The sequence below is a fragment of the Mauremys mutica genome, unplaced genomic scaffold (assembly GCF_020497125.1).
Source record: "Mauremys mutica isolate MM-2020 ecotype Southern unplaced genomic scaffold, ASM2049712v1 Super-Scaffold_100099, whole genome shotgun sequence".
NCBI classification, from domain to species: Eukaryota; Metazoa; Chordata; order Testudines; family Geoemydidae; genus Mauremys; species Mauremys mutica.
In genome coordinates, this window is record NW_025423266.1 from 1,674,209 (window position 1) to 1,744,552 (window position 70,344).

Sequence of the window (70,344 nt, forward strand, 5' to 3'; positions counted from 1 at the left end):
CGCAGAAGACTGGGGTTCGATTCCCCGACGGGGAGGGTGACCCCTTTTCAAGGGGGGAACAAAGAAATCCCTGGCCTGCCCACCACATGCCTTCCATTCTCCTTCTACGGCCACTTCCCTACGCTGACATGGGGGAGACTTTTCCAGGGGGGCCCAGTTTGGCCCAGGGCCCCTAGTCATGGGACCCACTGTCCCCCTGGCGACACAAGATTTGGGAAGGCTGAGCCCCCCTCCGAGCCTCCATTACAAGCCGCCCAGGCCACCACTGCTCAGTGGGGGGCCAGTCTCCCTGTGTCTCTGCTGTTCGTGCTGGGGAGCCTGGACGGCCTTAGGGGTGGGGCCCCCGGCAGCCGCCCAGGGGTCAAAGGGCACCGTGTGCCAGTGCAAAGGTGCTCACTGCTCTCCCCTGCCCCAGTGCTCCTCCATGGCCCCATAGAGGGTTGTGGGGAGCGAAGAGGAACACTATGTGCTCCATGCGTCCTGGTCACTGTCCCCACCTGAGCTGTGCTGTGAGGGGAGCATCAGAAGCTGCTGCTCTCTGCCCTCCCCTGACGCAGCCCGGCTGAGGAAAGTGACCTGGATGCAGGGAGCTCGGATGATGTTGCTTCTCGCCCTGCCCCCGCAGCCCCTTGGGGTGCCCAGAGGAGCAGCATCCCAGGGAGGAGCAGGCAGCAATGCCAGCTGCTCCATGCACACAGGTCAGTGTCCCCACATGGGTGCAGCAGGGGGTGCAGGGGTTAGGGGTGAAGGGGGTGCAGCAGAGGGGCAGTGGCTGGTGGCACAGGAGGGGAATGCAGGAGTTAAGGGCAAAGGGGACACAGTGTAGGGGTTAGGGCACAGGAGGGGGCAGGAGTTAGGGGTGAAGGAGGCACAAGGGTTGGGAGTGCAGGAGCTAGCGGTAAAGGGGGAGGGGGATCCCCCAGGGGCAGTGGGGAAGTGCCAAAGTACAAGTTTTGCCCCGGGCACCATTTCCCCTAACACTGCTCCTTGGTAACATTTCTTGCTGGGAGGGGGAGGGGAGAGATGAGGTGTTTTCTCTCTGTTTCTTTCCTCTCCATTTTCTGCTCCTTCCTTCAATTCCAGAAACCTCCCTTGTGTTTCAGACTGTGCAGTGACGCCCTCCCCAGCCCAGGCCTCTGGAGCCTTTGGAGCAGAAAGATCCCAGGAGCTGAGGATGAATCCAGGGGTGAGTAGCTGGCAGGAAGGAGTCCTAGCAGCTCTTCTGGGAGCACAGGGGAGGAATGACTCCCCCTTCTCTAGATTCTCCCCATGGGGCTCTGGGGAGCAGGGAGGGTTGTGTGATAAATTCCATCCAACTCCCCCTTTGATCCAAGCCAAGGGACATCTCAGCTCTGCACGATCCCCTTGGCAGCACCAAACAAAGGATGTTTTCCACTGCCCAGGAGACCCAACCAGGGACTGATGAGCTGGAAATACATTGGGATAAGGGACTGTCTGAATTGCCAAGGCAGGGAGGGAACAATCTACAGCAACGTCATTAATCACAAACACACTCTAGCCATGCTCCAGCCAATAGGGAAATGGGCAGGAATTCTTGCTGTTCAGCCATGGCCACACGTACAGAGCTGCACAGCAGTGAGTGTGCTGGGGAAGCTGGTCTGAGCAAACCATTGGAAATGACCCTTCAGTGAGAACAGAACCAGAGTGTAGAAAGGCCCCTGTGTAAAGTGGTTGTGGCTGAGGGCTTAGGGAGCTGGGATGACACCATGGGGATCTTTCTGTGGAGGCTTGATTCTTGCCAGCTAGGCAAGGCTGGTGTTTGGTGTTTTCATGGCTGTACTTTCAGTGATGCAGGTTTCTCTCTCCCATTGTTCCATGGGCATCCTACTAGATTGCCAGCTGCCTTCCAACTGCAGTGTGGAGACTGTTTGTGTGTGCGGAGAGACATTGTGTGTGTTGAGGTAGGTAGGAGCGGATCATTATTATCCCTACTTGAAAGAGGGAGAAGCTAAGGCTGAGAAAGGAGAATTCCAGTCAGTGGCAGAGTTGGGAATAGGACCCAAGAGCCCTGATTTTCAGACTATCCATTGGATCTTGAATTTCAGACACTGAATGACCTGAATAAAGTGCTCTCAGATGAGCTCCAGACCAACAACAGTGCACAGTAATTATTCAGCAAGTATTTGAGGAGAACTGCAATGTTAGAGAGAATCATGTACTGCTCAGAGACCATTAATGCAGAGAAGCAGCAAAATTCATCAAACATAGAACTGGTTCTGACTTATTTACTTGGTCTTAAAAGAGAACAACAAGGACCTGAGTCCCCTCCCTGTCAATAACCCCCTGCTCAGCCAATCAGGGTAGAGCCTGAGGACGGGAGGCTGAGGGTTCTCACCAGAGAGCCCAAAGGATGGCCCAGGTCACCGGTGGGGATCACTGCCCGAGCACTATTTCAGCCTCACATTTTTGGGTGGACCTCCCAGTGGGAGCTGCAGAGCACTCCTCCGCAACACACACACACACACACCCCTCGCTCCTGGTGTTGGGAAGGGAACAGGAGAAAGGACAAAAGAAGCAAGAGAAGAAGAGAAAGGAGGAAGGGATGGATGGAGGAAAAGGTGAAACAAAAAGGAGAAACCTTAATGTCCCCAGTGATTCTATGGGACAAAATCCCAGGTGTGGAATAAAATTCTGCCTCCTTGAACTCGTGTTTTCCATGCCTAGAATTCAACTGTCACCAGATGGATTAGACCGAACAGGTTTCAGACCTCGAGCAGGCTCTTACCTTCTAAACAGGGACAGCTGTTTTCTTGTAAAATCACAAAAAGGGAAGGAGAAAACTCGAAAGAGGTTCCTCCTGGCGCTCACGAACGTGAACCCGAATACTCTCTCAGTCCTCAAAGAGAGACCTGGAGAAGGAGACTTGCTGAAGCAAAGCCACAGGGGTCTCTGAGGTTTCCCTGGCCCCTCGCCCCTCTCCTGCCTGGCTGATGTCAGCATCTCTCTGTGAGGTCACCACCTCCCCAGCACCTTTGACCAATAGTCTGAGGTCCTGCAAAAGGTCTTTGTGATGTCACTGCCACACCCCTCCCTTGCTGTGCTAATGTCCTGCCCCTGGCCAGGCACTTTGGAGGTTTGAGCTACTCCCAGTAGTCACCCCACTCAAGGAGTGTTCATTCTAGGAAGGAAGCCGGTAGTTTTGGATCATCTGCACATTTTGTCAGCTCACTGTTTAGCAGGTTGTTTATGTGATGCTGTACCAGCCCGTGAGGCATTGCAACCCCTTCCCAAAACACCCTGCAGCCAGCTGCACAGTGGGATAGCTACCCACAGTGCACTGCTCTCTGTGGCGAGACAAGAGATGCTAGCATGGATGTGCTCTGGTGACACAGGGGCATAGGGTGGACATGCAACAGCTGTTCAATTAAAACACTTTAACTAAAGCCATGTTACTCTTTCATGTAGACATAGCTTAAAAGTGAGACATGACCCAGCTCCATTGAAACTAAAGAACCACAACTTCCTCCGTAGTTAGCAGGATTTGAACCTGGGCAGGGAGACCCTAATGAATATCTAGTCCATTGCCTTAACCACTCAGCCTCAACTACTTGCTGGGTATGGGGCTCTCACCGCACCCTAGTTCTGTTCTCACTGAGTGATCAATTCCAGTTGTTTCCTCAAACCAGCTTCCACAACACACACACTGCTGTGCCATTGTGTAAGTGTGTCCATGGCTGAACAGCAAGAATTCCTGCTCCTTTCCCTTCTGGCTGGAGCACGAGGCGAGTGCATTTGTGGCTAATGACGTTGCTGTAGCTTGTTGTCCATTTCCTGCCTCGATCATTCAGACAGTCCCTTTCCCATCATATCCCCAGTACATCAGTGATTGCGATAGCAGGGGGCAGGTTTTCTCTGGGGCACTGAGCTTTGCCAGGGGGTTGGTGGCTCCTTTCTTTCCTCACCCTGGAGTAAACTTAGCTTTTTATTCCATCCTTGATGTTTCAAGGAATAACAACTAATGACCAAAGAAAGAGGTGGACAGGGTGGGTCTCAGGGGAGGAGCAGAGAGGTGTGGGCAGGGGGCAGAGAGGTGTGGGTGATGGACAGGTCTCACGGGAGGGCTCAGAGAGGTGTGGGCGATGGGCAGGGTGGGTCTCAGGGGAGGGGGCAGAGAGGTGGGGGCAGTGGGCAGGGCAGGTCTCAGGGGAGGGCTCAGAGAGGTGTTGGCGATGGGCAGGGTGGGTCTCAGGGGAGGGGGCAGAGAGGGGTGGGCAGGGCAGGTCTCAGGGGAGGGGGCAGAGAGGTGTGGGTGATGGGCAGGGTGGGTCTCAGGGGAGGGGGCAGAGAGGTGTGGGCGATGGGCAGGGCGGGTCTCAGGGGAGGGGGCAGAGAGGGGTGGGCGATGGGCAGGGTGGGTCTCAGGGGAGGGGCAGAGAGGTGGGGGTGATGGGCAGGGCGGGTCTCAGGGGAGGGGGCAGAGAGGTGGGGGCAGCAGGCAGACCTTGGGGTAGGGGGTGGAGAGGTGCGAGGAGGCCTTGGGGGAGGAGAGGAGCCAGGGACCAGCAGGCCTCAGCCAGAGAGCAGGGGTGGGAAGTGGCCAAACGGGAGTGAGGGCGGAGCACAGGTGGGGCCGCGGAGGGAGGAGAACGAGGGAAGGAGGTGGAGCGGGGGGACAGCACCACGGTCTGGGCAGGGGCCGCCCACAGGATTCAGGGGGCCTGGGGAAAAACAATTTCAGGGGCCCCTTCCATAAAAAAAAGTTGCAATACTATAGAATCCTGTATTCTCCTGGGGGCCCTGCAGGGCCTGGGGCAAATTGTCCCCCCCCCCCCCGGGCGGCCCTGCCCTCAGCCTCTCCTCGTAAGTCCCCTGCCCCCTAATCATTTTTGTTGCCGTCCCCTAGACTCTCTCCAATTTGTTTCTGTAGTGGTGGGAGGGGGGCGAAAACTGGACGCAATGCTCCAGATGTGGCCTCACCAGTGCTGACTAGAGGGGAATAATCACTTCCCTCAATCTGCTGGCAATGCTCCTACTAATCCAGCCCAATATGACCAGTTACCCATATTGAATGCAGACACAGCAATATCTGATACATTGGTTCCTGTCCATTCAGGAGGTTATTTCCCACCTATTCATAAATAATGAAGATGCTCTAAGCGGAGGGGAGAGAGCTGTCCTGTCCATGTAGTTAACCCATCTCCCTGAGAGGTGGTAGCTATGTCAGTGGGGGAAGCTATGCTGGTGTGTGTACAAGCTGTAGTGTCTACATATATATGTAAAGTTTAATTAACCCCCATTTTTAAAACCCCTGTGGTCTGGGAATAGAAAAGGAGTTCACTGAGGTAGAGTCTGTCCTTCAAAATCCTTAAGATCATGGACTTGCCAAAGCAAATGTCATGGGGGTATAGCTCAGTGGTAGAGTGTTTGACTGCAATTCAAATGGTTTTTAGTTCAAATCCAAGTGCCCCCTTACAAACTTGTTACTTCAGTAAAAATAATTCCATTGCCAGTATGCTCAGGAGCTCTACTACATAGGGATCCCTGAAATGAATGGACACACCCAATGTTTTCCTATGCAAATGCATAAAAACCTAGCAAACATGGCCCCCAGCTGAAATCAGTTATAATCGTCTAAGTTTGTTTTCATCAATTAAACAAAGACACATGAAGACACATTTGCAGGTTCTTGGCCTCCATGGGCTACAATGTGGAGAAGAACAAGAACCACATCCACTTGGGAGGCATGGACTAGTCTGTATTACATTTGGTAAGTAAGTTGCCATTGGGACTGAAAACTCTACTGGGGGTGGACAGGAGCCTGTTACAAAACTAAAATAACCAAGATTTACCAAACTCCCTGTTACACATTCAAACCTCTCTTTGTGCACACGGCATCAATTGGGGCTCTAATAAATGGCAGCCTTCCTTTAACACAGATCGTTGTTCCATGTAGCTTTCAGATGCATTCAAATGGCAGCTGTTTACAGGTCATGTGCTGCTAGTTCATGAGCAGCAGCAGAGTCTCTGTACGTTACCAACCATAGAGCTGGGTGTGTCTGCATCTAAGTAAGTGCAGAGTTATTTCAATGGCTCCTACACTGACATCTGCTGCCTCTTCTGGCTGGTAAATTGCACTATTTGGAACCTGCTCCTAAAATTACACCCTTCCTGGGAGTGAGTCAAAACTGGCCAAGGAAACATCACTGGGTTTCAAGTGCAGCACAAGCAGGGTAGTGAGGGGCCAGCATAGGGGTCTCAGAGCTTTGCTTCGGGAGCAGGGTCAGGGGGCTAGTAGTCATGACTGTGGGGTTCTAGTCCTGGTTGTGGGAGGAAAGGGGTGTCTAGTTGATTAGAGTTGGGGGCTTAGGAGTCAAAGAGAAAACATCTCCCTTTTCAGCTTCAATGCTCATTGAACAAGAACATGGCTTCTCATCTCTTCGGTTTCAGAGGAGCAGCCGTGTTAGTCTGTATGCTGAAAAAGAACAGGAGTACGTGTGGCACCTGAGAGACTAACAAATTTCTTAGGTTCTGTTGCCATCATGTGGCCATTTCATTTCATTTCTTATTGTTTAAAGGTTTGGGTACTTTGCACAGAAACATCATTTCCTTGGGAGAGATGGAGAAGTGGAAGCTGCATTGATTTAATCCTCTGAAAAATAGATAAGGATTAAAATATTCCCCAGACAGCTCAGTCCCAACTGTTCTCCCTCACTTCTGCCTCTGAAGCTCAGTTCTGTCCCACGGCCCCAAGAACTGCTGGGTGCAAGTCCTGGGTCTGATGTGAAGTAAGAAAAAAGAGATAATGGAGGTACCCTATCCCCTAGAACGGACAATTGAGTCCAGCCTGCTGCCTTCATTAGCAGGACTGAATACTGATTCTGCCCCAGATTCCTAAGTGCCCCCCTCAATAGTTGAACTCATAACCCTGCATTTAGTAAATCAATGCACAAACCACTGAGCTATCCCTCCCCTAAACAGCATAGGGGTGACTCTGCCTGCCTAGACTTTTCAGGAGTTAAATTGAGACACACCATGCTTGGGGAAAGAGACACAGATGTGGTTTGATTGTTTTTCTCATGTTAAACGTACTTGATCATTTCCATGGCAAAAATATTTGTACGAGTCCATGAAAAAAGGAAGAAACTGTGAAACTACCCATGGGAGAAAGGGGGTTTCTGACAGATGGGGTAGATATGGAGATTTTTATGAAAGGGGAGAGGCCAAAGTAGGGCCTTTAGCTGGAGCAAAGCGGGAGGGTTTTTTGTGCAGTTTCATTTTAACCAGCCTCACATCCTGTAGTCCCTACTTCCCCACCCCACCAACATGTGACCTAGCGCCTCCCCACTGGCAAGGCCACCTCTGACTCCTGAGACAGCCCCACTGGACTGGCCCTCCAGATCACCCAGCACTCCCTCTCCTGGCTGGATCCCCTGGCAGCCAGAGCTCTCCCCAGAACTGCCGTGGTTGCTCCCCTGGGTCTCTGGTCAAGGACGGCTACTGGCTTCTCCTGAGAATGCAGCTGAGAAATGACTCACCCTTCTCTAGATTCTTGCCCATGGGCTCTGAGAAGCAGGATGGGGCCTGTATGATAAAGTCCATGTAACATTCCCCTCTCATCCCAGCCCTGGTATGTCACCAGTAGCTGCTGTCCCTGGGTAGCAGCCAAGGATGTTTCCCACCATTCAGGAGACCCCAGCCTGGGACTAAAGTCAGCTTCAGGCTTCTCCTCTCTCCCTTCTTGGAATCAAGTTCATGTTTTTACCAAGAATTAAATCAGCCCAAAGCCCCAGAGTCTGGATCAATGTTCTCTCCCCTCTTTCTTTATGCCCCTGTTGTTATTTCATGGAATTTCTGGGATGGAGAAATAATTGAGTTCACTCCAGGTGGAAGGGGAAAGAACCCTGAAAATCTCAGGCCCCAACCCCTGCTACCAGGATCACTGAGGTGCTGGGAATCTGCATGGGAAAGGGACTGTGTGAATTGTCAAGGTGAGGAATGAATAACAATTTACAACTAGATCCACCTCATTAACCACCAACACAGGCTAACCCTGCTGCAGATAGAAGGGAAACTGGGAGTGATTCTTTGCTGTTCAGCCATGGAAACAGTGACCCAATTGCACCGCAGTGAATGTGCTGGGGAAAGCTGGACTTCACAGGCAGGTGGAAATAGTAAATCCTAGAAACAGCTGGAGCCTCCATCTCATCATTTCTGCCACCAGGGTCAGGGAGTGAGCTGCTCACAGAGCCCCACCACCATCATGACTTTCCAGCAGGAGGTGGTAGCACCACCCACCCAATGCAGGGGAGAGGGCTGAGTGCATCTCTGCACCCTGAGTCCAGGGCACAAACTCTCTCTTCCCCACACATCAAATCTGGTCCTGCTGCAAAGTGACCCCATGAACAATTAACCTGCAGGAGAGCAGGTCTGGCCCTCAGAGAGGGGAATGTGCTTCTTGTGAAACTTATATGTCACTGGATGTGCTGGGAACAGGAGGGCTCTGAGTGTGACCCATAGCACCCACTGCCCATCTGGGGATGTAACTCAGTGGTAGAGCACATGCTCAGCATGTATGAGGCCCTGGGATCAATCTCCAGGTTCATTTTTTCACCCTGCAGCTTTGCTTATGCCCGGAGGGGATGTGGCCCAGCAGTCTCCCTGCAGGAGTTTTAATCCTGCTCAGTGAGGGGCAAGTGCCAATTGCATGGAAGGTCTGGGGGGGTTTCTGTTCCTAAGTCACCTTGGTACATGTAAGATTCCCACCCGCTGTGCTGCTTGGGACAAGGGTAGATAAGAAGGGCGAATCTCCAGCACTGGAGAGAAAGGTCCCATCTGCACAGACTGAGAGGCAAGGAAAAACAGGGGCAGTCAGTGCTCAGAGAGGAGAGAGGTCAGTGATTTACACTCAACAGGGGACACTGTCTTTTTGAGTATCACAGGGGCAGCTGTGTTAGTCAGGATCTCTAAAAAGGAACAAAGATTCCTGTGGCACCTTATAGACTAACAGACATACAGGAGCATAAGCTTTCGTGGGTGAATCCCCACTTTGTCAGATGAATGGAGTAGGAATTCTGTGCCTGGCTAGCCAACTACAAAAGCAATTTCTCCTCCCTTGGAGTTCACACCTCAGCTGCTAGAAGAGGGCCTCATCCTCCCTGATTGAACTAACTTCCCTATCTCTAGACTGATTCTTACCTGCATATTTATACCTGCCCCTGCAAATTTCCACTACATTCATCTGACGAAGTGGGGATTCACCCACGAAAGCTCATGCTCCAATACGTCTGTTAGTCTGTAAGGTGCCACAGGACTCTCTGTCTTTTTGAGGCGAGTGCAGCTGGCTTGGGATGGTGCTGACAATGGACAGAAAAAGGGCTGGAGTCAATGACAGACGAGACCACAGAAGGGGAAGGGGAATGGCAGCCCCACAGAAGGTCCTGGGTGCTCAGATGCCCCAGTTATTGCACCCTGGCCTGTCACAGAGAGAGAAAAGACACCGAGGGACCCAGCCCCCCTACAGTGATCCCATGGACAAGAACCTGGCTGGGAGTTGGGTGAAGGTTCCCTCTGGGCAAAGGGGAGCTGAAATCCCTCAGTGTCCTGGAATTTAAGCAATGGAAGCTTCAAACCCTGCCCAGGTGTGGGCTGAGGTGCATCAGCAGAAGGTTGGGCTGGACAAGGGCGGCAGGTTTGTATAATTTTTGGTGGTGCCCAGAATGGGACCAAGTCCTGCCCCACCTCCACCCCCACACACCTGCCTAAGGCTCTGGGGGAGAGTTTGGGTGAGGGAGGGAGAGGGGCTGGGCTCTGGGAGAGAGTTTGGGTGCAGGGTCTGAGCTCAGTCAGGGGGTTGGGGTGCAGGTGTGGAGTCTGGGTTGGGGCAGGGGGTGCAGGAGAGGGTGAGGGGTGCAGCATTTACCTCAGGCTTCTCCCAAGAGCAACCCGCACCTCACCCCCCCAGCAGCAGCCCCTAAGCGGGAGGGCCGGGGGTGTCTCTGAGCACGGCTGCCCGCAGACTCCACCCCCGCAGCTCCCATTGCCACAGTTGACAGAGTTGGCACTCAAGGAGGGAGCAGCGTGTAGAGACTCCCCCCAACCCCAGGGGCCGCAGGGATGTGCCAGCCGCTCCCGGGAGTGGCGTGCAACACAGAGCGAGGGTGGGCAGGAAAGTGCCTTTGTCCCCTTTTGCTGCTGGTGGTGGTGGCGGGGGTCCCCAGGCTCTTTTAAATTGCCCAGGGGCGGAAGGCGGGACCAGGGGGGGACACTCCCAAGGGCCTAACGTTGCTTTGCACAACAATAAATCTTGGAACAGGACAGAAATGAAATGGCAGCAGAACCTAAGGAATTAAAAGCCTCCAGATTCGTGTGTGTGCACTGACTCCAAACGGAAACTGTAATTTGACTCGCTTTGTGTCTGCGGCCAGTAAAATATCAGGACAAAATCATTCCAGTAATCGTGACCCTGGGTTTGAGGAGGCTTTGGTCATATTAAAATGTAACTAGCATGTTACACTTGTGTTTTTAAAGGTGGCTTCCCCAAGCAATCTGAAGTTGTTCTTCCCCCCGCTGGCTGATGGGGGCAGCAGGGGATCTCCCCAATCTGGGGGAACCTCTCTGGGACCCACCATTAGATCTCCATCCTTTCTCCCGCTAACCACACACCACTCCCCGCCCCATTATCAGTGTTTTAGAGCGACCCCTCCCTCCCTTTACGGGATACAGACTCTGTGACAAAGACTGACTGGGGCTCCTCTCTGCACGGCCCCAGTGGGGAAGGAAAGAGACTGGCGGGGGGGGGGGCAGAGAAGATGGGCAGAGGGAGTCAAATGGGGCTAAACCAGAATCGAGGAGATTTTCTTCCTGTTAAAATGTACTGGAGTCTCATGGCTGAAAAGCCGCATCTTGAGTTAGGTTTGATGCATCAGCCTGACAATCGCCAGGCAAAGGTGTAACCCCCAGAGACTGATAACTGCCGCTTCCCAGCTTTGTCTAAGAAGCACCTGCAGTGGTGCAACTGGTTAGCGCAGAGCGGGATACTGCTGGGGTTATGAATTCAACCCTTATCTGGCGCCCTGGTTTCTACTCCTTGTGTAGTTTCCCCAACTTGCTTTGCTTAACTCACATGGAAAGTGCCCTACTAGGAAAAGGAGAGTAAGTTCAAAAATGTGGAAGTAGGTGCATAGCTTGGAAATATCACCCGTGTGCTGCCATTAGTTCCAGTAGATTGTTCACTGGCAGCATGAATTGATTTCTTTGCTGCTGTGAAAGCTGCCAGGAAAAGTCTCTGCTCACCAGAGCTCCCTGCTTCTTCCAGCACATCCCTGGCTCCTTCCCTGCCCCAGTCACTGCTGTAGGAGGGTCCTATATGCACTGAGCCTAAAGCTTTTCCAAGCCTTCTTAGTGCAGTTGGCAGCATGTCAATTTCATAATCTGAAGGTCCTGAGTTCAAGCGTCAGAGAAGGCAATGGTTTTTGCTCCCTGCTTCAGATTTTCTACAGGAAATCAGAGAAAAGAAACTAGAGGAGAGTGGTTTCTAGACACCCTCCCACCCATCTAACACCCACCCAGACACTTTTCCAGGGCATTAACTTTTCCTTCTCTGTGGAGTTTCTATTCTCCATAGAGCAAAATAAAACAAAAACATGCAAGTCTAAGCCTAATACAGATAAAAATCTCATCCTCAGAGATCTTCCAATAAGCTTCTTTTGCAGACTAGACTTATTTCTAGTCTGGGCCCAATATTTTCACCTGGTATAGTCCGTGTGCCAGTTCAGGTGATAGTTAGGGGATGTCTCATGACTGCAGCCATGTTTGTTCAGTTCCACCCTCTTATACAGCTTTGGTACAAGGCAGGAATGTTTTGTCTCTCTCCTGGGGAAGAGCCCCAGGTTTAAGATGGATTCCTGTACCAGGGGACATGGTCACATGTCCTGTGAGACCCCAAGCCTTCATTCTTCCTGGCCTGACTCACAGATGGTGCAGGACAGAGCCATCTCCAGTCAATTGTCCTGGTTAATGGGAGCATTCAAGAGTCCAAACCACTATTAATGGCCCACACTTTGCATCATTACCACAGGACCTCAGAGTTATAGTTCATATTTCTAGTTTCAGATACAGGAATGATCGGTTCATACAAATAGGATGAATACACACAGTAGATTATAAGCTTTGTAATGATACTCTACCAGAGACCTTTTGCATGAAGCATATTCCAATGACATTATATTCACACTCATTAGCATATTTTCATAAAATCACACGGAGTGCACCGTCACAGCAGGGACAGGGTTTTACTGCGGCACCTGGAAGCAGTTGAGTTTCATGTTCAGGCTGTGGTATGAGTTCCTCCAGGTTTCTCGTAAGCACACAGGGACCTTAGCAGGTGCTCTCAATACAGGAATGGCCCAGACATGATAAAGTGATGGGGATTGCATTTCCCTTTTTTATATTTGTATTTCTAATGACATTTCTGTTTGTGATTTCGTTTTGCTTTGTATAACTGTTTTCTCCTTATTTTGATATTTAACAGGCTAACTCTAACAGCTAATAACGCGAGACTTCCAAGCAGGGCCTGGGCGAGTGGAAAAGAACTGTAAGAGATGCTGTTTTTTGACCTTGTGTTAGATAAGAATAGAATGCAGACTGTAGCAGAAATTGCTGAGAGAAGTAAGCTATCAGAAAGGAATATGTATAAACAAAATGCAGTTGTTGCTCATTACTGTATGTCACAAAAGGTATAAATGCTTGCCTTAACTGTTTATCTAACCGAGACCTACCTCAGGAGGGGAAACTCTGCCCGTGTGTACACTCCCGACTAACTGCAGTTGCTCGAAATAAAATGCATAATATAATAACATTTAACATCCCTGTGGTGGGAAGAGCATCTCAACAGCCTAACACTGTGGCATTTAATTTAAAAAAGGGGAACTATGCAAAAATGAGGGGGTTAGTTAAACAGAAATTAAAAGGTACAGTGACTAAAGTGAAATCCCTGCAAGCTGCATGGACGCTTTTTAAAGACACCATAATAGAGGCCCAACTTAAATGTATACCTCAATTTAAGAAACACAGTAAAAGAGCTCAAAAAGAGCCACCGGAGCTTATCAACCATGTAAAAGAAGCAATGAGAGATAAAAACTTTAAAAAAGTGGAAGTCAAACCCTAGAGAGGTAAATAGAAAGGAGCATAAACACTGGCAAATTAAGTGAAAAATTTAATAAGAAAAGCCAAAGAGGAGTTTGAAGAACGGCTAGCCAAAAACTCACAAGGTAATAAAATGTTTTTTAAGTATATCAGAAGCAGAAAGCCTGCTGAACAACCAGTGGGGCCCCTTGATGATCGACATACAAAAGGAGGGCTTAAAGATGATAAAGCCATTGAGGAGAAACTAAATGGATTCTTTGTGTCAGTCTTCACGGCTGAGGATGTTAGGGAGATTCCCAAACCTGAGCTGGCTTTTGTAGGTGACAAATCTGAGGAAATGTCACAGATTGAAGTGTCACTAGAAGAGGTTTTGGAATTAATTGATAAATTTATCTGTAACAAGTCACAGGAACCAGACAGCGTTCACCCAAGAGTTCTGAAAGAACTCAAATGTGAAGTTGCAGAACTATTAACTATGGTTTGTAACCTGTCCTTTAAATCGGCTTCTGTACCCAATGACTGGAAGATAGCTAATGTAACGTCAATATTTAGAAAGCACTCTAGAGGTGATCCCGGCAATTACAGACCAGTAAGTCTAATGTCAGTACTGGAGAAATTAGTTGAAACAATAAATAGAATAAAATTGTCAGACACGTAGAAGAACATAAATTGTTGGACAAAAGTCAACATGGTTTCTATAAAGGGAAATGGTGTCTTGCTAATCTATTAGAGTTCTTTGAAGGGATCAACAAACGTGGACAAGGGGGAATCCAGTGGACATAGTGTACTTAGATTTCCAGAAAGCCTTTGACAAGGTCCCTCACCAAAGGCTCTTACGTAAATTAAGTTGTCATGGGATAAGAGGGAAGATCTTTTCATGGATTGAGAACTAGTTAAAAGACAGGGAACAAAGGGTAGGAATAAATGGTAAATTCTCAGAATGGAGAGGGGTAACTAGTGGTGTTCCCCAAGGGTCAGTCCTAGGACCAATCCTATTCAACTTATTCATAAATGATCTGGAGAAAGGAGTAAACAGTGAGGTGGCAAAGTTTGCAGATGATACTAAACTGCTCAAGATAATTAAGACCAAAGCAGACTGTGAAGAACTTCAAAAAGATCTCACAAAACTAAGTGATTGGGCAACAAAATGGCAAATGAAATTCAATGTGGATAAATGTAAAGTAATGCACATTGGAAAAACGACCCCAACTATACATACAATATGATGGGGGCAAATTTAGCTACAGCTGATCAGTAAAAAGATCTTTTTGTCATTGTGGATAGTTCTCTGAAGACATCCAGCAGTGTGCAGCGGAAGTCAAAAAAGCAAACAGGATGTTAGGAATTATTTAAAAAGGGATAGACAATAATACAGAGAATATCTTATTGCCCTTATATAAATCAATGGAAATAACTAATTTAGACCCCAGCATTTTATATGTATATTTGGGATTATGTTTTCCAGTGGGCTGCACTATGTGTTATCCTGACATTTAGTAGTGCTGAGATCCTGCATTCAGTAATATCCCTGCCCTTCCTCTCCCTTTTCTCCACTGAGCCCCACGCTTATGTTTCCAGCTTCCCCAGGACTCTCTCTTTGTCTCTGGACCTGTCTGTCAGCAAGAAGCAGAGCCAGGGAGACTTGCCCTCTCTCTGGAGACTTCGATTTCTGGGACATGGATTTACTTTCTATGTGTTTTGGGAGACTTTGAAATTGAGTGTCTGTGACATTAAGCACAGTACAGTCTGGAGTGTTGAACAGCTGTGTCCCCTCAGTTCCCCAGGCTGGGGTGCCTTTTACACTGCTCTACTGTGAGAGCAGCCACTCCTGGGCAGGTAACACGCAGTCTCCAGCATGTAACTCGCTCCCAGCTACACAGTTTTGAGTGCTGCTAGTCAGCAACTCCCGAATAACCCACAGGAGAGCCCCAGAAAATTCTCTGCTCCCAGACATCCCCCAGAAATGTGCATCTTGTCCTGTCCAGCACACTACTGAACAATGGGAGCTCATATGAAATCTGTTATTTCATCAATGGAAAATGATATGCACCAGCCTTGTTATTCCAAATGGAGTTTCCAACACACTTTAATCCAACCACACTGGTTAGATAAAACAATAAACCAAGATTGTTAACTACTGAAGGGAAAAAAAAAGATTTTCAGTGACTACAAGTAATGAGGCATAAAAGTCAGAATTGTTTATGAAAGAAATGCAAGATAAAGCACAAACTAACGTCTAAGTTAACCAGCTAAAATGATTTAAAACAAATGTTTCTGTCACCATCTGCTGAGACAGGCTGGCTTTCCTTTCAGCCAGGACTCCCTCTAACCTGCCCCTGCTGCCCACATTTAGTTCTTCAGGAGTTGTCATGAGCAGAAGGAAAGGAGCGGGAGGGGGAGAGAGAGGCCTGGTCTACACTGGAGGGGGGGAGGGTCGAACTAAGGTACGCAACTTCAGCTACGCGTCGAACTACCTTAGTTCGAACTTCTTACCTGTCCAGACGCCGCGGGATCGAAGTCCGCGGCTCCCCCGTTGACTCCGCCACCGCCGTTTGCGATGGTTGAGTTCCGGAGTTGACGGGAGCGCGTTCGGAGTTCAAACTATTGCGTCTAGATTAGACGCGATAGTTCGAACTCCGAGAAGTCGAACGCTACCCGTCGACCCGGCCGGTAAGTATAGACGTACCCAGAGAGAGTCTCATGCATTTTCCTAACATCTCTTTATAATTCAGTCCTTTGTACTAGAAACAAATCCAGTTCTCAGCTGAATCATGGTGATAGGCTGTCATAGATATGAGCTTCAAGTGGTCCCTGCGATGGAATGTAGATGTCTTCACACCTTCCCCCTCCTGGAGAATGGCTATTTGACCAGCTGTTTGCCTTGCTGCCTCTGAGGAACTTAGGGTTAGGGTTGCAACTTTTTCAGTAATATCATACTGTAAAATCTCATAACTTTACATACAGTGTTGCTACACATTTTAAGGAGGATATTCAGTAGATTATGTCTTTTCAAATGTTACCTCACAAGCCATACAGTGATAAATGAAGGGGAGGGGAGGGATCTCCCTTTTATAAACACCCAGCCAGCCAGATTGCTGTAAAATCCTTGTTGGTGTGACTTCTCTGCTTGCTTTACCTGTAAAGGGTTAACAAGCCCACAGGTAAAAGAAAAGGAGTGGGCACCTGACCAAAAGAGCAATGGAAAGGCTAGAATTTTTTTAAATGGGACAGTAACTTTCCCTTTGTCTGTTGTTCTCCGGAGAAGGCAACACGGAGTAGCAATGCTGTGTGTGGCTTGAAGCAGGTTTGAAAATTCATCTTCCATCCCTAGAAGAAATGATTTGGACAGGGAAGTTTAGACAAACACAATCAGGTTTATATTTTTTATTTTGGCTTTTGGAGCTCCTCTGTGCTATCCCAGATGCTTTTTTTTGCTTCTAAGCTTTAAGCTGAACCCCCAAGAAAGCTATTTTGGGTGCTTACAACAATTGTTTCTTTTAAGATCTAGCAAAAGCCTAAGTTCCAGATTTATTGTTTTTCCTTTTAAATTTTAATAAAATTTACCTCTTTTAAGAACAGGGTTGGATTTTTGGTGTCCTAAGAGGTTTGTGCATGTTGTTTGATTAGCTGGTAGCCACAGCTAATTTCCTTTGTTTTCTTTCTCAGCTCTTTCCCGGAGGGGAGGTGAAAGGGCTTGAGGGTACCCTAGAGGGAAGAATTCTCAAGTGCTCCTTCCTGGGTCCAAGGGATTGGGGTTTTTTTGCATCTGGGTGGTGGCAGCATTTACCAAGCCAAGGTCAGAGAAAAGCTGTAACTTTGGGGGTTTAATACAAGCCTAGAGTTGCACAAATTAATTTTTAGAATCCTGGCGGGCCCCCACTTTCTGCACTCGGAGTGACAGAGTGGAGATTCAGCCCTGACACATACTATGAACAAAATTGATCATAATTTTCTAGAAGAGTGAACATAGGGGCACAGACTTGCACAGTGTCTGTCTGTGTGTTCCCAACATATATGTGGGTATTTCAGTCCCTCAAAAGCAAGGTGTTCGGCATCTTCAAACACCTGGGGAACCGGTCCTGGGAATTCACTGGTTTATTAAGTGACACTGTAGGGAATTGAGAGACACTTTATATTATTATTGTTATTTTATTATAAATACCGATATGATGAAATTGCAATGAATCGTGCTAGATATGCCATGTAAAGTGTCAATGAAAATGTTATGATTTTCCAAGTTTGATAATCTTGTGTCTATCTTTGTACTGTGAGTTATAGATATGTCGGGTATATCTGTATTCCAGACTTGTGTAGTGTTTCTGAGTGACACCCCCAGACATATTGGCATCAGCGCTGCCCAGCCTGTTCGATGGCCCATCCAGGGTCATCAGCTGTACAATGAACCCATTGAAAGGATCAAGGGGAGACACCTCTTGAGTCAGCAAGACATGCAGGGGTATGACTGTGTACTGAGACCTCCAAGGCTTTTCCATGCCATGTGCTGTGAAGCTTGTGTTTGGGACACAGGAAGTAGAAGACACATGGGGAAAGGACTATAAAGGTCAGCTGCATCATCTCCATTTTGTCTTCAATCCCTCTTCCTACCTCTGCAGCAACTTCTTTACAAACTGAACCGTGGAACAAAGGACTGAATGATGTGGCTGTGTACCAGAGAGCCTTTCAAGCCAGCAACTCACCAATACTGCTAAGAACCAGATATATAGATTTCAGAATGTATCTCATTGTTTTCCCATTTTAACAACTTCCTTTTTCTTTCCTTCTTTTATAATAAACCTTTAGTTTAGATGCTTTCTTGCTTATAAACCTTTAGTTTAGATGCTAAGGACTGGCTGGCATCATAGTATTCTGGGTAAGATCCAAAGCTATACAGACCTGGTAATGTGGCTGACTCTGGGGTCAGAAGAACACTTTGTTTATGTGAGCAGAGTTTTTAAATAACCTCTCACTGTGCCGGACCTAGGTGCTGATTGGGAGTCAGAGAACTGGAATGCAGTAAAGGGGGCCGTGTGATGTCTTTTTTCAGTTTCTCGATAACCAGTGTGGAGGATCAGAAGCACAGTTGGTGACTGATCGGTGAATTTAACTTCCGTGTTAACCACCAGTTTTGGGAGCATCTGCTCTCCCTTTTTCAGCCTGCCCTGATCTTGGCATTTTCAGTGTGGACTGCCCCAGGCACACTGGGTCACAGTAAGCACTGAAGTTAAATTAATAATGTTTTTTATGACACAGTCATATGAAATCAACTGAACTCCTTTGTTTTCTTTCATCTGAGCAGGGTTTCCAGTTTCCAAACCTCATATAATCTCCCAGCTGGAACAAGGGGACGAGCCATGGGCCCCAGACCTCCAGGGTTCAGAGGAAAGAGAGATCCTGAGAGTTCCTTGCACAGGTGAGGAAAGATTAAACCAACTCAGAATCTGTAAGTGCCTGAAGGAAACATCTGGGATGCCCTACAAAGCCCTTGGAAGGTTTCTCAGTTCATTATTGTCCCTAGCAGGGATCGTATCCTCAGGGTAAATATAGCTCATGGCTTCCTGTAGACCCTAGCAGACACCAGGCAGTAGCTTCCTCCCTTCCCCCTGTGAATTTGGATGGGATGTGAGGGCCAAATTGATCCCCTCCTCTCTCCTGTTTAGGGAAGAGTTTGGGGGAGTTCAGTTCTTGTTTTTATTTGACCTGTCTCAAGCACTTGTTTTGGTTTGGCCTTCCCCTTTCCATCCCTGTCTGAGGTTTCTGTCTCTTATCACAGCAGGTGACGCAATGGTATGTGAGAAAGAGGAGCAGAATTCTCAGCAGGAAAATGTTGAGCAAGTGGCTAAACACAGAGAATTATCACAAAGATCGAAAAGGAATGTGTCCTGGAGTCATAAGCAGGGAAAATCCTGTGAGATTCAGCACAGACCAGAAAGAGAGCAAGGAAACCAGCCAGAGGAGAAAGTGGGTAAATTTATTTCCTGTCGGGGAACTCAGAAGAGCGTCAAGGAAACCACAACCCAGCAGGAAATCCTGAGCGGAAAGAGGAAAAATACATGCACTGAGTGTGGAAAAACCTTCACTTACAGATCAAATCTTGTTGTTCATAAGAGACTCCACACAGGGGAGAGGCCCTATGAATGCAGTGAGTGCGGGAAAAGCTTCACGAGCAGCTCAGACCTTTCTAAACATCAGAGAATCCACACAGGGGAGAGGCCCTATGAATGCTGTGAGTGTGGGAAAAGCTTTATTACCAGCTCAGACCTTTCTAAACATCAGATAATCCACACAGAGAAGAGACCCTATGAATGCAGTGAGTGTGGGAAAACCTTCACTAGCAGCTCAAGCCTTTCTAAACATCAGAGAATCCACACAGGGAACAGGCCCTATGAATGCAGTGAGTGTGGGAAAACCTTCAATTGCAGCTCAAACCTTCTTACTCATCAGAGAATCCACACAGGGGAGAGGCCCTATGAATGCTGTGAGTGTAGAAAATGCTTCACTAACAGCTCAGCCCTTTCCAAACATCAGAGAATTCACACAGGGGAGAGGCCCTATGAATGCCGTGAATGTGGGAAAACCTTCAATCGCAGCTCAGGCCTTTATCAACATCAGAGAATCCACACAGGGAAGAGGCCCTATGAATGCAGTGAGTGTGGGAAAACCTTCAATCGCAGCTCAGGCCTTTATCAACATCAGAGTATCCACACAGGAGAGAGGCCCTACGAATGCAGTGACTGTGGAAAAAGCTTCACTCAAAGATCAGCCCTTTCTGTTCATCAGAGAATCCACACAGGTGAGAGGCCCTATGAATGCAGTGACTGTGGAAAAAGCTTCATTCAAAGATTTGCCCTTTCTAAACATCAGCGAATCCACACACGGGAGAGGCCCTATGAATGCAGTGAGTGTGGGAAAACCTTCTCTTGGCAATCAGCCCATGTTAGCCATCAGAGAATCTGCAAGGGAGATCAATGCCATAAAAACCTCTAGAGCAGGGGTTGGCAACCTTTCATAAGCGGTGTGCCGAGTCTTCATTTATTCACTCTAATTTAAGGTTTCGCGTGCCGGTAATACATTTTGATGTTTTTTAGAAGGTCTCTCTCTACAAGTCTATATATTATATAACTAAACTAATGTTGTATTGTAAAATAAACAAGGTTTTCAAAATGTTTAAGAAGCTTCATTTAAAATTAAATTAAAATGTTGATCTTATGCCACCGGCCCGCTCAGCCCGCTGCTGGTCTGGGGTTCTGTTCACTTAGGCCGGCAGTGGGCTGAGCGGGGCCTGCGGCCAGGACCCCAGCTGGGAAGGGTCTGTCAGCCAGAACCCCAGACCAGCAGCGGGCTGTGCGGCTCAGCCCACTGCCGCTCAGGGGTTCCATCCGCTGGCTCCTGCCAGCCGGGATCCCGGCTGCCAGACCTGCTCAGCCCGCTGCTGGTGTGGAGTCCTGGCCCTGCCCACATATAGTGGGTACCCTGGTTCTGGCCCATTCTCTTACCCTCTCTGCACTGAGCTGAGGGTGGAAGTGGACCGAGCACAGGGCTGGGGGTGAAGGGTCTGGCCAGGAGCTAGAATGAGGGAGGGGGCTCAGGGTTGGGGCAGGAGGTTTGGGTGTGGGGGCACTTACCTGGGGAGCTCCCATTTGGCATGAGGGGTGCAGGTGGGAATGTGTGCGGAGGGGTGCAGGAGCTCCCATTTGGTGCTCAGGGTGAGGATGTGCGGGGTGCATGGGATGTGGGGAGGCTGGGGATGTGTGGGGGTGCCAGATTCAGGGCTGGGGTCGTGGCGGGGTGAAGAAGTCAACAGGGGGCTGGGTGGTACAGGGCTCAGGGCAGGGGCCTGGGGCGTGTGGGGGGGTCAGGGCTCCAGGCAGAAGGCTGGGTGACTGCCCCCCCAAACCCCATCCTCCCTGCTCCTTGTCCCTACTACCCCCTCCTGGGACCCCACTCCCTATCTAAGCCTCTCTGCCCCATGTCCCCTGACTGCCCCCCTTGGACCCTACCCCCTGCCTCTCCCCTGACTGCCCCAACCCTTATCCACACCCCCGCACCCAGACAGAACCCCCCAGACTCCCATGCCTATCCAACTGCTCCCCGCCCCCTGACAGGACCCCCAGAACTCTGGACCCATACAACCCCCCCAGCTCCTTGTTCTCTGACCCCCCCCCCAGGAAACCCCCCCCCGCCCTAACAGTGCTCCCAGGACCCTCCTTGCTCCCTGTTCCCTGACTGCCCTGTCTCCTATCCTTCCCCCACCCCCTAACAGACCCCGGGACTCCCATGCCCCATCCACCCCCCCTGCTCCCTGACTGCCCCCTCCAGAGACCCCCACCCCAACCACTCCCCATCCAACCCACCCTGCTTCCTGTCCCCTACACTATAGAAACCAGCTGCTATCAATTTTGGGGCCCTTTTCTAAGGCTTTCTCAGTAGCCGCTAAACCAGCTGATTTGCCTTTGAAGAACAGGGAAACAAAGGGCACCAAGAACTTATGTTTTTTGGATGAGCCAAGAAAAGGGAGCAGCATTGTCCCCCTCGGGTAGCCCCTGTTCAATTCCAGGTCAGAAAGCAAAATTCTTCTGCAAGAATATCCAAAAAATATTGTGTTTCACTTCACTTCATAAGTACAGTTGTGTGGCAATTAAATGATGACTCTAAACTTTCATAAAAGCAAAGAACATTAAACAAAATAGTGTGGGAAATATGGATGTTTCTGAGAAAATGGCTTGGAATGAAGGAAGACAAAAATTGATGGGTCGAGAGAACAGGCCCTGTTTCCCCCTGGTTTGGAGCTTCTCTCACAACTACTGGAATAGCAAAGCTAAGCAAATGGGGTTCTATTGTTGCACAGGAGATTGAAGTGAGGCTATTTTCTCCAGATAGAATTAAATGGTCATGTCAGGAGTGGGATTTGAAACCACATCTCTATGCAGAGACCAGAACACCCAAGAGATAGGGAAAAAAGAGTCTTAAAACTGGCACTTTAGACCAGTCCACCATCCTCCTGCTACAAAAAACATGACTTATCAACCCTAGTTTTCATTAATAATTGATGAACTCTTTAGGGAGGTCGAGATGGCACATCTCTTTCAACTCCTAGAGACCTTCTACAGCACAGCTGAATTTTAGACACACTCACCCGGACCTAAAGTTACACGTTTCCTGGAGCTCCATGAATTCTGTGGTGTTGGAATCTCCCTGCTCGCATTTTAAGTGAACAAAAGATGGGTGCTGGCATTCTGAGAAAGTAATGGTGAACCTCAAAATCCTGCCCTGGGGGCCAGACAGTTAAGCAACCAGCACCCACAACCTCTACCATGATAGCATCCTGTCTAGGAACAACTCACTGATCAATAGCTGGGGTGTGAAATCCTCATTTCTGTGTTGTTCTATCACTGTAGTCCCCATTTTCCTATTGCTTGTATGTATAATCTCTGTCTGGTGCTGTGATTCTTTCTGTCTGCTGTATAATTAAGTTGTTGGGTGTAAACCAATTAAGGTGGTGGGGTATAATTGGTTAGATAATCATGTTACACTATGTTAGGATTGGTTAGTTACATTTCAGTAAAATGAGTGGTTAGGGTATAGCTAAGCAGAACTCAAGTTTTACTATATAGTCTGCAGTCAGTCAGGAAGTAAGGAGGGGGAGGGGAGGGGAGGGGAAGGGGAATTATGTTTTGCTAAGGGGGGGAATAGGAACAGGGAATGGAAACAGGGACACAGGCAAGGCTCTGTGGTGTCAGAGCTGGGAAGGGGGACACTGAGGAAGGAAATTGGAATCATTGCTTGCTGGAAGTTTTCCTCAATAAACATTGAATTGTTTGCACCTTTGAACTTTGTGTATTGCTACTCTCTGGTCATGCGAGAAGGACCAGGGAATGGGAGGGTGATAGGATATACCCTCTAACAAGTATGTCTTTCAGGGTGTGAAAAAACCCAGAACCAGTATAATTAAGCTGACCTAAGCCATGGTTAGATAGTGCTAAATGAAAGGAAAGATTGTTCTGCCAATGTAGCTATTACAGGGATGGAAAACCCCTCCCCTCACTGTATCAATGGTCTTCTCCACAGTGCTATAGCAGGATTTTAAGTGTAGACAGCCTCAGAGCAAGACCAGATCTGGCTCCAGTTTGGCTCTGTGGATGCTCCGGCACTAAGACAACAGTAATGACAATATACTAATGCATCTGTAGCTGGCAGGATTTGAACCTGCGTGGAGAGACCCCAGTCAATTTCTAGTCCATTGCATTAACCAGGGGTAGTTGATTATTTTATCAAGAGCCAAATTTCTTGGTCAAGGTCTAGTCAATGTCTAGACACCAGAGAAAATAATAATAAGAATATAGAAAGATTTTGCAGTCACTATGGGCATAACTATGACGATTGTTTCGTGTTTCACTCTATATATTTGGCACCACTGCCTTTCCCTTTAGTCTTGTAGTTTACCAAGGGTAAAACTAAATATCTCTTCAGATACCAGGGAGTGTTTATGTTCATTCCTGCTAGCTACACAGGGGTTTGATGTAGCTGCTTTCAATCCTCCAGCTCTGCCGGGACAAGTAACATTTCAGGGTGTCACTGAACTGAAGGAGGGAGATCATTTTTTGACAGGTTACGCCTCCTCTTAAAAGTGTTTGTCTGGCTGGCAGCCCTGGTTCCCAGGTCTCTCCTGAGGGAAGAAAGTTTCTGTGCAAAATACTAAAACTTTTAACAGAGAGGAGGGAAAGGTGATGGCCACATGATGGGGCCAGTGTGTACGACAACATGGTTCTTTTATGTGGGATGACTCTGAACACTAACTGATCTCCACTCTCTTGGATTTGAAGAGATGTTTAGTTTTGCACTTGGGAACATGTAAGGCTGAAGCAATTTTATGGATGGTGACACTACAATTGAAGGGTTATTTAATGTTGTAAAAATTGTTAAAAACTCTTAGCTTAAACTGGAACTGCCTGTTATTAAAGGCTGGTTTCCCCACATCAATTCCATAAGCTCTGCTAGAAACACCCTGGATTCTCTCCTGCCTCGGTGAGAACTGGAGGGAATCGTGCCCTGCTGCCCTTGGCTCCAGGCTGGTTTTTCTGGGGAGGGGACATGGAATTGATTTGTTTGCTGTTGAGAAGGGAGCCAGGCCAATTCTCAGGGAACGAGAACTCCCAGCATCTTCCCAGCCCAGCCCAGGCTGCTGCCCTGTCCCAGCCTCTGTTCCCCTGGGGGCCCTGTGTGTTTGACTCTAGAGCAGGCCGGGAGCAGCAGCTGAGGCAGAGGACAGCCTGGGTCAGGCAGATGCTAGGAGCAGAGCACCAGAGGCCTCTACTGGCTCCCTCCTCAGCAGCAAACAATCAGTCCCCACCCGCACCCCCGGACACCAGCCTGGAGCCAAGGGCAGTGCCCAGTGGGGGTTTCTCTTTTTCCTCTTCCTGGGGTGAGCAGGGACCTGGGGGTGTTTCTAGCAGGGCAGTTGGAACTGAATTGGGGAACCAGCTTTTAATAACAGGCAGCTCAAGTTCAGACTAATTTCAAGTTCAGACTAGTTCAGGCAGCGACCGGGCGGAGGGGGGGGGCAGATGTGCTGGATTCAGAAGGAAGCACTTTGGGAAAATCAGTCACGGCCCTTAGCAGAGCTGGGACACAGACCCAGTGACCCCTGCACCACCCTGGGAGGGGAGTGGGGTCTAGTGGTCAGAGCAGGGTGGGGGCTGGGCACCAGGACCCCTGGGTTCTATTCCTGGCTCAGAAGTGGAGGGGGGTCTAAAGCAGTGGGACTGGGATCCAGGACTCCTGGGTTCCATAGGGGAAACTGTTTTTTCCTGGGCTCCCCTCCCTAGAGAGCCCAGCCCAGCCCCCTAGAGGAGACTGAGCACAAGTGGGGGGAGTTGTTCTCCCACTTTGGACTTATGATTCAAACTCCTCCCCCAAGGACTGTGACATCATGAAATCTGCCCCCCTCCCCCCAACACAGAGAAAACTGGTGGGATTCTGTCCACACACAGAGAATTCTCTCCGCCGGGCTCCTTCGGTTCCTCTCGCTGCTCCCCGTCCTGCCGCCAGACACTGCTCATCTGCATAGCCCCGCCCATGGACACGTGCCACCTTCTGTCCTGCTGGTTTCAAGTGAGTGAGTTGCCCTCGGGGAGTGAGCAGGTCACAGCCCGTCACAGCCCCAGCCAGGGCCGGCTCCAGGCACCAGCTCAGCAAGCAGGTGCTTGGGGTGGCCAAGGGGAAGGGGCGGCACGTCGGGCTCTTTGGCAGCAATTCGGCAGCAGGTCCCTCGGTCCCTCTTGGAGGAAAGGACCTGCCACCGAATTGCTGCCGAAGAAGAAAGCAGCGCAGTGGAGCTGCCGCCGATTGTGATCACAGATTTTTTTTTTCCTGCCGCTTGGGGTGGCAAAAACCCTGGAGCCGGCCCTGGCCCCAGCACACGTCACAGCCCCAGCACACGTCATAGCACATCACAGCCTGGGGCAGGGAGATATTGGGGAAGGGGATGAGGGGATGGGGGGAGATAGGGGGAGAGACCCAGCCCCATAGACCCCTAGAGGCAGCGGGATATGGGGGGGCAGGAGAGGGGATGGAGGGAGGAGAGACACATCTCCTTAAACCCCCAGAGGCAGGAAATGAGAGGAGAAGGGGGGAGGGAGGGATCCAGCCCTATAGACCTGTAGGGGCAGGGAGATATTGGGGGAAGGAGCGGGGTGGGCAGATACCCAGCCTGGGGTGCAGGGAAATAAGACAGTTTGGAGGGAACTAAGGAGGAGAAGAGACACATTGCAGGACACATGTTGGGACAGGGAAACTGACTCACTCCAAATACATGCGAAGCAGGGCAGGGCGGAGGCAGATCATGCTGGTCCCAGGGTAATTTCGGGGGGTTCTGATTCCCCACTCAGCCGGGGGGCTCCCCTCTGGGCTGAGGAGACCTGGGGTGGGGCGGGTGCAGGGGCTGTGTGTGTGTGTCAGGCTGGGGGAGCTGCCTGGGCAGAGGGGCTGGAACTGGGGGTGCTGAGCCATGTAAATTATCCCGATCTAAGCGCCATTGTAGAGAACGCTATGTTGGCACAGCGCTTCCTGGCAGCCAGAGACTGCGCTTTCTACATCTGCTCCTGTGGATGTGACTTCTCTCCTGATTGCCAAGGAAAGGAAAGGAACCTTTCCATGAAATGGCCACAGGTTCTGGGTATCTGCATGTGGCTGTAAACAGAATTTGGCTCCTGGCACATAAGGCAACTTAAAAGCTGAGCACCCAGACAGGGGCTTGAACCCTGGACCCTCAGATTAAGAGCCTGATGCTCTACCAACTGAGCTACCTGGGCTTGTTGAAAACCATTGTTACGGTTCACCACAAGAGTGAGCAGGCAGGCCAAAGAGAGGCAAAAAAAGTCCCAGGAACCCCTCCTCTTTTTCTGCACAGCCACTGCCTGTCAGCAGGATTCCTCCTCCTCCTCCCTCCTGTGCCTCAGTGCGACTAAATCTCCACACCTAGACAGCCGGTCCATCCGCTGCACCACAATACCCCATGCCTGAGCCTCCCTCCCAAAGTCCTGCACCTGGCTCCATAAAATTACGTTTCACATCTCGCTGGGAACTCGACTTCTTGTGCCCAGAGAGTCTTGCCCCCCCTCAATAAATGACCCAAGAAACACAGTGTCCACCTTTTCCAACAAAGTGCATGAAGTAGGCATCCACATGGCTTAACGGATAAGGTGTCTGACTTTGAATCAAGAGCTTGAGAGGTCAAGTCCCGTTGTGCTTGTGCATTTTTACCTTTGTGCTGAAAGTCCTGCTCCTTTCAAATCTGGAACCTCTTCTTGGCTGCTCAGGCCAATGCTCTGCATTCTGCTAGAGCCCCAGGAAGGAGTTGGGGGTTGGACATCACAAAGGCTGAGGCATGAGCCCCAGGTGCTTCCAGTCTCGCCTTTGCCATTCCTGACTTGCCAAAGAAAATGGATGGCTGCCCGGGCAAGTGTATGGAGCAGTTTCCCTCTGTCCATGTGCTTGAGGGGGGTTGCTACATAGCGCCTTTGGAGCCTGGATGTTTCTCTGCTTCTCACTAGCTGGGGAAAAGCCTCTTGGGGTAAAATCTCCTGCCCCACTGCAAAAGTCAGCACCATGAGTGGGAACGGTAAGAGGCTCCACCATGGGGGCTGGCCCTGCTTTCCTATGGTCTACTGGTGTTGGCCACAGAGCATCAGCAGCCGCCCTGCATGGTGGTCTGCGGGTGGCCTTCAGTGGGTGTTCGGCATGGCAGGGAGCAGGCTGGCTGGGAGTCTTGTTGCCTGTCTGCTGGCCACACATAGGCATGGTTCTCCCCTCCTCTTGCCCTGCCCTCGGTTGCTCTGTGGCTTTTAAACCTTCCCTTGGAGCTGTCAGCACCAGCCGCCTCTGCTCTAGGTGCCCAGAGGAGGAGAGGTGCTGGGCTCTAGCCTGGGACTCTGCCTCCCTCCTGCCCCGCAAGCCTGGCCCTGGCACCGCTTTGTTCAAGTGCCATGTAGGCAAGAGGAAAAGTGTGGCCACAAGCACCAAACTTGTGGGCATCAGGTGAAGCAGTGAGAATCCCAACCACCAGACAAAGCCACAGCCACTTCTACACCCCAACCAAAGACCTGGCTCCAGTGGGGGAGGAGTCACCCAGCAGAAGGGTAATGACTCACTCTTATATAGCTGGAAACAGGAAAGCACTTTGAGCACCAGATCTTTACCACCAGCTAACACAAGGTCCTACTGAGATTTGATCTCACTTTGCAGGATTCAGAGCCCTGTGTATTACACCATGAGAGCAGCTTGTGCTGCCTTCTCTGCACATTGGTGACCTTCACGGGGCTGGCTCATGTAAGGGACTGTTGGCCCTTTACTAAAACTTAGTGGGGTTTTTGGTTGGCTAGTTCCCAGTCCCAATAGAAGGGGGAAGGGTCAATGGGAAATCAGGACCCGGAGACTGACAGGCTCCTGGGGCAATGGTTACCAAGTGGTAGGGAACAAGTCAGAATTTGTTAATGGAGAAAAATTCCTGGTGAAAATTGGCAAAGTTGTGGAGATTTTGAAAAGTTCCAGTGAATTTACACATGAAGATACAAACAGAGAGACAAACCCACACAGAGAGAATGAGAACATCCCAGACTGCACAGGCCCACACAGACATAAACAAAAACCAAACAGCACACAGAGCCATATACACATAAGGGAAAGCCACACAAAACATAGAAAGAACAAATCCACACCAAAAAGTACAGCAAAAGCCCACAACAAGAAAGCACAAAACCCACATAACAGAAGAATACTAAGCAAAAAACAATATTCATGCAAAAATCATACACACACTCACGCACACAAAACTATGCAAGGCATCCACCAAAATCACACAGGACCCACACGCACATCAATGAGACAGACAAAAACCACACCGACATACAGAAAGCCAGGCAGGGTTTGAGTCTCACAGCGAAGAGGGTGAGCACACAGGTGGTTTGGGGAGCAAAGATTGAGGGGGAGTTGGGGGCAGTGCTCTGGGCTCTGCCTGACCCCTCCTGACACAGGCGACTGGTGGAGAGCAGAGCATGGTAGATCTGTGGAATCTGCCCTGCTCTCTGTAAAGCAAAGGGGACCTCGGTGTCTTCTGAGCTGCAATTGTATTTTCTGCAGGGCAAAATGATTGGCAGAAGCTATTTGCTTAAAGAAAATTAGCATTTTAGGGGAGGTTTGATCTCACAACTTCAGCCTACTCAGCAGTGCGCTATAAGCACTGGGCACTAACCCATTGCACCACTGGAGCCCACATGTAGGAGTTTGTATCTGTATTTCATGGATGGATTAGAGGGGTCAGGGGTTGCATTAGCTAAAACAAATCCATATTAAAGGCTGCAGGATGGCAGCAGCAGAGGTGGGGAGCCTCCTTCTGTGTGCTAGAGCTGGTTCCCCCTTCCGTTGCTCAGGGGAAGGTTGGTGCTTTGAGCCCACCCGGTGCTGGAACGTCCCATGGGTGAGATTAACGGGACTCTTGGGAAGGGAAGGGAAGTCTTTTCTATCCCTGCCTAGCTCCATTGGTCTCCTGTGGCCCTTTCAGTTCTCTGCTCCCCTGCTGGGGAGCTGCAGAGACAAGCCCCCATCTGGGTGAGTCACCGAGAGGCTGTGTCCCATGGCGTGTGTGGGGGAGTGGTAGGGGTGGGATGGGGCTCAAGGGGAGAAGGTTGTGTGTGACAGTGGGGGGGGGAGGGGGAGGGTGTGTTCCTTAGGATAGAAATGATGGAAAACACAGGGGCAGTGACAGTGAAGCCCCGTGTCTGAGTGTTATGACCCTGTGTGGTGCTGCCGTTCACCTTCCCCTCCTATGGGCTCAGCTTTCATTGAATCCAGCATTTGTTCACCTGTCCTCACCACAGAGGTGTCCCACATGCCTCAGCTACCGAGTGTCCCTCTTAGAGACGCCGAGGACTGGAACTGATTTCAGCTGCTGGACAGCTCTGCTAGGTCTTTATTCATTTGCATAGGAAAATGCTGAGTGTTTAAATTCATTTCAAGCCCTGCCCACCCCCATTCAGCGACCTCCTGAACATACTGGAGATGGGTCTGGAAATCGATTTTCATTCAAAAAAGTTTTTAAAGGGAATTACTTGGATTAGATCCCATTACCCTGCAGGGAAACATTCACCCACTGATTTATATGCTCAACAGAGAGCGTCATGTACAGCCGAGAGCAGAAACAGTTTTTAACCTGGGGGTTAGTAAACTTTATCTCTGTTAAAACACCACAGTTTACAAACTCCCCACCCCCGCTCTGTGTCACCAGAGCACAACAACAACTGTCCTTGGGGCACACACAGCTCCCCAGCTCCCTGCCCGTCAGTCTCTCCAGCGATGCTTCAATCCCATAAAGCAGGGTCTCAACCACAATTTACCTTAGGGCCAGGGCCAGTCCTCCAGTCCTCCCAGTGGGCCAATAATGTCACTCATACTGCCCAGAACCCGCCCCCCAAAACTCCACCCCTCACCTGCCTAAGGCTCTGGGAGGGAGTTTGGGTGGGGGAAGGAGGTCTAGGGTTCAGACCCTGGGTTGGGGCTGGGGATTGGGGTGCAGGAGGGGTGCAGGGTCTGGGAGGGAGTTGGGGGCTGGGAGTGAGTATATGAGGAGGGGGTGGGGGTGCAGGCTCTGGGAGGGAGTCAGGAGTGTGGCGCTTACCTGGGGCTCCAAGGCAGGGCGGGCTGGGGGTCCTCCGCATGCTGCTACCCCCAGGCATCACCCCCACAGCGTCCCATTGGTCACAGGGGTGAAAAGGCAGGGGCAGCGTGCGGAGGCACAGACCCACCCTGCCCTGCCATGGGGAGGGGCCGGCAGCCACTGGAGTGAGCAGGCAGACGCTGCTCAGCTCCGCTGCACTGACGGGGCCCCTGGGGGCAGCAGGTGGGGCCAAGGGAGTGACCTGGTCCCAATACTGCTGGAGCCCCACGGGCGAGACCTGGGAACCAGGACTGCCAGCCAGACAAACACCTTTAAGAGGAGGCGTCCCTCTCCCTGTCAAAAACTGATCTTCCTCCTTCAGTTCAGTGACAGCCTGAATTGTTCCTTATCCCGCCAGAGCCAGAGGATTGAAAGCAGCAACATCAAACCCCTGTGTAGCTCGCAGGAATGGACATAAACACTCCCTGATATCTGAGGAGATGTTCATTTTTGCCCTTGGTCAACTACAAGGCTAAAGGGAAAGGAGGTGGTGCCAGATATAAAGAGTGAAACACGACACATCATAGTTATGCCCCTGGTGGCTGCAAAATCTTTTGATGTACTTCTGCTTATCAGCAGTGTATTGTTTTCTCTGGAGCCTAGGCCTTGACCAAGAAATTTGTATCTTGATAAAATAATCGACTGCCCCTGGTGAAGGCAATGGACTTGACACCCACTGGGGTGTCCCTACACAGGTACAAGTACTAACAACAGTGGCTGCCTTTTAGCCATAGATTTTAATCAGGGCAATAAATACAACCCCCTGTTAAATCATTTCTCAGCCCGAGTCCTTCACCCACATTCCCTAGAGCATTGGGCCACCATGTGGACGTTTCATTTCCCGCCTCAATTTCACACAGAGACACAATTTCCTTTGCACAGATCCATGAACAGCAAAACCTCCCTGTGTCTCTTGTCTGAGCCAGGGCATTCGATTCCAGTGACCCCTTCTCTCCTGCAGTGGTGACGGTCAGACAGAGGGGTCGTGGCACCTGCATCCCTGCCAGGGAGATATTGGCTCGGCTCTTTCTTTCTGCTGCTGTTGTTAGTCCATGAAACATCAAGGGTGGAATGCAAGGCTGAGTTCATGCACCATCCCCCTGAAAAAATTTCAGTGCCACAGAGAAATCCTGCCCCAGGCTATTGGAACGATGTGCTGGAGATTTGACTAGGAAAGGGACTGTCTGAATTGTCAGAGTGGCGAATTAACAACAATCTACAGCAATGTCATTCACACAAACACACTCTAATCCTGCTCCAGCCGGAAGGGAAATGGGCAGGAATTCTCGCTGTTCAGCCAAGGACACACTTACACTGATGCGCAGCCGTGAGTGTGCTGGGGAAGCTGGTCTGAGCAATTTGAAGTGACAATTCAGTGAGAACAGAATCATCATGTAGTAAAACAGCTGTATGTCAAGTAGTTGTGGCCGAGTGGTTAAGGCGATGGACTAGAAATCCATTGGGGTCACCCCACACAGGTTCAAATCCTGTCAACTACGCAAGCACTGCACTGTTGTCATTATTACTCTAGTCTTAGTCCCTGAGCATCCACAGTGCAAACTGGAGCCAGATCTACTTTCACTCTGTCAACACTTAAAATGCTGCTGTGGCACTGCTATAGCACTTTGGAGTAGACAGTGACTGGAGGGGTTTTCCCATCCCTGTAATAGTTACATTGACAAAACAACTCTTCCTTTTATTTAGCACTAGCTAACCAGGGCTTAGGTCACCTTAACTCTATGGGTTTGGGGAGAGGGGGGGATTCACACCCTGGGAGACATCGCTCTGTCAGTTCAGTGCCCAGCGTACTCGAGCCCTTAGATCCCTCTGGGTATTTCAATGCAGGCACTGACCTGTGAGAGGAAAACATCAGCTCACAAACACAGAGACTGAATTCCCCACATCCAGCTTTGGCCCCGGCCGAGCGGCACCGGCCCTGGCCAAGAGCCACTCAGATAGGGCCGGGGCACTCGGCTGGAGCAGGACTGGGCTGGGCCCTGCCATGCCTCCCTGGAGCCGTCCTCACTCCCCCGCCCCAGCTTACCTTTCCAAGCCTGGCTCCAGCCAAACTTCTCCCCCTCCCGGGCTTGGGCCCTGCCAAGCGGCTCCAGCTCATCCCTGGCCTGGTCCAGTGCCCCCGGCCCGGCCTCGAGCGTGGTAAAGGGGCAGGGAGCAGGGAGGGGCTGTTGGAAGAGGGCAGGGGAGTTCGGGGGGGTGGATAGGGGTCAGGGTGGTCAGAGGGCAGGGAACGGGGATTGAATGAGGGCAAGGGTCCCAGGGGGCCATCAGGAATGAGAGGAGAGGTTGGATGGGGAGTCGGGGGGGGGGCGGGGCAGGGAAGGAGGTTGGATGGGGTAGGGATCCCGGGGGGGCATCAAAGAATGTGGGCAATTGGATGGGGCAGGAGTCCTGGGGGGCACGACCCCCTTGTGGAGTGAGGAGGAGGAAACTGGTTGTTAATTTTTTGGCAGCTTATCAGTGGTTAGTGCACGGTACTTCTAGTACCAGTGCTGAATGGAGTGATGCTGAGGTTGTGAGTTCAAGCCTCACCTGGAGCACTAGTTTCATTTAAGCAAATAGCTTCTGCCAATCATTTTGCCCTGCAGAAAATACAATTGCAGCTCAGAAGACCCCGAGGTCCCCTTGCTTTACAGAGAGCAGGGCAGATTCCACAGATCTACCAGGCTCTGCTCTCCACCAGCCGCCTGTGTCAGGAGGGGTCAGGCAGAGCCCAGAGCACTGCCCCCGACTCCCCCTCAGTCTTTACTCCCCAAACCACCTGTGTGCTCACCCTCTTGGCTGTGAGACTCAAACCCTGCCTGGCTTTCTGTATGTTGTGGGGGTTTTGTTGTCTGTCGTGTTGATGTGCATGTGGGTCCTGTGTGATTTTTGTGGATCCCATGCATAGTTTTGTGTGTGTGTGTGTGTGTGTGTGTATGACTTTTGCATGCAGATTGTTTTTTGCTAAGTATTCTTTTGGTATGTGGTTTTTGTGCTTTCCTGTTGTGGGCTTTTGCTGTACTTTTTGGTGTGGATTTGTTCTATGTTTTGTGTGGCTTTCCCTTATGTGTATATGGCTCTGTGTGCTGTGTGGGTTTGGTTTTTGTTTATGTCTGTGTGGGCCTGTGCAGTCTGTGATGGTCTCTTTCTCTCTGTTTGTATCTTCATGTGTAAATTCACTGGAACTTTTCAAACTCTCCACAGCTTTGCCAATTTTCACCAGGAATTTTACTCATTAACAAATTCTCACTTGTTCCCTACCAGTTGGTGACCATCGCCCCAGGGGCCTGTCAGTCTCAGGGTCCTGATTTCCCATTGACCCTTCCCCCTTCTATTGGGACTGGGAACTAGCCAACCAAAAAAAACCCACTCAGTTTTAGTAAAGGGCCAACAGTCCCCTTACACAACCTGGGCCTGTGAGGGAGGGAGAGCTCAGTGGTTTGAGTATTCGCCTGCTAAACCCAGGTGTGTGAGCTCAGTCCTTGAGATGGGCTATTTAGGGATCTGGAATAAAAATCTGTCTGTGGATTGGCCCTGCTTTGAGCAGGGGGTTGGACTAGATGACCTCCTGAGGTCCCTTCCAACCCTGGTATTCTATGATGGGGTCACCAATGTTCAGAGAAACTAGCACAAGCTGGGCCCATGGTGTAAGGGTTGGCATGCTGGAATCTGAGTTCAAATCTCAGTGGGACCTTATGGTAAATCCCTGGAGATCCAAGCGCTTTCCTATCTCCAGCTGTATAAAAAGGAGTTGTTTACCTTTTGCTGAGTGACTCATACCCACTGGAGCCAGGTCTTTGGTTGGAATGGGGTCTAGAAGTGGCTAATGGTTTGACTGGGTGTTTGGGATTTCTGATGCTGACAAGTTTGGCCCTTGTGCTTTCTACCACACTTTTCCTCTAGCCCACATGGCGCTTGAAGAAAGGAGTGTCAGGGCCAGGTTTCATAGTCAGGGAAAGGCAGGAGGGAGGAAGAGTCCCAGGCTGGAGCCCAGCACCTCTCCTCCTCTGGGCACCTAGAGCAGAGGCGGCTGGTGCTGACAGCTCCAAGGGAAGGCTTAAAAGCCACAGAGCAACCAAGGGCAGGGCAACAGGAGGGGAGAACCATGCCTATGCGTGGCCAGCAGCAGCCACAGAGACACCCAGCCAGGCTGCTCCCTGGCATGCCGAACCCCCACTGAAAACCACCCACAACCAGCTGCTGATGCTTTGTGGTCAACATCAGAAGATGGTAGGAAAGCAGGGCCAGCCCCCCTGGTGGGGCCTCTTACCGTTCCCACTCATGGTGCTGACTTTGGCAGTGGGGCAGGAGATTTTACCCCAAGAGGCTTTTCCCCAGCTGGCGACAAGCAGAGAAACACCCAGGCTCCCAAGGTGCTATTTAGCAAGTACCCTCCAGCACAGGGACAGGCGCACACTTAGAAGAGGGAAACTGCTCCACACTCTAGCCCGGGCAGCCGCCCATTTTCTTTGGCAAGTCAGGAAGGGCAAAGGCAAGACTGGAAGCACCTGGGGCTCATGCCCCAGTCTTTGTGACACCCAACCCCCAACTCCTTCCCGGGGCTCTAGCTGAAGCCAGAGCATTGGCCTGAGCAGCCAAGAAGAGGTTCCAGCCCTGAAGGGAGCAGGACTTTCAGCACAAAGGTAAAACTGCACCAACACAACCACGAAGGGACTTGAACCCTCAATCGTCTGATCCAAAGTCAGACAACTTACCCATTAGGCCATGTGGTCACAGGAACAAAACCTTTCCAAGTACTTCTTTGTAAAAGGCAGACACTGTGTTTCTCAGGTCCTCTACTGAATGGGGCCGAGACTCTCTGGGCACAAGAAGTCGAGTTCCCAGCGAGATGTGAGACAATTCTCTGGAGCCAGGTACAGGACTTTGGCAGGGAGGCTCAGGCATGAGGGATTGGGGTGCAGCAGACAGACCAGCTATCTAGGTGCTTAGATTTGGTCTCACTGAGGAGAAGGAGGAACCCTGCTGATAGGCAGTGGCTGTGGAGAAAAAGTGGGATGTCCAGGCTGCTCAGGTCTCCTTCTTCCAGCTCCTCATCTGGCTGAGCTGCTTCACCGGCCTAGACAAGTCCTCTGCATGCCCAAGTAGCCCAAGAGCCATTGCTGCCCAAACCTGTGCTGGGGGGTGAGCTTCTGTCTTCCCTGTCCCATCTGCCCTAGAACAGACCTCTAGATTGAGAGAGACAGTCAACAACTATTAAGGCTAAGATTATATAAAGGGGGTCACAGAAACTGTGACTTTCAGAGATCTCAGTGACATTTTCCACCTCAGCCCTGGGGCAGAAAGACTGGAGCTGTCGGCCGGTGGGGGCCTCACAGCTATCAGCCACCAGTGTCGGAAGGGGCTCCCACAGGCCCATGCCACCACGGATGGACCCCACAGCTCCCAGCTACTGTGAGCAGCGGGATGCCCCCAGAGCTCCTAGCTGTTCTGGGTGGATCCCAGAGCTCCCAGGTACCACATGTGACAGGGGGACCCTGGAGCTCCCAGTGGGGTGACTGGGTTATAAAGTCCGGTCAGCGGTGCTGCGGGGCTCAGGCAGGCTGGTCCCTACGTGTCCTAGGGCACCGCACTGTGCCCTGGAAGTGGCCAGTAGGTCCCCCCTGCTGCGCCGCTGACCAGGAGCCACCTGAGGTAAGTCTGCACCCCAACCCCTTGCCCCAGCCCTGAACCCCCCGAAACCCAGAGCCCCCTCTTGCACCCCAGAGCCCTCACCCCTCTGCACTTCAACCTCCTGCCCCAGCCCAGAGCTTCCTCCCACACCTGGAACCCCTCATCCGTGTCCTCACCCCAGAGCCATCACCACATCCTGGACCCCAACCCCCTGTCTCAACTCACAGCCCCCTCCTGCACTGCGAATCCCTCAGCCCCACACTGCAGCCTCCTCCTCCACCCCAAACCCCTCATCTCCCCACAGCTCCCACAGGCAGACCCTGGAGCTCCCAGCAGCCATGGGTGGCCGGGGAGCCCCCACAGCCCCACACCACTGCCTATGGACCTTGCAGCTCCTACGAGTGGACCCCAGAGCTCCCAGCCGCTGCGGATGGAACCAGGATTTCCCAACAGGCATTGATGGCGGGAGGACCCTGCAGCCCCACGTCATTGCTCACAGACCCTGCAGCGCCGAAGCCCCGGGAGCTCCCGGCCGCCCCAGGCAGGAGAGGAGCCCCCAGTGCTCAGACACCGCAGGCAGAGCCCGGCGCTCCCAGTCACCGGGGCGGGGGGGTGAGGAGAAGCCGCAGCCCCCGGCCACTGCAGGTGGCCCCGCAGCTCCCAGCCGCCGCGGGCGGGCGGACGCCAGAGCCCCCAGCTGCCATCGGGACCCCCCGGCCGCCCCGGGCAGGACCCGTCACCCCGCGACCGGCAGAAAACAGCCGCGCCCGGAAGCGCCTCGCGCCCTGTGACCGCCCCGGTGCTGCGGCTTCTCGCCAGGCGGGAGGCGGCGCCGCTGCTGCGGTCTCGGTTCCTCCGCCCGGCAGCGGGACCCGGCCCCGCGCGGCCTCGCGCCGCTTCTCGCGGGCGGCGCTGAGCTCTGAGCGCACAAGGCCCTGGCGGCTCCGCCCCGCCTCGCTGTCAGACAACGTCACCAATGGGAGCTGAGCCTGTCAGAAACGTCAGTTGGGGAGGGCCCAATGGGAGACCAGCTTTCAGAGACCCGCCCCACGCAAGGGCCAATGGGTGATTAGCTGTCAAAAAACACTAGGCAGGCTGGCACCAGCCAACCAGGAACTGCCCCTCATCTCAAGCCCCCAAACAGCCCCCCCACCCCCTACCTGTCCTATGCCCCACAGCAGCAGCCAGCACCGGGTGGCTCGTGTCACAACCCACAGCAACCCCCAAAGCAGAGTCTCAATTCCCCTCCCCCACCACTGCTCTTCATTAGGTAACAGAAACCCCACCCAAACACCAAAAAAGAAAAGAGACACTTTCTGCTTCTTACAACCAAGCTTCTCCCACAGCCCCTTCCCCATGTCTGGCCACACGCTCCCAGCTCAGGGTGACCACACACCCCGTCGGGGCAGGCTCTGCTCAGCCCGGCTCCCCACAGCCTGCACTAAACATGTGGGGCCCAACCCCAAAACTTACTCATATTTTACCCCAATGGCCCCAAACTGCCGCTTTTAATATGCAAATAAGGTGCTGCCATACTCAGGCCACACCCGAGCTCTGCCGTGGAGCCACCCAGCAGAGAACCAGGTGATATTTAAATTAGCCAGGACGCCGCTCAGTCATTGCCCTCTGCTCCCAGCAGGTGGCGCCGGAGAGCTCCGAGCTCGCTCAATTCCCTTTCTCGCGTCGGCTTCAGCCCCCGGGTTACAAACGCACCAACCGGGGAGCAGGAGTGCGGGGGTGCTCCAGGGTGACCAGATGTCCCATGTTTAAAGGGACAGGCAGGTCCGGGAGGACTTTTTCTTATATAGGAGCCTATTACCCCCCCACCCCTGTCCCGTTTTCCACAGTTTCTTCAATGTCACCCTATGGGGCAGCTCTGCGGGAACGGACTTGCACACTTGGGAGCCATCAGCCGGATCTGCATGCCTGGGAAGCTGCGTCCCTCCAGAGGCGCTTGGGAAGCCAAAGGGGCCGTGGGTGAGTTTGTGATGAGGTGAGTGTGAAGTGTGGAAGGGGGAGGGTGGCAAGAGGAGGTTTTGAGAGGAAGAAAGGTGCTGCTGAGCTGGTAGGGGAGGGCAAGGTCCCAGGCGGGTGTTGTGTGAGGAGCGGTGTAGGCCCGGAAAGGCGTCGTGCTGGGCAAGGGCAGGTGAGGAGGGCCAGGGCTTTTCCCAGGGCTGTTGCTGCGGCCAAAGCCTTTGGGAAGCAGAAGAGGGCCAGGGGTGTTGTTGCCTGCTGGGGCCCATGCGACGGTGTAGGTGTACGCTGACCATAACTGGTCTGTGGGAGCTGAGTCCACTCACCATGCCCCTTTCCTCGTTAGTATAGTGATGAGTATCCCCGCCTGTCACGCGGGAGACCGGGGTTCAATTCTCCGATGGGGAGGGTGACCCCTTTTGAAGGGGGGAACAAAGAAATCCCTGGCCTGCCCACCACATGCCTTGCGTTCTCCTTCGACGGCCATTTCCCTTCGCACCCCCCACTGATGACTTTCACCTCCAGAGAGACAATTACCTCGCAAGGACACGCTCGCCCTAGCCAAAGCCTCCCCCGAGGCCTGCACGTGGGGGCACGTTTCAGAGCGGCAAAGGGAAATAGGCTGACCAGGGCCATGAGGACAAAGGCCCAGACAAACGGGGAGGGACTTGGTCCAGGGGTGGAGGAAGACAGAAAAAGGGACAGGCATGGGATTGGCTTCCTCTCTTTTTTCCTTTGCTCAGCATTTGACCTGTGACTGTAATGGGGAGACTTGAGAAATACCTGTGGCCGCCGGCGAGGTAGGTGGCCTCCCCGAGAGCGCAGAGCTGAGCATTTTCTGCTGGGCTGCTGCCTGCTCGCCTAGCGCCTGGCCGTGATCGTATAGTGGTTAGTACTCTGTGCTGTGGCCACAGCAACCTCAGTTCGAATCCGGGTCACGGCATTGCTTTTTGGTGGGGAGGGGCTATCCTGCAGCACGCCTCGTGGCTCAGTCTGATGGCGTCCGTTTGCAAAGAGAGCCATCGGCCGGTCCTTAGTTTCTGCTTGGTAAAGGCAAGTCAGTGGGGTCCATCCGTCAGAAAAAGAGTCCCAGGACTTCTTGCTGGGCGCCAGGGTCCAAAAGCAGCGCATTCCCTCCTGGAAAGGGCTGTGTTTCGAATGTCTGTCCGGTGCGTGTTGAAGGGAAGGATCTGCGTGCCTGGGAAGCTGCGTCCCTCCAGAGGCGCTTGAGAAGCCAAAGGGGCCGTGGGTGAGTTTGTGATGAGGTGAGTGTGAAGTGTGGAAGGGGGAGGGTGTCAAGAGGAGGTTTTGAGAGGAAAAAAGGTGCTGCTGAGCTGGTAGGTGAGGGCAAGGTCCCAGGTGGGTGTTGTGTGAGGAGCTGTGTAGGCCCGGAAAGGCGTCGTGCTGGGCAAGGGCAGGTGAGGAGGGCCAGGGCTTTTCCCAGGGCTGTTGCTGCGGCCAAAGCCTTTGGGAAGCAGAAGAAGGCCAGGGGTGCTGTTGCCTGCTGGGGCCCATGCGACGGTGTAGGTGTACGCTGACCATAGCTGGTCTGTGGGAGCTGGGGCCTCTCCCCATACCCCTTTCCTCGTTAGTATAGTGGTGAGTATCCCCGCCTGTCACGCGGGAGACCGGGGTTCGATTCCCTGACGGGGAGGGTGACCCCTTTTCAAGGGGGGAACAAAGAATTCCCTGGCCTGCCCACCCCATGCCTTCCATTCTCCTTCTACGGCCACTTCCCTTCACACCCCGCACTGATGACTTTCACCTCCAGAGAGACAATTACCTCGCAAGGACACGCTGGCCCTAGCCAAAGCCTCTCCCTGGCCTTCCGCCCTCGGGCCCAGCTTCGGGGCCTGCCCGTGGGGGCACGTTTCAGAGCGGCAAAGGGAAATAGGCTGGCCAGGGGCATGAGGACAATGGCCCAGACAAACGGGGAGGGACCTGGTCCAGGGGTGGAGGAAGACAGAAAAAGGGACAGGCATGGGATTGGCTTCCTGTCTTTTTTCCTTTGCTCAGCATTTGACCTGTGACTGTAATGGGGAGACTTGAGAAAGACCTGTGGCCGCCGGCGAGGTAGGTGGCCGCCCCGAGAGCACAGAGCTGAGCATTTTCCAGTGTGCTGCTTCCGGTATCCCCAGCGCCTGGCCGTGATCGTATAGTGGTTAGTACTCTGCGCCGTGGCCGTAGCAACCTCGGTTTGAATCCGGGTCACGGCATTGCTTTTTGGTGGGGAGGGGCTATCCTGCAGCACGCCTCGTGGTTTTTCCATCCTGGTGTTACAGAGATAGTGTACTTACTTTCTTTCTTTTAATAAAATCCTTTTCTTTTTAGAACCTGATTGATTTCTTCCCTTGTTTGGATTTTCAGGGGAAGTGGAGGGGGAAAAGTGAATCCCTCTTTGTTTGATTCAAGGAGTTTGAATCAAGGTATCTTTCCCAACAACTAGGAGAGGGGGAAGAAGGTGGGGGAATGGTTTATTTCCCTTAGGGTTACGAGTCAAGGAGTTTGGGTCTGTGTTCCCCAGGGAAGGTTTGGGGGAACAGGGCGTGTGCTAGACACTGGAACTTCTAGAGGGTGGCAGCTTTACCAGATCTAAACTAGGATTTAAGTTGAGAGGGGCCCATGCAGGTCCCCATCTTGTGGATGCTAAAGTTCGAAGTGGGGAATAAACATATGACGGGGCGATGCCCGCATTCTCCCAGCCTGTCGACTAAGGGCTCCTGATGAGCGTGGTGGACGGGAAATTCAGCCATCTGACTTTTGGCCTTGCTGCCCGTAGCGGTCAGGCCGAAAAATCAAAAGCCATCCTCCCCAGGCCCACAGCCACCCAGGGGCTCCTCTGCACCATCTGGCCTCCACGAGTGCCGCACTCTGACCAGCTGAACCAGGCAAGCCACGGGAAACTTCTCAAGGTCTTCCCCTGGTGTGGGCTTGGATGCGAAAAGCACCTGGCCGTTCATCAGCTGTTGCAAGAAGTGTGCAGAGTAGGAGTAGCGATGGGGCTGTAGCTTTCCACAGCATCTCAATTTGGGCAGCTTTCCATTCCCCTTTTCTGTGTAATGTCCCTCCCATGGGTTTCACTTGCGGAACTGTACGACTCTGGCAGGGTGGCCATTTAGAAATCTTTTCCTTGCTTTTCTTTTTCGCCTGGCCCTAGCGTTAGGACCGTTTGGGTGTTTCAGTGTGTGTGTTTTCCCATTTGGAGGCATTTGGAAGTTTGGAAGGGGAGCCGAAAGAGGAGTCTTTTTCACAAGCAAGTTGGCTTTCTGCACAGGTAGGGCCCTTGGCCGTAAAGCTTAGCTCCGTCAGTGCGTCTGCATGGGGTTCCTCCAGTGCCTCAAGAGCCCGTGCTAAACTCTCGGTGTGGGCGTTTGGCTTCCACCAGTCAGAGTGCGGTGCCTGCGTCTTCCCAGGGCTGGCTCCCGTGAGGCGCGCATAACTGGGGAGGAAAGGGGTAGAAGAGAAAGCAAGTGAAGCTGACTTCGAGTGGTGGTGCCCCTGGGCGGAGTGGTCCTCCTGCTCCTTCCTGTCGGAGGGGTGGGCTTGGGGGGTCTGGCTGTGGGCGGTGGGAGGATGGTGTCCAGGGAAGTCCCAAAGGTCACCCTGCGCCGGCGGAGTGTGAAGCCTCTCCCCTAGGTTGGGGTGCCGAGGATTAAGCCTTCCTCTGTGGCTTGGGCTGGGGAGCGTGATCCGGTGTCGGGTCCATTTGGGTGGAGCTGGCGGCCGGCAAGAATTCGGGCCATCAGGTCAACCCTCTGTGGACAATGGGGGCGAGCCGGCAGGCCTGTGATTTTGGCTTTGCGGGCGGGCAGCTCAAGCCTGGCCTCCTATGAGCCTGGAAGGCAGCCGGCCGGGCTCACCCGTCTCCAAGTTCCTTTCAGGCAGCAGGTGGAGCGATGTGCCCAGGGAGGGGAGCCCAAGGAAGTGTCAGGAGCTTGGTCCTGCCCAGCGCCTGCGCCCAGCAGGGCTCTTGCCAGCTCCAGGCCCACCTGGTTTTGGCCTCTGCCACCCCTAGCAGTCAGCCAAAAGAGCAGAAGCCACCCTCTCCCTCCCGGAGTGGCCAGCATGGGGCTTGAACCCATGACCTTGGTGTTATTAGCACCACGCTCTAACCAACTGAGCTAGCCGGCCAACGGCAGGGCCTGCCTTGCCTGACCCTTTTGGAAGGAGTCACTGGCTCGCGCGGGGAACGATGTGGCCTCCGTTATCGAATGGATGGATCGAGACACCACCTGCCAAGGTAGGGGAATTAGCTCAAGTGGTAGAGCGCTTGCTTTGCATGCGAGAGGCAGCGGGATCAATGCCCGCATTCTCCAGCGGCAAGGCAGCCCCAGGACCTTCTTTTAGAAGCCATGGACAGTCAGCCGGCTCAGCTCCTCCAGTGGCCTCCATCCCTCTCCCCGCTTGGCCTCCCAGAAAGCCAGCCCTTGCGGAGCACAAAGCTCTTCCTCCCCGGCCCTTCTCCCCCTTGCGCTGACTGGGAGGCTGGAGACAGCTGGGGGAAGTTAGCTCAAATGGAAGAGCAGGGGAGAAGTAGTCAGACCCATACACACATTCTCCAGCCTGCTCTGCTCTGCTTTGCTCTGCTGGGCTGGGCTCTAGTGGGGGACCTGCACCTTTCTTTCTGAGCTCTCACTGGAGCACAATCCCTTTCCTCCTCCCTCCCTGCTAGTCTACGCCAAGCTCATTGGCCGGGAGGGAGAGCCACTCAAATACAGAATTACTCACATCCCAGGGGTCCATGAAGGGAATGAGGAGATGGGCGGGGTGGCATGCGATACCAGCTCAGCTGAGACCGTGAGACCTCGCAGCCTCCTGATCTCAGGCAGCATGGCAGCCGTGGAGCAGAGCAGAGCACGCAGACAGCTTGGAGACAGCCAAAGCGGGGAAGGGATGCGTTGGTCTGGAAGAGGGAGTCGGTGGCTGTCTATCCTGGCGGAGGCAGGGTCGCTTTGCTGTATGCTGGGCCAGGGGCCAGGGAGTCTGCTAGAGTTGCTGAGCTGGGCCTGCTCCGGGCTTTGCTTGGGTTAGAGGAAAGTGGTGAAGATAGGAACAGCCCTCCTGGGTGAGACCGATGGTCCATCTAGGCCACTATCCCGTCTTCTGACAGTAACCGATGCCAGGCGCTTCAGAGGCAATGGCCAGAGCAGGCAATCGTCAAGAGATCTATCCCTGCGTTGTCTTCTGAAGTTTGGTGCTTGTTTCAGGGGCTAACTCTCAGCCCAGACACACTCCAGGGAGGGAGCGTTGGTGTTTGTGCCGAGGAGCGTGGCTGGGACTCGGACCCCCTTCCCCAGCTCTGGGTAGCGCCCCGCCCCCATTTCAGGCTGTGTTCTGCTTAAGGCCACAGAGCTCTTGCCTTTTTTTGCCCGGTGCCTGAGAGTCAGGCCAGCTGCAGGGAATTAGCTCAAGCGGCAGAGCGCTCGCTTTGCATGCGAGAGGTAGTGGGGGACGCTGCCCGCATTCTCCGAGCCTGTCAACTAAGGGCTCCTGATGAGCGTGGTGGACGGGAGAGTCGGCCATCTGACTTTTGGCCTTGCTGCCCGTAGCAGTCAAGCCGAAAAATCAAAAGCCTCCCCAGGCCCACAGCCACCCAGGGGCTCCTCTGCACCATCTTGCATGAGCCGGTGGAAGTGGAGCCTGGAACTGAGCTGATGCGCTGAGGGTTATTTGCACTGTGCGCTTCACATGGAGGTGAAAACACGGGGCACAGATCTTTGAGCACAACCCTCATCCTGAGGAATGGTGGCGGGGGGGGGGGGGGCTGCATAAAGAGAGAACGGCTCTCCCTGGCGGGGCTGCAGTGGCTCTTCACAGGGCAGTCCCACGGCCAATTGGTACCAGAGTTTTGCCGGCCTCCTTTCGTGGGCTGACCTGGCTCCTCTCTCTTTAGGGAGACTGGTGACCCCAAACTTTCCAGAAACCATCATAGCGAGGCCAACCTGAGCACAGACACCTGCTCAGCACCCCGGGTTGCAGCCCTGAACCCTGGCAATCAGCTACGCCCAGCTGCCCACCCAACAAGTGTTACAGGAGCCTTTGTGCCCCGTCCTTCCCAGCGCCAGCTTTAAACTCCGCTGCTCAGTTCTAAGCTTTGGCCACACGGGGGCAGCCTGGAGCTCAGCCAACGCCTCCCGTTGCTGGTTGCGTTTCCCACTCCTCGTGGCAGGTTCACACCCCGCAGGCAGATCTCTGAATCGGAGCTGAACCGTTCCCCAAATCCAGCGCTTTAGCAGCAGCTTTGCTAGGAAAGCGCTGACGTCCCCAAGTAAAGTAAGAGCCAGAGCGCTGTGTCCGGGATCTTCTATTGGGCCCCTCACCGTGGTGTCTGTCAGGCGCAAGGAGAAACCAGGGAAATGTTTTCATGGCGTTTAAGGGCAGAAGGGGCCATTAGCTCAGCTAGTCTGAGCCCCGAATAACACAGAATTACACCATGACACGTATTGATCCCACAGACCTTAGACAGATCAAAGCGTTTCAGCCCTCAGGACGGAGGCTAAACTGGGCGCCAGAGGCAGCGAACAAGGGCCCCCCAAGGCAATGGCAGGGAGCTGACGAGGTGAAATATGCCCTGATGATCCCAGCAGGCGACCCACCCCCATGCTACAGAGGTGGGAGTCCCTGTTCCTCCTGCCCTTAAGAATCTCTGGTGGTAAGTGGATACCCCCAGTTCCCCAGATAAGAATCCTCCATGTGATTTCCCTGGCTTCACCTCAAAATAAGAACATTGTGTGGCGGGAGTGGGAGGAAGGTTGTCTGGCAGATCTGTAAAGGGGACTGTGTCTCCCTGTCTGGCCCAGGCTCCTGGGAGGAAGTGATCTCAGTGTGTCTGGCTGTCTCCATTCCTCCCACCCATAAGAATCCCTGGTGTGTGGGTGCACCCTAGACCATTAAGGATCTCTGGGGGGTGGGTGTCTCTCTCCCCTAGTCAGGATCTCTGGGGCGTGCCTGTATAAAAAGAGACTTTGACTCACCCAGGCTGGGCTGCCATCATGGAACAGACCAGGTCCTTCTGTGGAGGGTTTACGTTCCTTCAAGGCCGCGATCTCAGTGTGTGTGGGTGTCCCTGTCCCTTCAACCCTTAACAATCCCCGGTGCGTGGGTGCGCCGGGCCCCATTACAATCCCCTCTGTCTTACTCCCCATGAGGGATCTGGTGGATGTCGGTGTTCTCCATGTTACTGGGGGTGTCTGGTGCCCCTGTCCCTCCTGGTTAATAGTGGAGTGTGTGGGTGACCCCCCGCCCGTTAAGGATCCGTGTTGTGTGGATGCCCCCGTTCTTCTCATTAAGAATGGTGCAACGGAGCATAAGGGTGTGTCCCCCACCCCATGAACTAGCTCCCGTGTGTGGTTCCCCTGACCCCATCCAGGATCTGTGGTGTGTGGGTGTCGCTGTTTCTATTTTCAAGATCTGTGTTGCAGGGGGCGTCCCTCCCCCCAAGTCAGAATCCCCATCCTGTAGGTGCTCCCATCCCCCCAGCCAGGCTCTGCGGGGTAGGGGTGTCTATGCATCCGAAGAAGTGAGCTGCAGCTCACGAAAGCTCATGCTAAAATAAATTTGTTAGTCTTTAAGGTGCCACAAGTACTCCTGTTCTTTTTGCGGATACAGACTAACACGGCTGCTACTCTGAAACCTGTAAAAAGAGACCGTGTCTCACTGTCTTGCCCAGGCTACGCTGCAGGGGCTATTCACAGGTGCGATCCCACTTCTGATCAGCACAGGAGTTTTGACCTGCTCCATTTCCGACCTGGGCCGGTTCACCCCTCTTTAGGCAACCTGGGGACCCCAAGCTTCCCCGGGATCACCATATTGATGCTGAACTTAGTGCGGACACCTGATCAGCACAGCCCCTTACAGCCCAGAACTCCTGAGCTCAAGCAATCCACCGGCCTCAGCCTCCCCAGGAGCTGGGATGACAGGCACCAGCCACAGAGCCCGGCTTGTTTTGTGGCCTGGCAGCTGGAGCTTTAAACTCTGCTTGTGAGCTCTGTGCCTTGGCCAGACGGGGACAGCCTGGGACTGGGAAATGCTCCTGCTTCCCCCGCCCCCGTCTCATGTCGAGCTGCAGGTGCCGCTGTCCTGCCAGGTAAGATCCCGGCTGTTTCGGTGCCCCCTTCCCCAACCCAGGTGTCCGGGTACCTCTGCCCCCCATACAGAATCCTGGATGTGTGGGTGTCCGTCCCTCTGCAGAGGATCCCGGAGTGTGGATGCCCTTGTCCCCCCCCACAACATCCTGGGTGTGTGGGTGCCACTCTCCCCCCCAGTAGATCTCTGGTGGGTGGGTCCCCAGGGTGTGAGTGCTCCCATCCCCCGATACAGGCTGGGGGGGGGTATAACTGGCTCTCCCTGTCCTGCCCAGGCGGTGCTACAGCAGCTGTTCACAGGAGCAGCAACCCCACTGTCAACCTGCAGCTTTAACCTGCTCCAGGGGTGACCTGCTTCACCCTCCTGTGGGAGCCGTGGGACCCCGAACTGCCCAGAATCACCTGATCGATGCCGAGCTTAGCACAGACACCGGCTCAGCATGGCAGGGTGCAGCCCTGAGCCCTGACAATCAGCTTCCCTCCGCCTCCTGCTGCACAGCGAGGGTCCCACGCGAGAGGCTTTGGGCCCAGTTTGCTCAGGAGCGTCCCAGGCTCCAGCTGTAAACTCTGCTGGTCAGTTCTGAACTTTGGCCACACGGGGGCGGCACTAACAGTCCCATCTAAACGCTGTTTGCGTTCGACCCTTCGGATCACAGATTGTAACCCGCGGGCAGATCTCTGAGTGCAGCCAAATCCCTCCCCAAACTGAAAATTGAAGCAGCAGCGCCCATTGGAAAGATCAGGATTTTTGCCTTTAAAAACAAGGGAAATGTCTCCAGCGAGAGACTGAAGAAGCTCAACTGATTTCATTGACTCCATAAATGTTCCTCTGTGTCCTCCTAGGAGTCACGCCCCACTTTTTGGGGACCACTGAACCCTACTCGTTAATCAGGGGCTAGTGATGCCAAAGCCCAGGGAAAGGGAGAACAAGTGCGGGGCCCCCAGCATTGGAGCCATGTGAAGGGGCTGCAGGAGAGGGGCAATGGCTGGTGGCCCAGGGAGTTAAGGGCAAAGGGGGCACAGGAGGGGGCAGGAGTTAGGGGTGAAGGAGGTGCAAGGGTTGGGAGTGCAGGAGCTAGCAGTAAAGGGGGAGTGGGGATCGTCCAGGGGCAATGGGGAAGTGCCAAAGTACAAGCTTTGCCCAGGGCACCATTTCCCCTAATGCTGGTCTGAGCGAACAATTGGAAATGACCCTTCAGTGAGACCAGAACCATCATGTAGAAAAGCCCCTTTGTTAAGTGGTGGTGGCTGAGGGAGATGGGTTAGAAAGCAACAGGCATTTGTCTGTGGAGGTTGGATTCTTGCCTGCTGGGCAAGGCTGGTGTGTGGTGTCTCCATGGCTGCACTTTCATTTTCTGATCTGCCACAGGGAGCCAAGTCTAGACATATTCAGAGGCTCTATGCCAGGGTTTCTCAAACTTCCTTTCACTATAACCCCTTTTTGCAAAAAAACCACCTTACTACATGACCCTAGAAAGATGCACCAAGCCCCTCTACACTGAGCAGAGGCAGAGGAGACAAAGCCTGAGCCCTGCCCCAGTTAGGGGAGGGCAAAACCAGAGCTTGAGGGATTCAGCCCTGGGTGGTGGGGCTCAGACTTTTGGTTTCAGCCCCAGGCACCAACAAGTCTAATGGCAGCCCTGGCGACCCCATTAAAACAGGGTCACATCCCACTTTGGGGTCCTGACTCTCAGTTTGAGAACCACTGCTCTATGCTGATGGGAAAGAGTTTTCCTGTGGGTGCAGTTAATCCACTTCCCAAGAGGTGGCAGCTATGTCACTGGGAGAAGCTATATCGGTGGGTTTGCAAGCTGTGGTGTTTGCCATATTTAAGAAGTTTAATCAAACCCCATTTTTAAAACCACCTGTTGTCTGGGAATGGCAAAGGAGCTCGATGAATCTGGGTTTGTCCTTCAAAGTCCTGGAGATCACAATTCCATACTCCTGTTGTCATGGGGATATTGCTCAGTGGTAGAGTGCTTAACTACAGTTCAAATAATCCTCAGTTCAAACCCCAGTGTTCTCTTATAACCCTCTTTCTTTTTTTTAAAAAAAGGAAAACATTTTCATTTCCATTGTCCATTATGTTCAGGGGCTCCTCTATACAGGAGTGCTTGATATCAATGTAAACACTCAACATTTCACTGTCCAAATGCATAAAAACCTAGCAAAGCTGTCCATCAGCTAAAATCAGTTCCAATCCTCTAAGTGTCTAGTTTATGTTTTCATCAGTTAAACAAAGGTATCATGTGAATGTACATTTGCAGATCCCTCTTCTCCAGGAGCTATGTTGTGCAGAAGAACAAGAGCCACATCCAGCTGCAGTTCAGGAGTCTGATGACCAAAGAGCCACAAAGTGTTCTGAGGGCTGGAGAAAAATGCCTTCTAGTGAGCTATTGAACGAGCTCAACCTGTTTAGCTTATCAAAAGAAGATTGAAAGGTGACTTCATTGAAGTGTTGAAGGGCCTTAATGGAGACAAAAGATTGGGTATTAAAGGGCTTTTTAATCGAGGAGAGAAAGGCATAACAAGACCCAGTGGCTGGAAGGTGAAAAGAGACAAATTCATATTAGAAATAAGACACAAATATTCAACAGCCAGGATGATTCACCACAGGAACAAGCTACCAAGGAAAGTGGTGGATTTGCCATCTCCTGGTGTCATCTAATGGAGACTAGATGCCTTTCTGGAATGTGTTTGCCCCAAAAGTAGCTCTTGTGTCATACAGGAGGCCTGTGATATGCAGGGGGTCAGATTAGATGCTCTAATGGTCTCTTCTGGCCATAAAGTCGATTAATTTCTGAAAAACTGAGTGTAGCATTGGGAGCAGCGTCTGATGTTTTCCTGTCTAGCCAGCTTGCTGCCTAGAACGAACGCTCCTTGAGTGGGGTGATCCACAGGGAGTAGCTCAAGCCTCCAAAGTGCCTGGGCAGGGGCAGGACATTGGCCCAGCAAGGGAGGGGTGTGGCAGTGACATCACAAAGGCCTTTTGCAGGACCTCAGACTATTGGTCAAAGGTGGTGGGGAGGTGGTGACCTCACAGAGAGATGCTGACATCAGCCAGGCAGGACATGGGCGAGGGGTCAGGGAAACCTCAGAGACCCCTGTGGCTTTGCTTCAGCAAGTCTCCTTCTCCAGGTCTCTCTTTGAGGTCTGAGAGAGTATTCGGGTTCACGTACGTGGGCGCCAGGAGGAACCTCTTTCGAGTTTTCTCCTTCCCTTTTAGTGAGTTTACTAGAGACCAGCTGTCCCTGTTTAGAAGGTAAGAGCCTCCTCGAGGTTTGAAACCTGTTCAGTCTGATCCATCTGGTGACCGTTGAATTCTAGGCATGGAAAACATGAGCTTAAGGAGGCAGAATTGTATTGCACACCTCGGATTTTGTCCCTTAGAATCACTGGGGTCATTAGGGTTTGTCCTTTTGGTTTCACCTTTTCCTCCATCCGTCTCTCCCTCCTTTCTCTTTGTCTCTTGCTTCTTTTGTCCTTTCTCCTGTTCCCCTCCCAACACCAGGAGGGGTGTGTGTATGTGTCTCAGGTGAGTGCTCTGCAGCTCCCACTGTGGGATGTCCACCCAAAAATGTGGGGCTGAAATAGTGCTCAGGCAGTGATCCCCACCGGTGACCTGGGCCATCCTTTGGGCGAGAGCCCTCAGCCTGCCGTCCTCAGTCTCTACCCTGATTGGCTGAGCAGGGGGTTATTGACAGGGAGGAGACTCAGGTCCTTGTTGTTCTCTTTTAAGCCCAAGGAAATAAGTCAGAACCTGTTATATGTTTGATGAATTTTGCTGCTCCTCTGCATTAATGGTCTCTGAGCAGTTCATGATTCTCTCTAACAATGCAATTCTCCTCAAATACTTGCTGAATATTTATTGTGCACTGTTGTTGGTCTGGAGCTCATCTGAGAGCACTTTATTCAGGTCATTCAGTGTCTGAAATTCAAGATCCGATGGTTAGTTTAAAAATCAGGGCTCTTGGGTCCTATTCCCAAATCTGCCAGTGACTGGCTGTGTGACCTAAGACAAGTCAATTCTCCTTTCTCAGCCTTAGCTTCTCCCTCTTTCAAGTAGGGATAATAATGATCCGCTCCTACCTACCTCATGGTGGGTGGGGATCCATTGGCGAGTGTCACTAGGAGTAGTGCGTAATATGCGGTGTCCTATCACATTTACTCAGAGCAGATTATGACATAATAGAATAGCTGAAATAGTCTATTTGATTTGTATTTTTTTATTTTGAAATTGTTAAGAGCAGCAATTACTTAGCTCAGACTGAAGCATCTTAGCTAATGTTTGAGATCTAAGTGTCTCCTCTGTGTGCGATGAGACAATTTAACACACTGTGACAAACAGGAGATGCTTTTGTTTTGCAACAAAATATTTGTGCAAAGAACTTTCATCCCACTTGTTTTGATTTCGAGAAACAAACTGGTTTAGTCTGAAGGGGATTTTCTGACAGAAATGGTTTCAATGAAATTTCCCCACCATCTCGATTCCTGGGCTCTAGCCCTTTCTCTGGGTTTTTTTTTGTCCATTAGAACAGGAGTCAGGACTGTTGGCTTCTCTTTCTGGCTCTGCCACCACCTTGCTGTGTAGGCCCTTGGGAAGGTCACGTCCCTTCTTTGTACTTCAGGCTTCTCCCCATCTGTCCAATGAGAACAGGGACAGTTCTCGAACTCTGGGCAGTCATTTTCAGCCGGGCCCCGGCAGGGATAACTTAAAATTTATATAGATATATATATATGTATATATAAAAAAGACTTTCATTCCTTAGGAACCGGTTCCCTATAAAAAGTTCTGATTTAAGGGATGTGCCACAGTATGTATTTTTTGTACCAATAGCGTTACCATGCGTCCGTATTTTCCCAGGAGGAATTTTTAAATTTTTAAACTTTAAAAGTTCCTCCCAGACAGTGATTTAAGAACCAAAAAGCCTGACATGTCCAGGAAAATACGGGTGTATGTTAACCCTACCTAAAGTTCTTTTTTAAAAAGATGGGCCTGAACTAGAAACGAGCTCCGTTTTACATGTGTGGGTCCCTGCCACTCCCTGGGGGTGTGCTAGAGTGACCAGATGTCCTGATTTTATAGGGACAGTCCCAATTTTTGGGACTTTTTCTTATATAGGATCCTATTACCCCCCACCCCCGTCCCGATTTTTCACACTTGCTGTCTGGTCACCCTATGGTGTGCACATGTGTGGGTTCCAGCTGCTCCCTGCCCCCCTCATTGAAGCAGGTGTGCAGGGTTACTGCCCTGGGAACTGCAGGGCATCAGTGGACATGGGGCTGGCTGGAGGCAGGGCAGGAGCTGACTGGAGGTAGGGTCTGGCTGCAGGCAGGGCAAGGGGTTCAGGGCTGGCTGGAGATGGGGTGTGTGGGACTGGCTGGCTTCAGGCAGGGGGATGCAGCAGGGGTTGGCTGGAGACAGGGCAGGAGGTGTGGGGCTGGCTGCAGACAGGGCAGGAGATGCAGGGCTGGCTGGAGATGGGCTGGCTGTGGGCAGGAGGTGTGGGGCTGGCTGGAGGCAGGGGCTGGTGCAGGCAGGGCAGGGGGTGCAGGGCTGGCTGGTGTGGGGCTGGCTGTGGGCAGGAGGTGTGGGGCTGGCTGGAGGCAGGGACTGGTGCAGGCAGGGCAGGGGGTGAGGGGCTGGAGGCAGGGCAGGGGGTGCAGGGCTGGCTGGAGATGGGCTGGCTGGGGGCAGGAGGTGTGGGGCTGGCTGGGGGCAGGGGCTGGTGCAGGCAGGGCAGGGGGCTGGAGGCAGGGCAGGGGGTGCAGGGCTGGCTGGAGATGGGCTGGCTGTGGGCAGGAGGTGTGGGGCTGGCTGGAGATGGGCTGGCTGGGGGCAGGAGGTGTGGGGCTGGGTGGGGGCAGGGGCTGGTGCAGGCAGGGCAGGGGGTGCAGGGCTGGCTGGAGATGGGCTGGCTGTGGGCAGGAGGTGTGGGGCTGGCTGTGGGCAGGAAGTGTGGGGCTGGCTGGAGATGGGCTGGCTGCAGGCAGGGGGTGTGGGGCTGGCTGGAGGCAGGGACTGGTGCAGGCAGGGCAGGGGTGCGGGTACAGGGGGTACAGCCCACCCTGTACGGTAAGTGCCCCCTCCCCCCTCAGCACCGGGGTAGCAGCAGCAGCCTGGGGCTTGGGGGCTATTTAAATGGCCTGGGGCTCCCCTGCTTCCACTGCCCCGGCCCTGTAAATAGCTGAGGGAGCCCTGGGGAAGCTGCGGGGCTCTGGGGGCTATTTAAAGGGCCGGGGTGGTAGAAGCAATGGGAACCCTGGACTTTTTAAATAGCCCCCAGCACCCAAAACCGCCCTATCCCAGCCCCTGCTGGGAGCCCCAGGCCCTTTAAATTGCCCCCTGAGGAAGCCGGGCCACCCTGGTACAGCGCACCAGCTCTTGCCAGTACGCAGTACCAGGGCTTGGGCACAGGGCCCTCTTAGGGGTGGGGCCCGATTAAGGGGAATCAGGAGAATCGGCCTAAAGCTGGGGTGGGGGTGGGGCAGGACTTGGTCCCATTCTGGACACCACCAAAAATTATACAAACCTGCCGCCCCCGTCCAGCCCAACCTTCTGCTGATGCACCTCAGGCCACACCCCTGCAGGGTTTGAAGCTTCCATTGCTTAAATTCCAGGACACGGAGGGATTTCAGCTCCCCTTTGCCCAGAGGGAACCTTCACCCCACTCCCAGCCAGGTTCTTGTCCATGGGATCACTGTAGGGGGCTGGGTCCCGCTGGGTCTTTTCTCTCTCTATGACAGGCCAGGGTGCAATAACTGGGGCATCTGAGCACCCAGGACCTTCTGTGGGGCTGCCATTCCCCTTCCCCTTCTGTGGTCTCATCTGTCATTGACTCCAGCCTTTTTTCTATCCATCGTCAGTGTTGGTGAAAACCAGTGTCAATGAAGCTTTTCTGTAGTAGGCCTGAAACTTTAATCGACCTAACAGGAACAAGGGACGTACATCTTCCTATGTCAGCTAATTGCTTATTCGCTTGTTTGGATACCTTATCAGCCATTTTGGCTCCTCAAGTGTATGCAGCTGTTTTTCCATGTATGCATCCAAAGTATCTAGTACAAAGGGTCAACGGATGTATCTTGTGTCCCCGTCAGAATGACAAATGTATCCTCAACAGATGTATCTTGTTTCCCCCACAAAATGATATATGTATCCTGCGTACCCAATTATCCCCTAATAGATACATGTACAGGTTCTACAGGTCAACCAAATGACGTAGACGAACATAGGCTAAGTTGTTTGTTACTGATTATAAAAAGGCCCGTTCGGGCTTGTGGGGTGTGTCTCTTTCTCTGGCACTAGCCGAGAGGAGCACCCGCTCAGCTGACCGATCAATAAAGGGTGTGGTACTCATCTTCCTGTCTCCGTGCCTCCTTGGTGTAATTAGGTAAGCTCCAGGGGGAAATGAGCCCTTTTGGCTAACAGTCAGAACCATCCCAAGCAAGCTGCACTCGCCTCAAAAAGACAGTGTCCCCTGCTGGGTGTACATCACTGACCTCCCTCCTCTCTGAGCACTGACTGCCCCTCTGTTTCCTTGCCTCTCAGTTTGTGCAGATGGGACCTTTCCCTCCAGTGCTGGAGGATTCACCCTTCTCATCTACCATTGTCCCAAGCAGCACAGCGGGTGGGAATCTTACATGTACCGAGGTGACTTAGGAGCAGAAACCGCCCCCGACCTTCCATGCAATTGGCACTTGCCCCTCACTGAGCAGGATTGAAACTCCTGCAGGGAGACTGTTGGGCCACATCCCCTCTGGGCATGAGCAAAGCAGCAGGGTGAAAAAATCAACTTGGAGATGGTGGAGATTGAACCCAGGATCGCATACATGCAAACCATGTGCTCTACCATTGAGCTACATCCCCAGATAATCTTTGCTTGCTATGGGTTACACCAGGGGTAGGCAACCTATGGCACGTGTGCTGAAGGTGGCACACGAGCTGATTTTCAGTGGCACTCACACTGCCCAGGTCCTGGCCACCAGTCTTGGGGGCTCTGCATTTTAATTTAATTTTAAATGAAGCTTCTTAAACATTTTAAAAAACCTTATTTACTTTACATACAACAATAGTTGGTTATATATTATAGACTTATAGAAAGAGACCTTCTAAAACATTAAAATGTATCACTGGCATGCGGAACCTTGAATTAGAGTGAATAAATGAAGACTCGGCACAGCACTTCTGAAAGGTTGCTGACCCCTGGGTTACACTCAGAGCCCTCTTGTTTCCAGAGCATCCAGTGGCCTAAGAGCAGCATGGGGGACACATTCCCTACTCTGAGGGCCAAACCTGCTGTCCTGGAGATTGCTGGTTCTTAGGGGTCACTTTGCAGCAGGGCCAGATTTGATGTGTGGGGCAGAGAGAGTGGGTGCCCTGGACTCAGGGTGCAGCGATACAATCAGCCCTCTCCCCTGCATTGGGTGGGGGGTGCTGCCACCTCCTGCTGCAAGGTAATGGGAGGGGAGGGGCGCTGTGAGTCACTCAACACCTGACCCCGGTGGCAGCAGTGGTGTGGGGAGCTCCAGGTGTGTCTAGGATCTGCTTTTTCCACCTGCCTGTGAAGTCCAGCTTTCCCCAGCACATTCACTGCGGTGCAATTGGGTCACTGTTTCCATGGCTGAACAGCAAAGAATCAATCCCAGTTTCCCTTCTATCAGCAGCAGGATTAGCCTGTGTCAGTGGTTAATGAGGTGGATCTAGTTGTAGATTGTTATTCATTCCCCACCTTGACAATTCACACCGTCCCTTTCCCATGCAGATTCCCAGCAGCTCAGTGATCCTGGTAGCAGGGGTTGGGGCCTGAGATTTTCAGGGTCCTTTTTCGCCTCCACCTGCAGTGAACTCAGCTTTTCCCCCATCCCAGACAATCCATGAAAGATTGGGGCATAAAGAAAGAGGGGAGGGAACATCTCACGGCCAGGGCTGGATGTGCCCAGGGCCCCCTGCTTGTCCATTGTTTCCATGGAATTTGGCCCCCTGCTTTGCACAAGGGACAGAGAAAGATCTCGCTGTTCCTGTGTCTGTGCAAAGAAAATTGTGCTTCCCTAGGAAAGAGAGGCGGGAAATGGCCCCATGGAGGGCCAATTTCCTCGGAAGTAAGAGCAAAGGACTCAGGCTGAGAACTGATTTAACCCCACTCATCTGGGATTTAACAAATTCTCTTCCATGGAGCAGGGCCACTTCCAGTGTTTTTGCCACCCCAAGTGGAAAAAAAAATAAAAAAGCTGCAGCTCTACCTCTGCCGCTTTTGGCCTCAAGTCCTTCGCTCTGAGAGGGACGAATTGCTGCTGAAGCCTCCCCTTTCCATTGACTGCCCCAGGGACCTGCTTGCTGCGCTGGTGCCTGGAACCAGCCCTGCCATGGAGACACTGGGAAGATGGGGGAATCAGGAAAATACCATGGATTTGTTTATGTTGTAAGTGAAAAACTGAAGCAGTTTTGGTTTAAAGTCACTTTTCCTTGACTGGGAATTGAACCCAGGCCATGGCAGTGAAAATGCCAAATCCTAACCACTAGACCGGTGATAATGTTATTTTTCTTCTCATTTATGTTACACTTTCTTAGGCTACTTTCTATCCACTTTCTGAAGTTGCTCATTGTCCATTCCCTGAGGGGCTAAGAGCAGAAAGCGCAGGAATCCCTGTACTCAGGGTCACAACCTCAGCCCAACCCAAGACACTGAAACAAACACAAATGATGCTTCAGCTTCCTCCAGCAGGATCACAGAGACACACAAAGAAAACCCAGCAGGAACAATCCTCCTCTGCCTTCATTTACCCCATCGCAACCCTCTCAGCAGCCCACTCTTGCGGGAAGGACACTGAGCTGATAGGAGCTCTAGCATAGAGACCAAGGGAGGGGTGTTGCACCCTCTCAGTGGGAGCTGATCACATTCTGACTCTGAAGGAGGAGGGAAAGGCCATGGCCACATGATGGAGCCAGTATATACCACAACATGGTTCTTCTGTGTGGGATGACTCTGAACACTGACTGATCTCCACTCCCTTGTGTTTGAAGAGATGTTTAGTTGTACACTTAGGAACCTATAAGGCTGAAGCAATGTTATGGATGGTGACACTACGATTGAAGGGTTATTTAATATTGTAGAAATTGTTAAAAACACTTAGCTTAAACTGGAACTGCCTGTTATTAAAGGCTGGTTTCCCCACGTCAGTTCCATAAGCTCTGCTAGAAACACCCTGGCTTCTCTCCTGCCTTGGTGGAAACTGGAGGGAATCGTCCCCTGCTGCCCTTGGCTCCAGGCTGGTTTTTCTGGGGAGAGGACGTGGAATTGATTTGTTTGCTGTTGAGAAGGGAGCCGGGCCAGTTCTCAGGGAACGAGAACTCCCAGCATCTTCCCAGCCCAGCCCAGGCTGCTGCCCTGTCCCAGCCTCTGTTCCCCTGGGGGCCCTGCGTGTTTAACTCTAGAGCAGGCCGGGAGCAGCAGCTGAGGCAGAGGACAGCCTGGGCCGGGCAGATAAAAAGGAGTTTAGCAAGCAAAAAAGGTAAAATGGCAGGGGAGTATCACCTTGGACTCGACGGTATTTCTCCATTGGTCTGTCTGCTTTGGGGCAGGGACAATAACACGTCCTGCTGCATTTGTTATTTCAAAGGACGGTTTAGGATTTTCAGTCTCACACACGGTGCACAAAGCAGGACTCAACCTTTGGCGTAAACTAAACAAGCTGCTCACAGATTCTGGCAGCCACAATGAGCATTTGGGTGAGAGCTCAGACCTGCCCCTGTCCCATAGGGAGGGGGACATCTGTGTGGGGACTGGACCACTGACCTACCTGCTCCTAATTCCAAAACTTTCAGTAACTCTGTTATCAGTGCCTGTGAGTGTTATTTAAACCATAAGAAAAACCACACTGGGCTAGACCAAAGGCCCATCTAGCTCTGAATCTTGTCTTCTGACAGTAGCCAATCGCAGGTGCCCCAACAACCAGGCACCACTGGGAGTTGAACCCAGGATCTCCTATTTACAAAACAGATGCTTTAAGCCATGGTGCCTGTGGGTAGCTATAACACAGTGTCTGCCCACACCTGATTCCCTGCCATCACCACTGGGGCCTGACAAGTGTTGCTCATGTTTGGATTCTGTAAAGCAGAGGAGCAGGTGAAGTTTTACTCCTAAGGTGGGTGTGTGATTCTTTGCACAGGTCTATGCTGCAAAATTAGGTCGGTTTAACTACATTACTCAGGGGTGTAAAAAAATGTAACACCCCCCCCCCAGCAATGCAATTCTATCAACCTAACCCATGTGCAGATAGCGCTGTGTCAACAGGAGGGCTTCTTCCATCAACAGAGCTTGGGGAGGGACTTGGTTAGTGAAGACCCAGAGAACAGGTGGCCCATGACTCTTGCATGTGGGGAGGCTGGGCATGAGCTCTGGAAGCTCCCTAGAAGTTAGTCCACTTCTTGCTCGCTCCTCTCCTCCCTCCTCCTTACCTGCTGCTCGTGCCTCTACACCCTCTGCCCCAAGGTCTGCCCACCACCCACACCTCTCTGCCCCTCCTGTGACACCCGTCCTGCCTGCCACCCACACCTCTCTGCCCCTCCTGTGACACCCGTCCTATCCACCACCCACACCTCTCTGCCCCTCCTGTGACACCCGTCCTATCCACCACCCACACCTCTCTGCCCCTCCTGTGACACCCATCCTATCCACCACCCACACCTCTCTGCCCCTCCCCTGAGACCCGCCCTGCCCACCACCCACACCTCTCTGCCCCTCCCCTGAGACCTGCCCTGCCCACCACCCACACCTCTCTGCCCCATCCGTGACATCCATCCTGCCTGCCACCCACACCTCTCTGTCCCCTCCCCTGCCCAGCCCAGCCCAGCCCACCCCACCGCTTGCACCTCTCTGCTCCCACCCTGAGACCCGCTGTGCCCACCTCTTTCTTCATGCTGCTGTTGTTATTCCATGAAACATCAAGGATGGAATAAAAAGTTGAGTTTACTCCAGGGTGAGGAAAGAAAAGAGCCACCAACCCCCTGGCAAAGCTCAGTGCCCCAGAGAAAACCTGCCCCCTGCTATCGCAATCACTGATGTGCTGGGGATATGGCGGGAAAGGGACTGTCTGAATTAAGGCAGCCCCAGAGGATGGGGGGAGCTGGGGGGGAGCACTGGGGGCTGGCAGGGAAGTGACTCTGCACAAGCGGCCCCTCCTCAGCCCATCTCTGCCCCCCTGTGTCTGTGGCTCCCAGCGCTGCTGGCCCCACCGACAACTCCCCTTTCCCCCCCCGGCTCTGGCTCCCCTCAGGAGCGGCCGATCCAGCTCCAGGAGCACACGGGCCCCCTGGGAACGGGACAGGGGTCAAGTGTCCCAGCCAGAGGGGGAAGGGAGCAGCCCAGGAGTTCTCAGACGGGGGGTTACAGCCCCTCGTGGGGGGGGGGGGTGAGGTTATTATGTGGGGGTCACAAACCGCCCAGCTCTGCAGGCAGCAGCAGTGAGGGTGGCAATGGAGCAAAGTCTGCTGTGAAAAGTGATATTGACAAATGTCTTCACACCCCCAGTGTTCAACAGTAACTATTTGAAAACCCTTTTCTGCTTATAACAATAATTCAATCGACGTGTGTTCTAGGCTGAATTTAAAAGTAGGGAGAAAAGTTAAACTCATTTTAAAGAATTAGGTTATAAATTAAGCATTTCAAATAACATTAAATATGAAAAAATGTGTTTTGAATTGATGTTGGAGGGTCGCACTCGGCACCTTGCTTTGTGCAAGGGGTCACCAGTTCCAAAAGTTTGAGCCCCACTGGGTTACACAGGGAAAGAGCAAAGAGAGACCCTGAAACAGGCCTGCAGGGGAAACCCCTGGGGAGAGGGGTTCCCAGCTCACACATCTTCCCCGCTCCAGTTCCTGCCCCATCCCTGGGCTGTACCTCCAGTGCCGAGGCCATCACAGATCCCCTCTCTGCCCAGGGGCTTGCACAGGTAGTTCCTTCTGCCAGGCCTCTGCCTCACTGAATAATTGTATAAATTCACTGGTGCTCCTCCCCTCCCCCCTGCTTCTTCCTGTGACCCTTCTGCCAGTTGGAGGTGGCAGCAACATGGGCCAGGTTCAATATCTTGGGGATCCTTTTTAACAACACAACACAGAACCCGCTCGAGCCCCCACCCAGTAACCTGTGACAATCCCACACCACCCCTGGGTGTCTCTAGGGGCAATACTTCCCCTGGCCAGCACCGAGTCTGAGGCCGTGTCTACACTACCAATGCCAACAAGGGGTTCCACTCAACAACGATTCACAGCAGTGCGGCCCGACACACGGTCATTTTCATCCTCTGAGTCAGGAAACCCACAAAAGCCTCTTCTTTTGTACTGGGGCAGGCAAAAATAAGGTGACACTAAATTATTCTGATTGCTAAAAGCAGGTTTAGGGGGTTGTGTATTTTTGAAAAACAAAATCAGTACTGATCCTTCTAACTAGCAGCATGAGATAAAGAAAAGAACCTGGACAAACCTTGTCAGTAACGGCTAATGTCCTAACTGGGAAATCAGCAGCGGTTTGTAGCTGGGGGAGCGAACAGTCTGAATGTGTGTGACCCGACCCCAGCCCCCAGCCCCACATAGCAGCAGGACTTGGCACTCTCTGTGCATTGGTGTGGTGGTGAGTGGTTCACCAAGCGGTGACAATCCAAGGAGGTTCCCTGAGTCAGTTTCACTCCTGAGGAGATTCTGCACCAAAAAATAAAAATTCTGTGCACAATATTTTCAAATTCTGCAAATTTTATTTGCCAATAAATAAATGTGGAGGCTCCAGCATGGTAGAGGGGAGCAGAGGCTCCTGAAAGCACAGAGGTGGGAGATCACCTTGCAGCCCCCTCTCTTCTCCAGGAAAACAGACTTGGTGGTGAGGCTGCACCTCTCTGCCGCCTACTCCAGGAGCCCCAAAAAGACTCCCCAGAACTGCTCATGAGGGGTGCATGACCACTCCTGTGGCTTCCCTATCAGAAAGTCAGATCAGCTGGCCCTGGGTGATTAGAAAGGCCCTGGGGGCTCCTGCCACTACTACCGGCAGCACCGTGGGGCTAAAGCGGATTCCTGCCCACCCTCGCTCTGCACGGCGCACCACTCCCAGAAGCACCTGGCACATCCCTGTGGGGTGTGTCTCTCACACGCTTCCCCTGCCCCAAGCACCAACTCTGCCATTGGAACTGCAGCAATGGGAGCTACAGGGGTGGTGCCTGTGGGCAGTGGCCCCAGGAGATCCCCCCCGGCCTCCTCCATGTAGAAGTTGCTGCCAGATGTGGGTGCGGGTCACTTTCAGGAGCTTCCCAAGTTAAGTGCCACACCCCAACACTCTGCCCCAGCCCAGATCCTGCACACACCCGAACTCCCTCCCTGAGTCTGCCACTGCCCCCCCACACCCCAACCCCTGCCCCAGCCCAGAGCCTGCACCTCATGCACCCAAATTCCCTCCCAGAGCATGCACCCCCTCCTGCATCCAAACTGCCTCCCCTGCCCTGCGCATCTCAGAACCGGCACCTCATGTACCCAAACTCCCTCCCAGAGCCTTAGGCAGAGATGGGGGGGGGGGCGGGGAGGGGAAGGGGCAGGACTTGGACCCGTTCTGGGCATCACCAAAAGTTATATAAACCTGGCAACCCTGAGCTGGAGCCCTAGTCACTGCCCATCTCTCGCCCTCCAGGAGGGGACTCTGTGGGGCAGGGCTCTGCCGGGGCTTTCTTCCTTCCTTTAATCACCGTGGAAGGGTGAACAGGGAGAGAATTTTTTCTTCTTTTCTGAACACACGCAGGCAGCTGGATTATTTCCAGGGCTGTAATAAAAACCAAACTAGCAGAGGATGGTTTCGATCCGTCGACCTCTAGGTTATGGGCCCAGCACGCTCCCACTGTGCTACTCTGCTGTGGGGGGAAAGGGGCTTCCTGCAGGATGTAGTCACAGTGCAGCTCCCGAGCTGTGCCCTGGTGAGCTGTGCCCAGGGGATTTAGACGCTTTAGCGGCAGGTGATTGACACGTGCTGGGTCCCAGCCCCAGCGCTGAACTGACCCGCGCTCGCTGCTTTCTCCGCCGGGGGCTCCTTGGTCCGATGGTTCAGCAGCACCAGCCCCGCCCCCGCTTTTCCCCTGGGGAGACCCGGCCCCTCTCCTGCCCCCTCCGGGCTGAGGCGGGTCCCGCTACCCCGCGGGTCCCAACCCCCCAGCGAGGGGCCGGGGGCGGGGCCAGGCCCGGGGAGGAGCCACCCCTTCCTGCCCCCCCCGTCCCGGCCCCCGCCCCTGTGTGCGGCAGCCGGGCCATGGCCGGGGCTGGGAGCGCGGCGCGGAGGCTGCTCCAGCCCTGCAGCCTGCGGGGCGGCGCGGTGGGGCCGGGGGCAGCGCGGGGCGGGGCCCGGGGGCAGGGGCGGCTCTACGTTTTTGGCCGCCCCAAGCAGTCATGCGCGGGAGGCGCCCCGGAGCCGCGGGAGCAGCGGACCTCCCGCGGGCATGACTGCAGAGGGACCGCTGGTCCCGCGTGGCTCGGCTGGACCTCCCGCGGCTGCGGACGGTTCGCGGGTCCGGCGGCTCCGCTTGAGCTGCCGCAGTCATGCCTGCGGGAGGTCCAGCCGAGCCGCGGGACGAGCGCCCCCTCCGCAGTCATGCCTGCGGCAGGTCCAGTCGTCCCGGGGCTCCGGTGGACCTCCCGCAGGCATGACTGCGGCAGATCCGCCGGCCCAGCCTGCCGCCCCCCCCGGCCGCAGGGGACGCCCCCTAGATTTTGCCGCCCTAGGCACCAGCTTGTTTTGCTGGTGCCTAGAGCCGCCCCTGCCCGGGGGGCGGGGACACGCGTGGGGCGGACACGCTCCTGCCGGGAGGGGCCGGGCCCGGCTGCCTGGTTCGCCCCCTGCCCGGGGGGGTCCCCGCGCTCCCCGCGGCCGGAGCGGGGCTGCCCGGGGCTGCGGGGGGCGAGTGGCCCGGGCGGGGCGGAGCCCGGGAGCTGCAGGAGGCCGGAGCGCGGCTCGGCTGCAGAGCTCGGAGCCCAGGCTGGGCCCGGGGGGTGGGATCTGGGGTGTCAGAGCCGGACTGTGGGGGGAGCGGCTGGGGATGGGGACTGTGGGGCTGCTGGGAGTTTGGGGTGGGCTGGGGGGGACTGTGGGGCTGCTGGGAGTTTGGGGTGTGGCGGGGGGGTCAGGGCTGGGGGGGGACTGTGGGGGAGTTGGGAGTTTGGGGTGCGCTGGGGGCTCAGAGCTGGGGGTTGGGGATGTTTGGGGGGCTCCATGTTCAGATCTGGCCCTGCGGGGGCTTTGGGGGCTGGCACTGGGGAAAGTGCGGGACTGTCTGAAGTTGGCTGCTTGGGATGTGGGTGAGGCCCCGGGGAGCCGGGGGTTGGGCTGCACCCCTGTCCCTGCAGCCTGGGGCCCTGCGTTTCCTTTGGAAAAGCTGCTCCCTGTTTCACCAGCTCCTCTCAGTCTGAGTCCCAGGGACCCTGCACAGGCGTCTGCCGGGCAAGACGGGCCCTGAAATCTGGCAGCTGGGAGGTTTGCAGCAGTTTCTAACCCTCCCTCCCCTGCTTCTTCCAGGAGGCACCACAAAAGCATCTGCCCCCCCTGGGAAAAGAGAGAGAAGCAGCCAAAGCCGAGGAGGAGCAGCAGAGCGAGGAGCTGTTGGTAGGTGCCCAGAGCCCCCCGCCACTGAGGTTTGCCTGGCACAAGAATGACCTGGTGAGTGCAGGGCCCACCCTGCCAGCCTCAGCCAGGGCCCCATCCCCGCTGGAGCCCAGGGAGCCTGCAGGGTCAGACACGGGGGTAACGTGATGCCCTTAGGACGCAGGAGGCTGCTGGGCAGGAGAGGGTCAGTCTGTGTTAGCCCAGAGCCCCTGCCCACGGGCTGTCTGGATGTCACAGTGACCAGGGATCTTTTCTAGCTCCTGTGGGGGATGGGGAGGAAGGAGATGAGATGTGGGCTGCAGAGATGGAGGATTTGGCTCAGTGCACGTTGATGAGGTTTCGGGGAGAAGTGTCCCTCCTGTAGGTGATGTACAGCTCACCCCGGCCCTGATCCCCTCCTCCCTTCCTGGGATAAATGAACTTCCCATCACTCACCGCAAGAGATCTCGTGTTCTGGTAAATAACTCTGCCACCCGCCCCAAAGCGCATTTATGATTTTCCCCAGTTACCGAGCAGGTGAATTTCAGTGTTGATAACTGCAAAATAATGCACATTGGAAAAGATAATATCAAATACACATAAAATGATGGGGTCTAAATTAGCTGTTACCACTCAAGAAAGAGATTTTAGAGTCACTGTGGATAGTTCTCTGGAAACATCCACTCAATGTGCAGCGGCGTCAAAAAAGCAAACAGAATGTGGGGAATCATTAGGAAACAGAGAGACAGTAAAACAGAAATTATGCTATTGCCTCTATATAAATCCATGGTACGTCCACACCTTGAATACTGTGTGCAGATCTGGTCGCCCCATCTCAAAAAAATACATTGGAATTGGAAAAGGCACAGAGAAGGCCAACAAAAATGATGAAGGGTCCGGAACAGCTTCCGTATGAGGAGAGATGAATAAGACTGAGGCTATGGCTACACGCCGCAGCTTTTAGCAACACGGCTGTGCTGCTACAGCCGTGCCGCTAACAGGCGCACAGAGTAGCTGCTGTTTGTTGGCAGGAGAGATGTGCCAGTGTAGACAAAGCCTGAGACTGTTCAGCTTGGACAAGAGACTACTTGGGGGGGAGGGGGAGGATATGGTAGAGGTCTATACAATCGTGACTTGTGTGGTGAAAGTAAATAAGGAAGTGTTATTTACTCCTCATAACACAAGAACTAGGGGTCACCCAGTGAAATGAATAGGCAGCAGGTTTAAAACAAACAAAAGGAAGTATTTCTTCACACAGCACATAGTCAACCTGTGGAACTCCTTGCCAGAGGATGTTGTGAAGGCCAAGACGCTAACAGGGTTCTAAAAAGAACTAGATAAGTTCATGGAGGACAGGTCCATTAGTGGCTATTAGCCAGGATGGGCAGGGATGGTGTCTCTGGCCTCTGTTTGCCAGAAGCTGGGAATGGGCAACAGGGGATGGATCACTTGATCCATGGGACACCTGGCATTGGCCACTGTCGGTAGACAGGATACTGGGCTAGAAGGACCTTTGGTCTGACCCAGTCTGGCCGTTCTTATGTTCTATGTTCCCCTGTTACTGAGCCGCCCTCTCCCTGTTGCAGAAACACGGCAGCCGAGAGGCAGAAGATCGTCTGGGAGTCCATCACCTTAACAGTCCATCACCTTAACCACTCGTCCACCTCACCTAAACTATCAAGAAAGAGACAGGAGGAGAAATCTAAGGCCAGCAGAGCTAGGGACAAAAAGGAGTTTTAAATACTAAGCAGAAGCAGGGGCTGAATGAGCTCCCCCCCTCACATCTAGTGAGGAGCTGGGGGAAAGACTTCAGGAACAGACCGTGTTTGCATAGACACACCTACTCTGCCTAGCTATGCAGCATGATGGGGCCGCTTTCCCAAAATGACCAGTTTTGGCTGGTTGCGGGTTACAAATCACTTTACAATTGAATGGAATGAAATGTTATTATCCTTCCTGCATGAGTGAAGGGCAGCAGAACATACCTAGTCCGTCCTGATGGAGGGCTGGGTGGGTGAGGAATAGCTTTTATTGGACTTCATAGCAGTGATTGAGAACATCACCCTAAACCAGTGGTCCCCAAACATTTCACTCTGTGCTCTCTTATCCATGGCTGTGGCCCCTCGGAAGCCGCGGTCAAGAACCGGGGCTGGGAGTGGGGCTGTTGCTTGCTGGGAAGAGGGGTGCAGATAGGGGTAAGGGGGTCGAGGCCGAGCTGGGAGCCAGAGCCCCAGGCTGAGTGTGGGGTTGGGGAAGAGCTGGGGCAGAGTGGGGCTGAGTGCTGCTCCCTCCATGGGGGCTGGCTCAGGCCCTGAGGTGCCCCCATGAATGTTCCTCTGTGTCCCCCTAGGAGTCACGCCCCACATTTTGGGAACCACTGAACCCTACTCACTAATCAGGGGCTAGTGATGCCAAAGCCCAGGGAAAAGGAGAACACGTGCGGGGCCCCCAGCACTGGAGCCATGTGAAGGGGCTGCAGGAGAGGGGCAATGGCTGGTGGCCCAGGGAGTTAAGGGCAAAGGGGGCACAGGAGGGGGCAGGAGTTAGGGGTGAAGGAGGCGCAAGGGTTGGGAGTGCAGGAGCTAGCGGTAAAGGGGGAGTGGGGATCGTCCAGGGGCAATGGGGAAATACCAAAGTACAAGCTTTGCCCAGGGCACCATTTCCCCTAATGCTGGTCTGAGCAAACAACTGGAAATGACCCTTCAGTGAGACCAGAACCATCGTGTAGAAAAGCCCCTTTGTTAAGTGCTGGTGGCTGAGGGCTTAGGGAGATGGGTTAGAAAGCAACAGGTGTCTTTCTGTGGAGGTTTGATTCTTGCCTGCTAGGCAAGGCTGGCGTGTGGTGTCTCCATGGCTGTACTTTCAGTCTCTGATCACCCACAGGGAGCCAAGTCTAAACATATTCGGAGGCTCTATGCCAGGGTTTCTCAAACTTCCTTTCACTACAACCCCTTTCTGCCAAAAAAAAAACCTTACTACATGGCCCTGGAAAGAGGGACCAAGCACCTCTACACTGAGCAGAGGCAGGGGAGACAAAGCCTGAGCCCTGCCCCAGTTAGGGGAGGGCAAAACCAGAGCTTGAGGGATTCAGCCCTGGGTGGTGGGGCTCAGACATTTGGCTTCAGCCCCAGGCACCAACATGTCTAATGCCAGCCCTGGTGACCCCATTAAATCAGAGTCACATCCCACTTTGGGGTCCTGACCCACAGTTTGAGAACCACTGCTCTATGCTGAGGGGAGAGAGTTTTCCTGTGGGTGCAGTTATGCCACTTTGGAAGTGGTGGCAGCTATGTCAGTGGGAGAAGCTATATCAGTGGGGGTGCAAGCTGTGGTGTTTACCACATTTAAGAAGTTTAATCAAACCCCATTTTTAAAACCACCTGTGGTCTGGGAATGGCAAAGGAGCTCGATGAAGCAGGATTTGTCCTTCAAAGTCCTGGAGATCACGATTCCATACTCAGGTCATTGTGGGGGTATAGCTCAGTGGTAGAGTGCTTGACTGCAGCTCAAGTGATCCTCAAGTGGTCAGATTAGATGCTCTAATGGTCTCTTCTGGCCATAAAGTTGACTAATTTCTGAAAAACGGAGTGTAGCATTGGGAGCAGCGTCTGATGTTTTCCTGTCTATCCGGCTTGCTTCCTAGAACGAACGCTCCTTGAGTGGGGTGATCCACAGGGAGTAGCTCAAACCTCCAAAGTGCCTGGCCAGGGGCAGGACATTAGCACAGCAAGGGAGGGGTGTGGCAGTGACATCACAAAGGCCTTTTGCAGGACCTCAGACTATTGGTCTAAGGTGGTGGGGAGGTGGTGACCTCACAGAGAGATGCTGACATCAGCCAGGCAGGACAGGGGCGAGGGGCCAGGGAAACCCCAGAGACCCCTGTGGCTTTGCTTCAGCAAGTCTCCTTCTCCAGGTCTCTCTTTGAGGACTGAGAGAGTATTCGGGTTCACGTACGTGAGCGCCAGGAGGAACCTCTTTCGAGTTTTCCCCTTCCCTTTTCCTGATTTTACTAGAAAACAGCCATCCCTGTTTAGAAGGTAAGAGCCTCCTCGAGGTTTGAATCCTGTTCAGTCTGATCCATCTGGTGACAGTTGAATTCTAGGCATGGAAAACACGAGCTTAAGGAGGCAGAATTTTATTCCACACCTGGGATTTTGTCCCTTAGAATCACTGGGGACATTAGGGTTTGTCCTTTTTGTTTCACCTTTTCCTCCATCCATCCCTCTCTCCTTTCTCTTTGTCTCTTGCTTCTTTTGTCCTTTCATCTGTTCCCCTCCCAACACCAGAAGGTGCGTGTCATGGAGGAGTGCTCTACAGCTTCCACTGTGGGAGGTCCACCCAAAAATGTGGGGCTGAATTAGTACTCAGCCAATCAGGGCCGGATTAATCTTTTGTGGGCCCCAGCACCAAACGTTTCTGTTCCCCTCCTAATACCAGGAGCGGGGTGTGTGTGTGTTGCGGGGGAGTGCTCTGCACCTCCCACTGTGGGAGGTCCACCCAAAAATGTGGGGCTGAAATAGTGCTCGGGCAGTGATCCCCACCGGTGACCTGGGCCATCCATTGGGCTCTCTGGTGAGAACCTTCAGCCTCCCGTCCTCAGTCTCTACCCTGATTGGCTGAGCAGGGGGTTACTGATAGGAAGGAGACTCAGGTGCTTGTTGTTCTCTTTGAAGACCACGTAAATAACTCAGAACCAGTCATATGTTTGACAAATTTTCCTGCTTCTCTGCATTAATTGTCTCTGAGCAGTTCATGATTCTCTCTAACATTGAGAACTGGTTAAAAGACAGGGAACAAAGGGTAGGAATAAATGGTAAATTCTCAGAATGGAGAGGGGTAACTAGTGGTGTTCCCCAAGGGTCAGTCCGAGGACCAATCCTATTCACCTTATTCATAAATGATCTGGAGAAAGGGGTAAAAAGTGAGGTGGCAAAGTTTGCAGATGACACTAAATTGCTCAAGATAGTTAAGACCAAAGGAGACTGTGGAGAACTTCAAAAAGAGCTCACACAACTAAGTGATTGAACAACAAAATGGCAAACGAAATTTAATGTGGATAAATGTAAAGTAATGCACATTGGAAAAAATAACCCCAGCTATACATACAATATAATGGGGGCTAATTTAGCTACAACAAATCAGGAAAAAGATCTTCGAGTCATCATGGATAGTTCTCTGAAGATGTCCACGCAGTGTGCAGAGGCAATCAAAAAAGCAAACAGGATGTTAGGAATCATTAAAAAGGGGATAGAGAATAAGACGGAGGATATATTATTGCCCTTATATAACTCCATGGTACACCCACATCTTGAATACTACGTACAGATGTGGTCTCATCTCAAAAAAGATATACTGGCATTAGAAAAGGTTCAGAGAAGGGCAATTAAAATGATTAGGGGTCTGGAACGGGTCCCATATGAGGAGAGATTAAAGAGGCTAGAACTTTTCAGCTTGGAAAAGAGGAGACTAAGGGGGGACATGATAGAGGTATATAAAATCATGAGTGATGTGGAGAAAGTAGATAAGGAAAAGCTATTTACTTACTCCCATAATACAAGAACTAGGGGCCACCAAATGAAATTAATGGGCAGCAGGTTTAAAACAAATAAAAGGAAGTTCTTCTTCACACAGCGCCCAGTCAACTTGTGGAACTTCTTGCCTGAAGAGGTTCTGAAGGCTAGGACTATAACAGGGTTTAAAAGAGAACTGGATAAATTCATGGAGGTTAAGTCCATGAATGGCTATTAGCCAGGATGAGTAAGGAATGGTGTCCCTAGCCTGTTTGTCAGAGGGTGGAGATGGATGGCAGGAGAGAGATCACTTGATCATTACCTGTTAGGTTCACTCCCTGGGCTGCTTCTGCTCTACAACTATGATTGTCTTTTTACACCAAAATCACTAACTTGAGCAGCCAATTCCATGTACAGTCCTAGTGGATGTAAGACACAGGTAGCTTTTGCCTCAGGGTAGCTTGGCGGCATCAACCCTCTCTCCCCGACCTGGAGCTGATGAACATTCCTGGCTGGAGGGACACACGCTCCTATGAGTCAAAAGGAAAGGAGTTGATAGAAAAGATCACAGGACTGACCCCAAAGAAGGGGGAGCTGCAAAAGGCAGAAGGAGGCAATTCATCTGGGGGAGCTGAGAGACCACGGTGAAGATGGTGCAGAGATCACTATACTGGAATTAGCAAATGTGATTTTTTAAAAAACAAATCTTTGGCCAGCCCTAATCAAGGCATTTCTCACAGTTCTCTCCCATTTGGATTTTCTGATATCTAATAGGGAATGACCTCTGATTGAAGCTTTTCCCAAATGCAGAGCATGTGCAGAATCTCTCTCCACTGTGGATTCTACGACGTATGACAAGGTCTGAGCACTCAATGAAGTTTTTCCCGCACTCAGAGGATGTGTAGGGTCTCTCTTGTGTGTATTTTACGATGTGAGATAAGGTTTGAGTTTTGACTGAAGCTTTTCCCACACTCAGAGCACGTGCAGGGTGTCTCTCGTGTGGATTCTCTGATGTACGATAAGATTTGAGCTCCGATTGAAGCTTTTCCCGCACTCAGAGCATGTGTAGGGTGTCTCTCCGGTGTGGATTCTCTGATGTACGATAAGATCTGAGCTCCGATTGAAGCGTTTCCCGCACTCAGAGCATGCGTAGGGCGTCTCTCCAGTGTGGATTCTCTGATGTCTGATAAGGTCTGAGCGCTGATTGAAGCTTTTCCCGCACTCAGCGCATGTGTAGGGCGTCTCTCCTGTGTGGATTCTACAATGTGTGATAAGGTCTGAGCTCCAACTGAAGCTTTTCCCACATTCCGAGCATGTGTGGGGCTTCTCTCCTGTGTGGATTCTATGATGTTTGATAAGGGTTGATCTCCGACTGAAGCTTTTCCCACACTCAGAGCATGTGTAGGGCAGCTCTCCTGTGTGGATTCTACGATGTGTGATAAGGTGTGAGCTCTGATTGAAGCTTTTCCCACACTCAGAGCATGTGTAGGGCGTCTCTCCAGTGTGGATTCTACGGTGTGTGATAAGCTTTGAGCTGCAACTGAAGCTTTTCCCACACTCAGAGCATGTGTAGGGCAGCTCTCCTGTGTGGATTCTACGATGTGTGATAAGGTGTGAGCTCTGATTGAAGCTTTTCCCACACTCAGAGCATGTGTAGGGCATCTCTCCAGTGTGGATTCTACGATGTTTGATAAGGTTTGAGCTGCAACTGAAGCTTTTCCCCCACTCCGAGCATGTGTAGGGCAGCTCTCCTGTGTGGGTTATCTGATGTGCGATAAGGGTAGAGCTCTGATTGAAGCCTTTCCCACACTCAGAGCACATGTAGGGTCTCTCTCCTCTGTGGATTCTCTGATGTGTGAAAAGGTCTGAGCTCTCATTGAAGCTTTTCCCACACTCATGCCATGTGTAATGTGTCTCTTCCAAGTTGATTCTCTTGTGTGTAATAAGGTCTGAGAGGCTACTTAAGTTTTCCTCTGGACTCTGCTGAGTCTCACAGGCTTTTTCTTTTTCTGGCAGTGCACAACTCCCGGAAACATTCCCTTTGGATCTTCCTGATAATGTCCTATGTGATTCTACTTGCTCATCATCTTCCTGTTGAGGATTCTCCTCATTCTCACTCACCATCCCAACACCTGATGGGAGACAGAGAGAATCCAGACATAGGTCACTCCCTGCGCCAGAGAGAAAGGAAATCTCAGAGACAGGAAGGGAAAAAGGGATGAACAAACCAAAAT

The 70,344-nt window shown here is 52.6% G+C and overlaps 6 non-coding genes across 6 annotated transcripts; 4 read left to right on the plus strand and 2 right to left on the minus strand.

Annotated features, from left to right (window-relative positions):
* Nucleotides 1-5,359: 5,359 nt before the first annotated feature.
* On the plus strand, nt 5,360-5,431 carry TRNAC-GCA. The gene has a single exon. It is a non-coding gene; the product is annotated as a tRNA-Cys (tRNA).
* Nucleotides 5,432-11,352: 5,921 nt separating this feature from the next.
* Nucleotides 11,353-11,425, plus strand: TRNAM-CAU. Its single transcript has one exon. It is a non-coding gene; the product is annotated as a tRNA-Met (tRNA).
* A 14,913-nt stretch (nt 11,426-26,338) lies between these two features.
* TRNAK-CUU lies at nt 26,339-26,411 on the minus strand. Its single transcript has one exon. It is a non-coding gene; the product is annotated as a tRNA-Lys (tRNA).
* A 5,316-nt stretch (nt 26,412-31,727) lies between these two features.
* On the plus strand, nt 31,728-31,809 carry TRNAS-AGA. Its single transcript has one exon. It is a non-coding gene; the product is annotated as a tRNA-Ser (tRNA).
* Nucleotides 31,810-39,497: 7,688 nt separating this feature from the next.
* Nucleotides 39,498-39,569, plus strand: TRNAD-GUC. The gene has a single exon. It is a non-coding gene; the product is annotated as a tRNA-Asp (tRNA).
* A 2,403-nt stretch (nt 39,570-41,972) lies between these two features.
* TRNAI-AAU lies at nt 41,973-42,046 on the minus strand. Its single transcript has one exon. It is a non-coding gene; the product is annotated as a tRNA-Ile (tRNA).
* Between the last annotated feature and the right edge of the window lie 28,298 nt (nt 42,047-70,344).